The 70,763-nt window shown below is 46.1% G+C and overlaps 3 protein-coding genes across 11 annotated transcripts in view; 1 reads left to right on the top strand and 2 right to left on the bottom strand.

Annotated features, from left to right (window-relative positions):
• The window catches only part of PRXL2A (peroxiredoxin like 2A), a 20,637-nt gene extending 10,035 nt beyond the window's left edge, over positions 1-10,602 (bottom strand). The window contains exons 1-3 of one of the 4 annotated variants that reach the window (XM_043596729.1): positions 10,470-10,602; positions 8,048-8,153; positions 329-508 (exon numbers count right to left, since the gene is read on the bottom strand). In XM_043596729.1, the coding sequence (XP_043452664.1) occupies positions 329-506 (178 nt within the window). In that variant the 5' untranslated portion in view covers positions 507-508; positions 8,048-8,153; positions 10,470-10,602. Of the gene's footprint in view, positions 1-328; positions 509-5,242; positions 5,368-8,047; positions 8,154-10,469 lie in introns of those variants that run through there. The other 3 variants (XM_043596731.1, XM_043596728.1, XM_043596730.1) reach the window with 3 other exon arrangements.
• A 25,573-nt stretch (positions 10,603-36,175) lies between these two features.
• On the bottom strand, positions 36,176-44,578 carry DYDC2 (DPY30 domain containing 2). The gene is given in 5 exon segments (XM_043596727.1): positions 36,176-36,684; positions 40,059-40,181; positions 40,535-40,691; positions 41,398-41,481; positions 43,808-44,578. Coding segments are annotated over 3 exon segments (528 nt in total). The 5' UTR covers positions 40,682-40,691; positions 41,398-41,481; positions 43,808-44,578; the 3' UTR covers positions 36,176-36,426.
• Positions 44,579-44,765: 187 nt separating this feature from the next.
• Positions 44,766-68,070, top strand: DYDC1 (DPY30 domain containing 1). Of its 6 annotated transcripts, none has more exons than XM_043596720.1 (9): positions 44,766-44,896; positions 45,048-45,121; positions 47,154-47,248; positions 47,821-47,983; positions 48,644-48,745; positions 55,197-55,289; positions 57,172-57,228; positions 58,127-58,231; positions 67,172-68,070. In XM_043596720.1, exons 4-9 carry the CDS (start codon positions 47,837-47,839, stop codon positions 67,214-67,216), a joined length of 549 nt encoding a protein of 182 aa, XP_043452655.1. In that variant the 5' UTR covers positions 44,766-44,896; positions 45,048-45,121; positions 47,154-47,248; positions 47,821-47,836; the 3' UTR covers positions 67,217-68,070. The 6 variants fall into 6 exon arrangements, with proteins under 6 accessions (XP_043452655.1, XP_043452661.1, XP_043452657.1 ...); XM_043596726.1 differs by lacking the exon at positions 67,172-68,070 and adding an exon at positions 60,658-60,758; XM_043596722.1 differs by lacking the exon at positions 47,154-47,248.
• Positions 68,071-70,763: the final 2,693 nt, after the last annotated feature.

Genomic DNA, 70,763 nt, shown 5'->3' with positions numbered 1-70,763 from the left:
CAAGAGAAAGCGAAAAACACTCTTGGTAAGAAAAAGCTAAAATGTAAAATATCATGTCCAACAAGATCACAACGGCATACTGTGCACCCAGGGGAAGGGATGTGCAAAAGTAAAAATGATTACTGTGTGAGGGCAATGGGATTATCGGTAAATTTTAACATGCTTTAGAATGCTTTAGATTTTTCCTAATGTTGTTATAGTGCCTTTTCAATTAAAACAAACAAAAAAAAAAGTGAGAGAGAGCAGGGCCCTTTTATGAGAAAAAAATGAGGAAGCCTGCATCCCAGCACCTTGGAAAAGTACTGAGGCCAGTGGGGTCAGGGCTCACCCTTCTCCAGCGTTTTCAGGTCTATGTCCTCCAGATACTCCAGCGTCGCTCTCCGGGACTTGGGCAGAAACACGTCCGTGTTGGCCAGGAACAGTGCCAAGGCAGCCGCCCCCAGGGCCCCGGCGCCAATGGACCACATCCCCATGGTGAAGAAGCTCGGATCCTGGAGGAAAGACATTTCTGGAGATTGAGAGGAAGGAGATGTTACTGCTCTCACGTCGAGAGAGAGCTGGAACCTGCTTTCCGGACAAGCCTCCCTCGGGCAGCCAACCAGGAGGCCTGAAGCAGGGAGAGGGGTGCGGCCGTGTCAGAGTCGGGACCAGACCAGGGCTGCAGGGCACCTGCTGGCGCAAGAGCTTGGGGGATACAAGGGACACACGGAGGTCCCTGCCGCAGGGAGCTGGCTGGTGGGTCAGGCACGAGAACAGAGATAGGACAGCCCTCTAAGATGCCTCTCTGGCTGTTGCTTCTCCCAGGCCCAAGGCTGCAGCCTCCCGACTGTGTAATGTGTCCGTGCTGGGTCCCCTGGCGGCAGCCTCCTTCCTCATTCCCCTCTGTGTCGGTGCCTGCTTTTCCCTCACAGTCTGGGAATCTGGGCTCCTATCTCCCTGGGGAGGGGCAGCCTTCTCTTCCTTGATCAAAGGATACTCAGTACACCAATCACACTGTTCTGTTATCTTATCCTTCTCCCCCCTTTGGTTTGTGACTCCCTCAGAAACAGAGACCATACTATTCCTCCAGCCAGACAGTGCCCAGCAGGGCCTCACTCCTGGTAGGCAGGCGATCTCAGTGCATTTCTCTCAACGGCAAACAGCTTTCTATTTCCTCCATTAAACAGATAAAACAGGCTCATGGTGAAAATAAAACAGAAATCAAAAAAGAATACATAAAACCATAGTCGGCAGCAAAGTAAATATCCCCTGAATATCTACCAGCTATGAAACGGCACAGTTCAACGGAGAGGGCCACTACTGAACACCAGTGTCCAGCCTGACGTTCTCCACCCCGTGAACAGAGCTACACAGATGTCTGCTGAAGGAAGGGGAGTGGACCGAGAGAGCGGGTGTCGTGTAAGAAAGGGCATGGCACCGGGCGTCTGTTTCAGAGGGGCTGCCAAAAGATGTCTGCGTGGGGCACGGGGCTCTGTGACTGACCCGTAGAACCCAGCCTTGTTCCCAGCTCAGTCCCGGGTGCCTCCCTACGGCTTCCTCCGGTTGGGGAGCCCTGTGCTTCTGTGCGGGAGCCCCTGGAAGCAGCCCACCCCTTGGGTAGCAGGTACCCCAGCTGGCCTCCCTTCTCCTGACAACTGCTTAAAACACGTGTTCTCATGGTCCTCCTGCCAACCCAGGGTCTTATACTGGGGCCTTCCTCCTAAAGTGCCCCCATGATGGGTGCCGAGATCACCGGGTACAGACTGGTGGTGTGCGTGCGGCCCACCTAACCAAAGACTTGCGTCTCCCCTACAGTGCTTGGCTGGGGAGGAGATTTCTCCAAAGGACTGAGCGGAGTCCCAGAAATCCACATGCCACCGCCCAGGGGCAGGCTCTGAGGGGTCCACTGCCATGAGGTGGGGTTGGGAGTCATTTGGTGGTGATGACTGGGAAGACAGGGTAGGCCAGGCTTGTGTTAGGCCAATGTGAAAAGTTCAGATTTGAGTTAAAAAACAAAAGGGAACTTCCAGGCAGGGGGTGGGGGTGGAGGGTGGCGAGGAGGAATGACCAAATGAAAACAGCACTTCCGAAAGAGGAATTTGGAAGGGGAAAAAGAAGGGGAGGCTGGTGTGTGTGCTGGGGGAGGGGGGCTGCTGAGGCACCTCTCTCACGAGGGACAGGAGCCCAGAGAGAGGAGTTTCTTCCCGCTTCACCACTCACTGTGGCCCCCTGGCTGGAAGCACTGGCGTCACACTGCAATGCAGACCTCACCCCTTAGTTCAGAACTAAGGAGTCATCAAGCGCATTTTCATCAGACCAGGCAGTGTTCACATGCACACGAAAGTTTGAGGAGCACTGTCTCAGAGCAAAGAATTCATGGTTTTGCACTTGGTTGGCAGGAAGCCATGGAATAAAGAACAGTGACAAGGGCAGGCTGGCTTGGGAGAGCTGCGCCCTCTGGTCTCTCAGCTCACTGTGGGGGACAGAGGGGCTCACCGGTGAGCACAAGTCCATGCCTCTGCCTGGAATGTCCTCCCTCATCTGTTCTGCCCCTCAGGACTTGGCCACCTCCTCAAGAAGGCTTCCTGGATGCTCTGCCTACCCTGGCTGCCACCTGCAAGAGATGCTCCGTCCCCCTCACCTCGCCTCTGTGACACTTCCGATGTGCTCCACCCAAGATATGGACCTATGTACCTTTGACTCTGTCCCTCAGCTTGTGTCTGAAATGCCATGCCCAGCACGGTGCCTGCTTGGTACACAGCGGGCTCTCCATAATTGTGCGCTCAGATGAACTCAATGGAACCGAATGATGACGACAGCGACTTATGGAAAACCCAAGCTCTTGGGCCAAGCAGGAAAGAACCTTCCACAGGCTGGCTTCCAATTCTTTTATGAAGCAAAGTTACACATTACTCGATTATAATTCGCAGAACAATTGGGGGAATTCACGGAACAACCACAGCTCTCGCCTGCCTGCTGTAAACAGGAGACTCCCCGGAGCCTGGAACAATTTCTGCACCTTTACGTGCATCCCAAACATCCCTGGATTTCTGACATATGTGGATGACTCAGGAGCATATGGCATGGTTTCTGATCACAGATCTGATACCAGTTCTGAACAGTTCACAACCACCAGCTTACATCCCCCCTACAAGGGACTCGCTTCAACTCTTGAAACACTTCAGTGCACTGCAGGAAGTCCAGGGATCCTTACATTCAGCTCTACCTCCCCCCAACACACCCCTGCTGCTTAGAGGCCAACGGGCTCCATCTTCCCACCCACAGCCAGTCAGCCTGTTTGCTTGTGACTGCAAGGGAACAGGACTCAATGAGACTCAACATCTATTTCCAAACATTTATTCAGCACCGACCTGTTTGATAAATGGCAATTTGGGAGGACACACAACTAAAAGATACCCAGTCCTCGAGGACACACAGGCCTAGCACGCAGATAACAGAAATTCAAGCGGCAAGGTGAGGCAGCTTGGGCAAGGTGTGAACATGAAGCGATGGGGAATGAAAGCCAGCTCCATCCGATCTGGGAAGCCAGAGAAGCACCCAGAAGGAAGTGGCTTTGGAGCTGGCGTAGGACGGGGGGGGGGGGGGGGGGGGGGGGGGTGCGCACAGGATGGAAGGGCTGGGCCCCGTCTGGGCTGAATAAGCCTGGGAGAGACCAGGCAGGCTAGCGGTGGCTATCAGTGCTCAAGGCACACCAAGAAGGCAAACTTCCATGAACCAAAGGCCCCCCTACCTCCAGTTCAAGAGCTGGAATACAAGATGTGGGATTCAAAACCCCCAGGAGTATGGTTTACCACCCCACCCCCACCTCAGGCCCCCACCCAGGAAGTCTGAGCAGAGAACCGTCCCTTTGAGGAGCATGGACCTCACTCCCAGGCCTTCCAGCACTAAGATGTGAGAGCAGCAGTAACTCTAGAGGGGAGTCGGGCCTCTCCACGAACATCCGCCCCCAGTGGGCCTCTGGCAGCAGGCTCTTCTGCGAGGGGGGGTGGGGGGTAGGGGTGGGGTTGTGCTGGAGGAAGGGGTGAAAACTGGCTCCTGGAAACACCTAGAGAATGTGCAGGCCCAGCCCCTCGGCCAAGCCCCCTGAGCTACAAAGCAATCCCCATCCCGGCACGTCTTGGAGCAGGTAGCACTCCAACTCTCTGCTGAGCGAGACTGACTGGGAATCCTGAACCACAGCGATTCCCACGACAAAAAGAGGGGAGGGGGCAGGGGACCTTACTCTCCAAACAGAACAAAGCATTTTCACATGGGCCTCTAAGGCCAGTGCGAGAGATGGGAAAGCCCGTAAACCAGCCTTTATTTAGTGTCACTTGACACTCATGGCCTAATTCCACTCACTCAACAGTCTTATGATGCAGACATTACCCTGTTTTATGGCTGACAACACTGAATTCAGAGAAGCTCAGGACACTCTGCAGTGTCACAGAGCCGGCAGGCAGCAGTACTGGGACCTGGACCCAGACCGCTGGGTCTCTCGAGCTGCGTACGCTGCCTCCCCACACATTCATTTGTGGGTTTCTGAGGGTCAAGGGGCAGGATCCCCTTTGTCTTAAAGAGCATTAAAAAAGATGGACTTTTTTGTTTCAGTCCTCAAATGCAGCCAAACCATTAAAGGAAATTTACCACATGACAGATGTCCCTTCTCTGTCCTCCCCGTCCTACCCCCATCCATTAAGGGAAAGGTCAGTTTCTCTAAGAGGTAATAGCAAAGTTGTTTACAGAAGCCAGCCCCAACCTGCCCCAGCCCCCACCTGCCCCGGCTTCAGTACTCCTCTCCCACTGCGGGACTTATCTCGTCCAGTCTTCTCCCAAAGAAGAAGGTGAAGAGTGATAAGCCCACAGACAAACAACAGCTGTGGCAGCCCAGAGCAGCAGCTCTGGTGAGGGAAAAGAGCACGGCGGTCAGGGGACAAGACCCAGCTGGGCTCCCGAGGCCAAACTGGGGCGATCCCTCCCTCGGCCCCATTTTCCTTATCCCAAAATGAGGTGGGGGGTGGTTTGCCAAGGTGGGTGCTGAGGCTCCTTATAGCACTCCAGTGCCATCATGTGGGTCTATCAAAAACAGCTCACTTTGGAGTCTGCACATATCTTGGGTCTGTATCAGAACTCTATCCCCTGCTCCCCCATTTCAGCTTCTAGAGTGTTTCTTCCCTGCAGCCCAGGACTCCACAAGCCACTCCCTGCCCATGGCCCCTTCTCCCCAGCCTCCGTAGTGCAAACCTGGGAGCGGGACACTCACCATCTGCAGCTTGCACACTCCAGGCTCCTGCCGACAAAGAGGCTGACCCAGCAGGAGCAGGCGGGAATCAGGCTGCAGGGGAGGGCCGGAGGCGGGGCTCTGGAGTCCCGCCTATGGCCCCAAGCTCGCTCACTCAGCTCACTCACACGACAGGCAGGACCAGGCCACCCAGAAACCCTGGGGCTCCTTCAGCTGTTAAAACTCAATCTCCAGAAAACATCATGGAGAGCTGCCAAGGCCCCCAGCCCTTCAAATAGCTGAACAAACTTTGAGTCACTTGCAGTCATGCAGACCGTAACATTTATCAAGTGCCAGCAGACCCTCCTACTATCCCGTGCAGACTAAAGAGGTGAAGCCCTCAACGCGGCCCATGCCTCACACTAACTGAAATCCAAGGGCGACGTCCCCTTTTCCACTCGCCCCGTTCTTCACCCTACACCCAGGCGGTCAGCCGGCACCACTGAGGCCCCTCACTAGCTATCTGTCCTCTAGGCCTCCTAGACTTCCCTTCTTGTTCCTCTGCGTAGGTGACTCCTCTCACCCCCACCTGTTCCCGGGCGACCTCACCTACTCCCAGCGCTTCACCCCCACCCCTTGGTATTGACTTCCAGGTTCCTATTGCTGTTCCCGACTTAAAGTTTGCACTTGGGGGTTCCATAGGTCATCTCTGTTATACCACATCCAAAACTGACATCCACTACAGTCCATGTTTCTTCTGGAGTTCCCTAGCTCAGTGAATGACAGGCACCCAGCCGACTGCTCAAGCCAGAAGCCGAGAGCCACACTCATTCTCCCTTGTCACCCGCATCTAATCTGGCCTGTGCAACGTGTCTGACACTCATCCTCTCCTCAGCCTTTCTGTGCTCAGGACCCTGTTACCCTGTGCTGGCCTCCCTCAGTAACCACGGCACAGAACAGGCTTGGCTTGAGCTAGGTCCCCTACCGCTTCCTCTCCATGCTGCAACCAGAGTGACTGTAAAACACCTTGACCTGCTCGCATCCCTGCCTTGCTTCTGGGCTCTCACAACTCCTCGGCACAGCTGACGGGACCCTTCACAGCTTAGCTGCGGTCCACCATGCTGACCACTCCCTGTGCAAGAACGATAACATGTCTTGTTAGACCTCCAAACTGTGGCTCGTGTTGTTTCCTTTGCCCAGAATGACCCTCCCCCGCCCCGTGCCAACTATGTAAAGGCCCAGCACAAATAACACTCTGTCCCAAAGCGTCTTCCTGAATGCCCCAACAATCAACTGTTCCCTCACCTCTGACTATATAGCATGCATGCTCGTGGAGACACATACAGACCTTTGCACACTGCACAAGCAAACGGACTTAGTGTATTTTAGCTATTGGCATGTCTGTTTACACAATATGCTGGAGCAATCTGAGGGCAGGGCTGTTGTCTCATTCACTCCCACATCCCCGACATTTAACACAATTCCTGGTTATCAGTAGGTATTCAATGTCTAACGAAATGATCTGAACGCTATTTTTTAAACTCCACGTTGGAACTGATTTGGAGTCCCCCAATTTCAGCTCCGTACCAGAAAGTAATTTTGGACAGGGCTGGCTTGACCTTAAATAAAACACTCAAGCCTGGGGTTTAGGTGATCTTAGGTTGGGTCATAGTTCTGCCGCTCAACGGCAAGGCGATCTGACGTAAGCTATTAAGACTCTGTGTACAGACAGAGGAAGGAACTAGCAAATCTATGAGGTTGCCCCAGTTCGGATGTCCGAAGACGTGAAAGTAACCGCACAGTTGCAACTCCAGAGCTCTGATGTCCAGAAAGCCATGGAGGCACCTGCTGCTACCGCTCTCCTGCTGGGCGTGCACATTCTCACTCTCTGCTTCCCCAGGCCTAATTCCTGCCTGTTCAAGGAGCCGCCTCTGGGCAGGAACTGATAAAGTCTTCATAAAACAAAGTATCAGCATTGGGTGGGATAATTCATGCCTGAAACAAGTAGAGACAACATATTCTATATGGAGAGGGTACACCTGCCCAGCCCAGCCCCACCCAGGGAATCCTTCCTCCCCAGAATGAGCTGGTCTGAGATAGGCCAGAAGGAAGAAAGGGCTGCTGAGGAAGACAAAGGAAACTAAGAGTGCACATTGGGTCTCTTTGCCTCCAGCCCTCAGTGAACGAGGCTGGAAAGGATGCTTCATCTTCCTTCTTTGCTCTCCTGTCCCCTCTCCTTCCCTTAGAGCTCTGGTTCAGCCCCTCCTTCACTGAGCAAATGAGGAAACTAAGGCCCAGAGAAGGGGCTAGCTAGTCTGAGGTCACATGGGGGAGGGCTAGTCAGTGGCTGTGCTGGGTCTGGGTCCCCAATCCATGATTATTTATCCTCCATTGGACACCCCTGCAAAGCTGGAACAGTGGAGTGTGGGGAAGGGGGTCAGGGTTCAGGAAGGCAGGGGAGCGGTAAGGTTCCTGAATCTGCTTGCTGGCCTGAAGAAGGCTGAAAGCAAAATTGCAACTGAACAGGGCCCGGGAAATCTGTGGCTAGAGAGTATACCTATCCTTCCCAGGCCCAGTGCTTTGCAAGCAGCTTATAATCCAAAGCCAAATGTTTCTGTAAGGGTCACACGGCTCATTCTCAGCTGAGTGGCCACTGTGCACCTCTCCTCCCCACAGTAACAAGGTCCTGTCAATTCTGGATGACACAGGCACAGGCTTGAAAATACCAGTTTAGCAGCCTGGTGACATGGGTACCGCAGGGCCCCATGAGCAGTAGGGGATGCGCTCCCACCCACCCCTGTCATCAAGGACCACGGACCTAGCCACCTGCAGTGAGCTCTCACCTACCTGCCTCAGCCTCCAACTTCCCGCTGGGCTCCTTGGGGTGACTGTCTGCCCAGCTGTGGCCCAGGTGTCCTCGCAGGTGCCAGAGTCAGGAAGTTCTGAATAGATGCTGAAAGCAGAAGAAGAGGATAAAATCAGTTACTGGGAAACTTTGAGACAAAGACAAATCCTCTAATCAGTGACTGAAGCTACAGAGGTGCCCCCAAACGTGTGGCCATTCTGCCCCTTGCTTGCCCGGCCTCCTAACTGGGCTCAGGACACCAGCTCTATCAAGTCATATAGGGGTGGCTGGGAGGGCAAGGACAATACCACAAAAGACCCTGGGCTTTTGGACAAAAATCCTGGGTTTTCATTCTTTGAGAGGTCACCTTGTCCCTCAGCATCTCTTTCCTAAAAACAAGGGAACTTTTAAAGAGTTATCAGGAAGAAAACACACACACACACACACATACACACACCCCTACACAATAAAGTACCGCAGAATTTAAGGTATTATCTTTCTCTTCTTTGCAAGGCTCAGATTCACTTGGGTCTGAGGGCAGATCATTTGAAGAACACAAAACACTGAAGGACTTCTCCAGCTGTGCTCCCCCAGCTGTGTCAGTACAGACCTGCCTCCGGGGCAAAGTTCTAGGTCTGGAGGGAAACGTGGTGTGTCTCAGGCCCCTTTGGCCTAACTGCCCACTCTACAGTGCTGTGCCCCTCCTGCAGCCTGTCTGCACTAACAGCACCAGAGAAGGCAAAGGGCACTGTCCATGTGTTACTGTCCTGTGCCAGAGGCCACTGAAATCAGAGATGAGGCTGGGTCCCTCAGCCTCTGGACAGTTATTGCCACACAAGCCTCAGCAGAGCGAGACCTGGAGCGTCTCAGCTCAACATTTCACAATGAGACAAGAACTCAGCTTGCAGTTTCAAGATCCAGAATTCTAGTCCTAACCAAATTTTCTGAGAACCAATTAAGGGACACAAGCTGATAAGACAATCATCAGAAATGTCTTCTGTACCCCTAGGGAACAATGCATAAGATCTCAATGAAAGAGCATACCCTTAAACAGGCAGGGGATATGGGAAGAGCCACACCAAGAGGAACTGAAATCTAAATCAAATTCCTACAGGTTGGAGAACCTGAACAAGGCATTGTTTTTGCAACAATAAAACGGGAATGATTCCCGAATTACCTTCTACAGGGTTGTAAGAATCCAAAGATTAAATGTCCGGATGGCGCTTTGTAAGCTATCTTACAAAGAGTGACGTACATATGATGTGTAACTCTTACTCATTTCTAGATTAGTCAATCATCGCCCCAAAAATGTTGTTTGTACATGAACGAAATGGAGGGCTTCCGATGACTGGGTATGTTCCAAAGAGTCAGGGTTTGCACTCTACATCCCCATTCTCGGGCTCCAGGACTGGGCTGGAGCAGAAGCATGCAAACTAGCATCCAAGCTGGCTCCTGGACAATGCTTTTCAAAATAAATCCTAAGCGATTCTTTTCTTTCTTTTTTTTTTAAAATCATCTGCCAAGCTCAAATGAAAATAGATGAAAATAAACAAAACTGAAGTCTAGGTAAGAGCTGCAGAAACATCATTCATAAGGAAAAAAGGCCCAGAGTCCGCTGGGTCTGAACCCCAATCCAGCTTTTGGACTCCCGGGGGGTGGTCCCTCCCCAGAGTCCTTGTCAGTCTGGACCTTAACCATCTTTTCTCCATCTCCTTCACCTCTCCACCCCTGCAACAATCTCAAGACTGTCAGATCGGTGCCTTGTTGGTCTTTTCATTCCTAGACTTCAGCACAGGGATCTTAAATGTACACTTTGGACTCTTTCCAACTCTGTCAGGAGTGTGTAACCTTTAGGGGAAGGAGAGAGCAGGTGACTCTGAGATTCCGAAGAAAACCGTGGCCCCATAAAACACGCGACCCTATGAAAGCACACACCCTAAGGCAAGGGCAGAGCCAGGGTCGCTCACCTGCACTGTTCCGCCCCCTACCCCCGGACAGCCCCCAGGTCCGCCCCCCGCGGGGCAAGAGCGCCAGGGCAGAGTCCTTTTTTTCAGGTCTCTGTCCCAACAATTCAGGCACGTCTGTGTCATCAACCTTACTCCAAGCCAGGGGCTGGGAAGGGGTGGCGGAGTCTGCCAGTCAGACCAGAGCCAGTCCTGGCCCCGGGTCTTCGGACCTCCAACACGCGGTTTTTTCCGCTGACCGCTGCAAACCGGGCCGGGCGGGAATAGCATCCGTCGCGGGAGCGGGAGGGGGTGGGGGCTGCCTCGGTCCGGCAGGTGCGGCCGCGCTCGGCCGGCTCGGCGGGAGCTTCCCGCGGACTCTGGGGCCGCCCGAGGGGCAGGCCTAATACAGCCGGTGTCTGATCCACCCGCGCGCCGCCGACCGAGCCTCGCTTCCCCGGCCCTGCCTCAGTTTCCTCACCTGAGCCGTGGCGGGGGCTGCCCCTGCGGATGTCACAAGAGCGAGTGCAGCTCGCACTACATTCCCCCGCCCACCTGCTCCCAGGCCCGAAGCCTGGAGGCTGGCGGGCCAAGCCCTCCCCCGCCCAGGCGTCCGAGCGTTGGCCCCCGCGCCTGCGCTCCTCGGCGCCTGCGCCGCCTCCCTCTCCCACGTGACCAGCCCTGCTCCTCTGGGAGGAGCACGGGCTCCGCCTCTCCTACGGAGCCCCGCCCCCTGTGGGCGGAGCCCCGGCAATGCTGTGGTCCCATCTCTTAAGGCTCTGGCTCTGGCGCTGCCCCCCCCCCCCCCCCCCCCCCCGCGCGGAGCTCACCTTTGACCCTGTGCGGCTTTCAGGCCGCTCCTTCTCGGTCCCTTGTTGTCACCGCCCTAGCCTAGTTCAATTCTTGACGCGGTTTTTTCAACCCTTGACGCCCGACTCGTTAGGGGCACTGCCTGGAGCAAAGGGAGGCTCTGGACTGCCTTAGTTGGATCTGAAAGCACCTGCCCTGTAGCCGAGGACCGAGGACACCTTTCAGCTCAGCGAGTTTTTGAGCAGTTTTTTAAATGAACTTTTTGTTTCCCTTTTGGTATAGGGTTGAGCAATCTCTACGATTTACAATGCGTGTCCCTTCACGCTTTAGGACAAATTCAGCACTGCTAGCCTCTGACCCCGCGGGGCACACATTCTCTTTCACCTCACAATCCCAGCCATTGGACAGAGGATAGCGAGGGGTGGAGTGTGGCCAGCGCACTGGCTCCTGGGATGTTGCCCGGCTCCTCACGGAGTCTGAGTCACATGGTCTAGTTGGGCCCACACTTACTCATCCATTCATTCACTCATATATTGTGTCCACGCTGTTTTATAAAAGTGTGCTTGGGAGAACACCTTTTTAGAGACAGGAAGAACTGACTCACAGTACACTTAAAATATCACCGGGACAAAGGGGTAATGGGTCACAGGGCAGTGTGCAATGGAGCCGCAAAGCAGGGCTGCCACGCCCACCTGTCAGAGGTGGCCATCTGCCTGCAGTAACCACCCCAGGTCACCTGGGAACCATCTATCGGGGTACAAAGTCCAAAGGCTTTCCTGATTTACCTCCCTGACCTCCCACTCAGTCTCCAGGTTCTTTGTAAACTTATGGGCCTATAGAGTCTATTCAAGAGGTCTCTCCTTAACCAGACTGTGAGTTCTTTTACTCAACCATGGGACCCAGAGTCTGGCCCAGGGCCGGCACCAAGACATGCCTGGGAAGCATTTTGAAAAAGAGGATGTTTCTAGATTGGGGGTGAGAAGGATCAGTTTGCGTGATCATGCAGGCTTCTTGCAGAAATAGGCAGGTATTTGATCTGATTTGAAGGCCCAGAAATACTTGGTATAATTTGTTACAATATGGGTAGAGTCATAAGAAGGCAGTTTATCCCCCACCCCCACCCCCACCCCCAGAGGAACTTTCTCACTCCTGCCTCATTCCTCCTTACCCTATGGGGAGGGGGGGAGAAGGAGGCTCATTTTCTCCATCCTGAAATTGGATGTTTGATTAACAGGAAGGCTGCAAGAAAGAAGGGCCACTTAAAACAGGAAGCCATTTCCTTTGGGTATGGGTCCCCAGAGACTGGCCAGTAATGACAGAACCATTCAGGGGTCAGGGGTCACAGAATCCTGAGGTGGGAGGCTCCCTGAGGTCTCAGCTGAGATATAGTTACCAAATGCAAAAAACCATGATTGTATTTACACTTCTGTAACATTCCAAAGCTCTGAACTTCAAAAGTCGGGCTAGATCAGATAGCTAATTAACACACTCCTCACACTCCCAATTTGTCCAAGAAAGCACAGGCTGAACTCATTAAAAAGCAGTCATCAGACCAGAAGAATAAGCTATGGGCAAGTAGGCACAGGAAAGAAAAACTTATAAAGCTCAAGGATTAAAAACAAAAACATGGATCTGCCAAGTTTTAAGGAGAAAAGTAACTAGCTTTGTAAAGACCATGAAATAACCTAGATTTTGAATTGAAGGAGGTAGAAATTAAGGTTGACTAGGAGCTTTGTGATAACTTCTGTAACTTATGTATGTTATCCTCTTGACAGGGGCTAGGAAAGTGTTTTCTCCTTCCTGATCTCATAGGCCAGGCCGAAAACATTCTAGCAGGAGGCAGATGTGGATAAAGACTTGGGATTCTTACAGCATCACAACTACCTCTACATTCAGCTAGCTTCATCTGTTCTCTCAGCAGTGATCCATGCTTGCGGTATGACACAATTTTTAAAGTTGATTGGTCCTGCAGCGTGTCTGGGCTCAGCGAGAACAGTTTGCGAAGCAGGTAGCATTAAAGTGAAAATAAAGCAAAAATGGGTGCTTGACTTCATTGACTTTCTCAGGCCTAAATTCCCATTCTGTGAATACGTGAAAGTCTGATCAAGATCTGGAAATGTATGAACCACGTATAAATGTGCACGTATCACCTACAAATATCTTTTTACTTGCCAATATCCCTGAATTCCACTCTTCCTCATTTCGAAAAAGTATCTAAAGATGCCCTACTTCCCCAGTGTGCTGCACAGCAAAGCCTTTAGGATCTTCTACATGAAGTCCTCAAGAGACACAACCAATGGCTTAACAGGTGAATTGGTGACTGACTAGGGGCTGAATGGTGGGATCATTCCATTCCCAGGTTGGGGAAGTAAGACTGCCTCACACATCATCATTCAGTCTATCCTTTGACATTTAATGAGACTTCATTTGGCTAGGCAACTTTAGTTTGCAAGAAACAGAAAACTCAGGGGTGCCTGGGTGGCTCAATCGGTTAAGCATCTGATTTTGGCTCAGGTCATGATCTCACAGTTCATGAGTTCGAGCCCCATGTTGGGCTCTGTGCTGACAGCTTGGAGCCTGGAGTTTGCTTCACGTTCTGTGTCTCCCTCTCTCTCTGCCCCTACCCGGCTCTCTCTCTCTGTCTCCCCTACCTCAAAAGTAAATAAACATTAAAAAAAAAAAAAAAAAGAAAATCCAACTCAAACTGACTTGAGGTGATCTTGGGTTCCATAATGACACCAATGATCCAGGTTCTTTTGCATCTCTGCTTTGTTATCCATGTGTTGGCTTCATGTTAAGGCTGGTTCCTCTTGTGGTCATAGGATGCCCACAAGATCCAGTATGGAGAGAGGGCAGTTAGACCCAGGAGTGAACAAAGCCCAGAGCGTCACTCTGGTTGGCCAATCACTGTGGCCAGGGTACTCCTGCACTCTGATTGGCCTAAGTCTGGGTTAGTTTCTATCTCGTAAATGATTGCGGGCACACTTAACAGGGAAAATAGAAGTGAAATAAAGGTATTAAGGTGTTCCTAAGACAGCATCATATACAAGGTCTTACTCTTCTCTATCATTTTTGGACTCAGAGTCACTGATGTTTGTGTTTGTCCCACAATATTATCATTTGGCTGTTAGGAACACTGGTGATGGGACGTTTCTAAAAGAGTGCTCCACTATTGTCTTCTGCTCAAAGTCGGCAAGAAGTTTTGATTAATAGATGTTTGACATCTTAATGATAGTCTTTCAAAACACATGAATTGATGACACCACCTCTCATTGCTTTGGAATTTATCTATTTCAAAAGATTTGGCAAATTTTCCATTGCATTACAATCCTTTTGCACTTATCTTGGTAGCAAAACATAATAGATTTTTACTTGTGTGTGTGTGTGGGTGGGGGTGGGGACAGCTTTCTTTCTTAGTTTTATAAACCTCTTCATTGTTGCTTTGCAAGAAAATCGGAAATGAAGTCGTTTCTCTGATGACAAATTTCCTTTACTAATATCGAATTTATGTTCTACTGCTGTTCATATGAATTTCTGCATTCACAATAACTTTTGCATTTCAGTGCCAAATCATAATGTAATCTTTTAGAAGATTTTTATACAGTAATTAAATTCAACTCATGGGGCATAAACAATGTGCATTTGTAACTGAATGCAACTTTGCTAATACAGAATTCAAATTTTGTAAGGAAACATAAGTGTCTGAGAGCAGTTATAAAAGATAGAAAGAACAATGAGGCAAAATTTGCCTTACCAAATATCAAATATCAAATATCAAAATATACCATAAAGTCACTGTAATTCAAATTAATATGGTTTTGTCTAAAAACTCTGCTTTATCCATAGTTATAGCCAATTTCTCAATCCTGGTATGAATTTCCTTCTCCCTTTTTTTGCTGGAATTTAAAAATTGGTAGAACCAGATAGTAACAAGGGGATCTAGGGTAGGGAGACTGAGATTTGTCGCATGGGCAGCCAATCAGATTCACATGATTGAGTCCCAACAAAGAGTCTGAACACCAACGCCGGCGGGGAGCTGCTTCCGTTGCCAATACTCTGCGTATATTGTCACCCATCACCCAGTAACACTGTTCATGACTCCACAGTGGGCATCTGGAAGGTCCGAGTCTGATACTTTCTTAAACTCTGCCCTCTGAATCTCTTTCTTAGGCTAATTTTACTGTGTATCCTTTCCCGGTTAAAGACTATAACCATGAACGTAAAAGCTTCCAATGAGTTCTGTGAGTTCCTCTAGTGAATTGCCAAACCCAAGTGTGGTCTCAGGGGCTCTGAACTTGCAGTTGGTGTCAGAAGTCAAGGTCACTTGTGGATTGTGCTCTCTCAAACTCACCGTCCTTGATAGGTTTGGGGGCATCTGGGTTATGCTGGCAGTCAAGAACTTTTCTATTGATTCTGTTTATTAAATTATATTTTTCTGAAACATTGCTCATTTCAACTAAGTGTTTTTTAAGTTTATTTATGTTGAGAGAGAGAGAGAGAGCGAGAAAGAGTGAGAGCAGGAGAGGGGCAGAGAAAGAGGGAGAATCTCAAGCAGTCTCCACCATGTCAGCACAGAGCCCACATGGAACTCGAACTCACAAACCCGTGAGATCATGACCTGAGCCAAAATCAGGAGTCGGACCTTCAACCGACTGAGTCACCCAGGCACCCCATCAACTAAGTTTTTTTTTTTTAATTTTTAAAATGTTTATTCATTTTTGAGAGACAGAGCATGAGGGAAGGGCATGAGAGAGGGAGACACAGGATCTGAAGCAGGCTCCAGGCTCCGAGCTGTCAGCACAGAGCCCGATGCGGGCGGGGCTCAAACCCACAAACCACGAGATCATGACCTGAGTCGAAGTCAGACATTTAACTGACTGAGCCTCCCAGGCGCCCCAACTAAATTTTAAGATATGCTTATTTAAAGTTTTCCCTAATAATTTTCTGAAAACTCTGCCTTGTATAGTTACATCCTGTTTCTCAATCCTGGTATCAGTTTTCTTATCACTTTCTTTTTCTTGAATTCAAAAATTATTTTCAGCTTTAGTAAAATACAAATTTTTATCAAGGTATAGTGGAGGTAAACTGAGTTTTAAGTGTTCAATTTGAAGAGTTGTGACAAACATATACAGTCATGTACCATCAGCAAGCACCTCAGTCATCATAAAGAACATTTCTATCTCCCCCTATAGTTCTCTTATGTCCCTTGGTAGCCAATCCCCTTTCCCAGATCCACTTATCCGCTTTCTACACTTCAGTTTTGCTTTTTGTGGAATCTCGTATAAATGGAATCGGGCAGTATGTAGTATTTTGCATGTGGGTTCTTTCACTTAGAAAAATGTTTCTGAGATTCAGCTATGTTGCAGTGTGCCTCAGTCCGTTGTTCTTTTTTGTCACTAAGAAGTATTCCGTTGCACAGATAGGCCAACATTTATTTACCTCTTCACCAGTTGATGGATGTATTTGGGTTGTTTCAAGGGTTTTTGGCAGTTGTGAATAAAGCTGTTGTGAACATTTGTGTACAACCTTTGCTTGGACGTAGGCTGTCATTTCTCTTAGATTGATATGTAGGAATGGTCAAATGCTAAATGTACGCTCGACTTTATAAGACCCTCTCAAACCGCGTTCCAAAGTGGCTCTACGATTCTCATTCCCGCCAGAAACATGTAAGAGTTCCGTCTGCTTCACACCCTCCCCAATATTTGGTATTGTCAGTTGTCTGTGGTTTCCTCCACTGACAGTACACTTGACTTTAGACTCTTAAAGCCACTGTCAGTGCTTTAGTGCATAGGGTCCAATCTCTATGAAAATCCTGCAGGAATCCAGAGACTGAGAGAACTTAGAGCCTCCATCATGTTGGGTGTCTCTAATCCCATCTGTTCTGTTAGTGTTAGAAATTTCAACATCCCTATGCATCGGGCTTCTCCAGCCTTTCGTACTGGCTTGTATCTTCTTCCCAAGGTGGTGCTCCAGTAGGTGAGTACGGTCCCCTCAGTTGTCTGGAAATGGAAAACTTTTACTCCTCACTCTCTGTTCCCAAGATCCTACGTCCTCAAATTCCCTGTCTAGGGTGAACAGGAAGGAATCACTGACATCAGAGAAGGGTTTCTATCTGTGTCTCTATCCCTGTGAGAAGGATCGTGCAGATAATATTTGAGCTGGGTATTGAAGGCCCAGCCGGGCCTACCTCTCATTTAATTATTAGTTATTATTTTATTTTATTAAAATTTTTTTTTTCTTAACGCTTATTTACTTTTGAGACAGAGAGAGACAAAGCATGAACGGGGGAGGGTCAGAGAGAGAGGGAGACACAGAATCTGAAGCAGGCTCCAGGCTCTGAGCTGTCAGCACAGAGCCCGACGCGGGGCTCGGACTCACGGACCGGACCACGAGATCATGACCTGAGCTGAAGTCAGACGCTCAACCGACTGAGCCACCCAGGCGCCCCTAATTATGAGTTATTATTTTTAAAATCATCTCTATTTTCACTGTGGATGGGGAGGCACTCAGAGATCCCAGGCACAGAGAGACCGACCTGTCTAGGGAGACAGGTGGCTCCATTCATTGGGGGGCTTCCCAAGACAGTCTCGGTTTCATTATAAAAATGTTCAGAGGGACGAGCATCCCAGAGAGAGTCTAAGTTTGCCTAACACAGTCCAGATTTGTGTCTCTTTTCGTAGTGTCCTCTTCAGTATAGTATGTGTCTCAGACAGAAGAACTGTGTTTGGGACGAACAAAAGGCATTGTGTCCCAAACCACAGGTAACCCTCTTTGGACAATAAAATGGCGCCACTAGCCAGTCAGTCCTTCTGAGAGAAAATGAAACTCTCCTCCCTGCCTCCGGTTACCTGGCCGTACGGACTCTTGCTACTCTCTCAAAGTATCAAGAGCATCCTCTCACTGGCACACTGTTAGGACACCCAGGGACCTATTTGGATGCTGTTTCTGCATCCCAGGGATGTTGGTGAGCTTCCAGTCAGTGGCAGGAATGACCATGGCTACTGCCTGAAGGAGCAAGGCAGTGGGCATTCTCCACACTCACCTCAGCCTCGCCCATGGAAACATCAGCTCAAAGCTTTTGCCTCGCACTGGTAATTCAGTGCCTCCTGTCTGCAGATTGTCCGCACTGGTAATTCAGTGCTTCCTGTCTGCACAGTGGTGCCTGGGTCACCCTTGAGGCAATACCTATTCTCTGTCCTTGGCCCTAGGCACTCAGGCCCCCAGCGAAAGCCGTGGCTGTTCTCTGGTCAGACGCTTGGGCACCCGGGTGGCCAGGAACGGGACTGGCTCTGCACAGGGCTCCTGACAGGGGTCCCTGCGGGTACCGTGGCCCTGTTCCGGAGTGCCCACACTTCATTAAGAGGACTTCACGTGTCTTAACCTCACGTGCCGTGTGTTATTCAGCCATACTTCCATTCTTACATGTTTCCAAACGTGAGGAGATCTTTGCACCCATGCTGTTCCCCCAGCCTAGACTGCCCTTCCTCGTGGTTTTCTGCTGCAATACTTCTCTTCATCCTTCAATGCCCTGCTCAAGTATTATCTGCACGATCCTTCTCACAGTCTGCCGGAGTTAGTTCCGCTCTTCTGGGCTCCCATGCTTGGTTCCTTCTTCTGCTAGCACAGTCCCCACCCCCCCCCCCCTTCACCCCCCCCCCCCCCGCACCGACTCTGTCTGCCTTCCCCACTGGACCAGCATACGCTGATTATGGAAATGAACTCCGCAAGGAGAGGTTCAGTGGATCAGCCGAGTTTCATTACAGTTTTCTCTAAAGAGGATTCTGTGATTAGTGATTGAAGTTACTTCTGCACCACTGCCAGCAGGCACACCTTTGCTAAAAAAATTAATCATCTAACAAACACCCACCACCCCACTGAGTCACGGTGCTGGAGGGGCAGCTTCCAATATTTAGGAACATTCCTGCAAGCCTGATCCTTGGCCAGACCTTTCAACCGGGCTGCTCAGGAGAGAGAAGCAAACTTTTCTTTCAAAGGAAAATGTGTGGATTCGAAATGTTTTTCCCTGGGGGGACGATATACATGACTGAATTTGAAGGATGTTTTTTCTGGCATAAAATCTTCCATATTATCCAACAAGCCAATGCATGACTCATCCAACAAGTGATTTATATTAATAGATACCCATGATCTGCTGAAAGGATTTCCTGGATAATGTGACTGAAGTTCATATAATTATGCGACAGAATGCCAGGACTCTCTCTGCAAGGCCCACATTTAGCACTGTTCTCGTTCCTTCCAGTGACCCAGCTTTAGGAATTTGTCGAATGTCAAAATATTAGTTTGGAGTGTCCAAATATCCTAAAATAAACATCGCTCTGCGTATCTGAAGTGTTAATTTCCATTTGTTTACTCTTCAAGAGGCTCCGTGTTTTTTGTTTTTGTTCTTTGGGTTTGTTTTTTTTTTGTTTGTTTGTTTGTTTTGTTTTTTAAATAAAGCAGTCATAAAACACGCAACCAAACTCATTGCGTCTTAAACCTGTGAGTCAAGCAGGGTCTCAGAAAAGATATTTGCACACCCACATTTATAGGAGCATTATTCACAATAGCTTAGAGGAAGGAGCAACCCAAATGTCCACCAAAGAGTGACCGGGTAAACAAAATGTGGTATACATACATACACGGGAATGTTCCTTGGTCTTAAAATGGAAGGGAATCCGGTCACAGGCTACAACATACGGATGAACCTTGGGGACCCTGTGCTAAGTGACATAAGGCAGTCACAGAAAGACAAATATTGTACGATCCCACTTATATGAGGTATGCAAAGCAGTCAAACTCCTAGAAACCAAAAGTAAAATGGTGGTTACCAGTGGGGCAGGGGAGGGGCAGACATGGGGAGTTGTTTAATGGGTATGGAGTTTCGTTTCTGCAAGATGAAAAAGTTCTGGAGATCAGTTGTACAATGGTGTGAGTACACTTGATGTACTGAACTATAAACTTCAAGATGGTTAAGGTGGTAACATGTTTTGCAATTTTTTTTTTTTACCACAATAAAAAATGGAACGACAACAACAACAAATCAATCTCTGAAGGCTCTTCAGGATCACCTGGTCTGTCCTACTGTTTTGCAGATGGCACACACATTTGCCCAAGCTCTTCATCCATTTGTTCAAGGTGACCTGACTCACAGCTGGCTACTTCCCGTGCTCTAGCAGCCTGCTTTTCCAGCAGGTCTGTTGAGTTTCCTTCCTCCTCCATTGGGGAAAGGAGGAACCCAAAGCCCTGGAGTGCTCCCAGGGTAGTGAGGAGAAGGCCTGTGAGGCCCTAAATTCTCATCAGTACCACCCTATCTTTTCTCGTATCATCAGCCTCCAAGTGGCCCATTTTTCTTGGGCCTAAGTATACATAACTATGGAAACCAGTCAAGTGCCCCTTTGGGTCCTGAAGATGACACAGCCCAGAGTGTTGCCAAAGAATGACAGAGGGAGCACACCCAGTACCTGGGAAGCCTTTTCCCGTGCCCTGGATCTGGAGTCACAGGCCCAGCAGTCACCACCCTATCTCAAATCAGAGATTTTCTGGCCTTGCATCCTGGTTGTTCGTTGGCTTGAGTCTGCATGCACCTTCCTACTCAGGCTTAAGGAGACCACCAGAACCTTCCAGACCTCTAAAATGGTCTCACCACAGAGATTTAGCATCAATGAACACCATAGTCTGCTAGGTATTCGAGGCCATCTCTGACCTGACCTTAATGTACTTTTCCAGTCATATCTCACTGAAAGCTAACATTGCATAATGACTTTCGCTAGAAATTGGGGTCAGGGTCGCATTCCAGTTTTAACAGCCTTTCTCTCCGAAACTGTAGTCACTTATCTCCCTGAAACTGTCTTAATGAAGAACGGAGATGATAGTATCTAGTGTGTAAAATTATGACGAGATAAGGCGTTCCAAACCTTCGCCCAGACTCCTGCACAATGTCAGCAGCCCTGGAAGCACTTGGAACTGGAGCCCTTGTCGGTGGCACAGGGTTCCTCTGCTCCGGCAGAATTGGCTCATTTACCAGATCCAGACACGGTCCGTGCATTCCAGCCTCTGCCTCTGTCTTCCTTTGCTCTTCGTTTCTAGAACTTCTTCCCCGGATCCCACCAAGGCCCAGGTCAATGTCACCCTGTTCTTGAATCCTTCCCTGATCTTCCCAGCAGGAAAGTACCTGTACTGGTGGTTGGCTTGTGTCGCTCTGGGCTATAATTAGCCATAAGGAAACTGGGTTGCCCTGTGTTACAGGGTCTTGCTAAATGTGTCCCCAGGGATGGTGGAATGCAGGAGGCTCCAGGACCTGAGATAAGTGCTTCATCTTTCTCTAGGCACTTTGGAAAGTTCTCTGAGCAAACGCCACAGTTCCCCTCTTCCCAGGGAGGTACCTTTGTGACTCAGTTTGTCAGCTACGGCAAGCCTTAGAGAAGAAAGAGCCTTATCCGGGGTATGTTGCATGGACTTTTCTAGCGGGCTGCAGGCAGTGTTCTCATTTATCCAATAAATGGCACCCTGGGTGGTGGGCTTGGCTTCCCTCTGCACCACCTTGGGTACACGGGCCTGACCTCTGCCCCTCCATCCCCTGCCTGTGTTTACATCCAAAAGCCTCGGTTAATTTCCCTTTCCTACCTCCTGGGCAACTTCAACTTCTCTTGCTTTGGATTCTCTCGAGACTTGCGGTTCCTCTCCTGAGACGTGTTTCCAATCAGCTTTGAGTAATTATTATTTGCTGTATGCTTTGCTCCGTGACTGGATTAGAAGTTCCCTGGAGACAAGGATTATGTTGGACCAATTTCTCTATGTGTGCAGAGCCAAGCATGGTACGGACTCGTGCCTGGTATTGGATGGTTTTTTGTTATCTGTTACCACAGTGGCGACAGTAACTACCAATCGCCATACACTCATGACCTGTCTGGCCAGCTGCCGCATTTTACATACACCGTCTCAGGAATCCTCACCTCGGCTCTGTCAAGAAAGCTTTACGGGGGTGCCTGGGGGGCTCAGTCAGTTAAGAGTTCGACTCTTGATTTTTGGCTCAGGTCTTTGTCTCAACGGTTTCCAGATCGGTCCCCTGGTGGGGGCCTTGCGCTGATAGCTCAGAGCCTGTTTGGGATTCTCTCTCCCTCTGTCCTCCCCCCTCCCCTGTTTGCATGCTTACTCTCTCTTTCTCAAAATAAATAAACTTCAGGAAAAACAAAAGAAGGCATTACTATCCTCTTTATTTTAAAAGTTTTTTTTTTACATGTTTATTTATTTTTGAGAGAGAGAGAGAGAGACAGAGCATGAGCGGGGGAGAGGCAAAAAGAGACAGACAGAGAATCTGAAGCAGGCTCCAGGATCTGAGCTGTCAGCACAGAGCCCGGCATGGGGCTTGAACTCATGAACCGTGAGATTGTGACCTGAGCCGAGGTCAGATCTTAACCAACTGAGCCACCCAGGTGCCCCAAGCATTGCTATCATCTTAGAGAGGTTAAGTGATCTGGTTAAGGTCATAGTGCAAGGAAAACATAGAGATAGGGTTATAATTCCTCTGGAATTCATGGATAGGTGCACGGATGGCCAAATTAAACACACTTGCAGACACATCATGGCTTTTGCAAAATTTCCATCTCATGCCTGAAACCAGCCACGCAGCCTGAGGATAACTGGCCTCTGCCAGACAACCTGGCCTAGCATCCTGACGTGGTCTGCCTGTGTGGGGGCTGCCATGGGTCCAGATCCAGGCTGGGGCTGCTAATTTCATAAGCTACTGCCCTGTACAAGACGATCTGCACAGTGGCTTCAGTGCCTTCTCCAGCTTCATCTTCATGGTTGGCCTCAGTTTACTCTGTAAACTCCAGGAGAGCAAGGGCTTTCCCTCCTAGGACAGTGCCTGCACCTGGGAGGTGTTCAATATATAGCCACTCTTATTTACAAGTTGCCCCTTCTATAGTAAGGTCTACTCATAATTTCTTAAAAACATTTTGTTAATGTTTGTTTATTCTTAAGAGAGAGAGAGAGAAAGCGTGAGCAGGGGAGGAGCAGAGAGAGAGAGAGACACAGAACTGAAGCAGACTCCAGGCTCTGAGCTGTCAGCACAGAGCCCAATGCGGGGCTCAAACTCATGAACTGAGAGACCATGACCTGAGCTGAAGTCGGACACTTAACTGACTGAGCCGCCCAGGTGCCCCTCTACTTATAATTTACTTTTTAATTTTTTTTAGCGTTTATTTATTTTTGAGAGAGAGAGAGAGGGCACAAGTGTGGGGGGGGGGGGCGCGCAGAGGAAAAGGGACACACAGAATCCGAAGCAGGTTCCAGGCTCTGAGCTGTCAGCACAGAGCCCCACGTGGGGCTCGAACCCACAAACCGTGAGATCGTGACCTGAGCAGAAGTCGGACACACTTAACCGACTGAGACATCCAGGGGCACCTACTTAATAATTTCTTAATGAGAAATACAGAGGCTAAAGCAGGGACATTTTACACAAAATTAAGTGGTAAAGAAACCTCCATGGAAATAAATACAAAAAGGAAACCGGTCTGCAATCCATCAAAGATCTGTTCATCTAGGCCTGGTTCTTTGTATAAGCAGACACGTGGGCCTGCTTATACAGATCAGAATCCCCGCTGAAAGACCTTTCAGACGAAAGTTTGTGAAGTGCTTCTGACACCAAATGGCTGTGGGAGGAAACACAGGCTGGGGCTTTTGTCAGCACAAAGGGGAGAATGGTGAGGGCGTGGCAGTGACAGTAATATCACAACTATGGGTTTATTCATTTATTATTTATTTATTTATTTATTTATTTATGATTTGTCTCTAGATTTTATTTTTGTAATGTTTATTAATTTTTTAGAGAAAGCTCACATCAGCAGGGGAGGGGCAGAGAGAGAGAGAGAGAGGGAGAGAGAGAGAGAGAGACAGTGCATCTGAAGCGGGCTCTGTGCGGACAGCAGTGAGCCCGAGGGGGAGCTCGAACTCACGGAACCCTGAGATCATGACCTGAGCCAATGTCAGAAGCTCAACCACCCAGGCGCCCCACAACTACAGGTCTAAAATTACCTGAGTTTAGCATAACAACAACAACAGTAAGGGCAACAGCAGCTGATATATTATGCAGGAGTTCTTATGTGCCAGGCACACTACTCTGTGTGCTATATGTGAATTAACTCGTTTCAGTGTCACTGGGGCCAGTGGAAGCCAGAGGTGGATGTTCGCAGGTCGAATAACCAGAGACTGACTTCTTGACAATGAGACCTCTGAAGGGACTATGACTCGTAGGAAAGAGAAGCTTTAGTTAATGGTGGTTACATTAGTGACCATAACGGTAGCCATGGGCAATGGATAATGGCCATTGCAAAGGCCGTTATAATAATTCAAATCTGAAGGGCAGCGTTATGACAAGAGAACAGTTTCAGGGGGTCCTCCCTGTATTTCAGTGGAGTAATGGTTCACTCCTGATTACGTTCAGAGGAATAGGTAACCAGCTAAACTGAAGAATGGGGTAATCTCCGTCCATAGAGACGGACGTTCCCCAAAGTTGCAGGTTGAGAAGCTGAAACAGAGAGGAGGAAGGCCTGCTGAGCCTCTGACACGTATCGACAGGTTCACAAGACCATGGGGGAGGACACCAAACAGTGTGACATTGGACGGATTCAGTCTCCCCAGGAGAGAAATGTGACACCACAACGAGCAGGCACATGAAAACCTCAATAACCAGAGAGGTCAGTTCTCCACCCAGAGAAAGGACTGGTAGAGAAAGTAGCCAGAAAAATTACCGTCCCATTCTGGAGGTTGGTGCAGAAGAATCCTGTGGCAACACAAAGACTGGAGAATGGAGCATCCCATCAAACAGTCACGGAGAAGGCTAAGGTTATAAATGCATGTTTCAAGGATGCCTGGGTGGCTCAGTCAGTTAAGTGTCCGACTTCCGCTTAGGTCATGATCTTGCAGTTTGTGAGTTCAAGCCCCACATCGGGTTCTGTGCTGACAGCTCAGAGCTTGGAGCCTGTTTGGGATTCTCTAAATCTCTGGCCTCCCCCAGCCTCTCCCCTTGCTCTCTCTCTCACTCTCTCTCTGTCTCTGTCTCTCTCTCACACACACTCACTCTTTCTCAAAAATAAAATAAAAACATTAAAAAAAATAATGTATATTTCAGACCTCTAAAAGTAAAGAAATTGAACTGCTTAGATTCATATGGGTAAATTTTACTTTAAAAAAAATAAATTTTATTTTCCCAGTGGAAATATTGCTTTATTTCTTTTTAATTTTACAAAGCATCCATAAATAAGTTTAAGTGATACAGAAAAGTACTCAAAACATAAAAATTCAGCAGCGATCCTATCGCTCAAATGAGCGTCTTTCTATATAGTTCTCCCTGCACAGACACATAAACATATGCCCTGAGATAATACATTTGCTATGTCATGACATATGTTTCTACATGATTGGTTTTAATGGCTGAATTAGAGTCATAGCGGAATGTTTTCGTGATGAATTCGGTAATGCGACTTGTTCTTTCTATCTACCTATTTGAAATACACAAGATATTAAACACCAAATCAAAGCCCTCTTTTTGTGATCCTCTCTTAAAATTGTCAGTCTATGTTTCTATGTCTTCTCTTTTGTTCTGTGAAGTTATTCAGGAAATGTTCCTATCTTTGTTTTACGAAAAAGTTGCATGCTAAGCATAGTGGAACCTGGGACACAATACCGCGTTCTGCCAGTTACCTAAAACAAAACCCTTAGAGGGGAAAGGTGGACAGGAAGGGCTTGGAAAAGTTCCCTAAACCTGGAGCCCCTCCCCTGCACCTCTGTCCCGTCCCCATCCTCTCATACTGCCCCCTGGTGGTGGAGATGGGCAGTCAAACTTGTGCCTGGCAACGTCTAGTCTGTCTTTTCCTCCTTTTTCCCTTCACTTGGGTACTAGAAGGACACTAATGAGACAGGAGCAAGAAATACTAAAAGAGAGAGAAGCTTTATTTGTAGTTATGTAGATTCTGAGCCTTATTTCATGAGTTTGGAATAAGGTAGAAGAACCCGATCCTTTTATAGCATCTTTTCAAACCCCACATCTTTCTCTCCCCCCACTCCAGCTCTGTCTCTCTCACGCTCACACACACACACACACACACACACACCCCATATGAGCATTTAACCATGCTACCTCATTCCCCCTATTGGTGGGCATTCTCATTGCTTTAGGTTTTTCATTATTATAAACACATTTTGCTGTACAACTTTGTACCTACATCTTTACACATCTTGATACATTAACAAGCTCTTTCTCATGCCTCACTTCCTTTGTAGGAGCAGAGGGACTGCCGGAGGCATAAAGTGGCAAGAAGTTCTTTTCTCTACTGCTACCAGAACTCCCCAAAGGCTCAGAGCTCTGCCTTGGGATTCTGGTGAAGTTTCAGCCCTTGGAGGTGGCCGTGGAGGTGGAAGGGAGGAATGGTTGGTGGCAGGTTCCTTCAAACCATTCTTTAGAGAGCAGAGGGAGCAAATTCACTGAGCAGGAGAGATACTACATGGCATCGTACGTGTGCTGACGTGACATATCACTAGGGATGACAAAAATAATCTAGGGAAGGGTCTGAACTGATCAGTGGAATAAGCGAGGCCACTAAAATATGGGTAATCACTTTTAATTAGTAGTTTTTAGAGGCCATATTGAGCTGGAGAAACGTGGCCCATAGGTACTGTTTATTGAGCACTTATGTATGTTGCCTCATGGAAACCCCAAAAGGACTTTACATGGGAAAGCTTACAAGCATCCTAATTCCAGGGGAGTCAGGCATCTGGGGCACAGAGAGATTAAGTAACTTGTTCACGGCCATATAGCTAGTAAATGCATGCCAGGGCTTGGATTTATACCCAAGTCTTGCTGAACCCAAAATTCTGACCCTTGATCATTATGTTATGCTTCTTTCCATTAAAAAAAAAAATTCCTTGAGGAGAAAATCAAGTAGAAATGGACCGATCTCATTATCAATTCTCTATTTGTTGTTGTTGTTGTTTCCAATCTTCATTGAGATAAGGGACTATACGCTGCTCACTTCCTTATTAGGTACCCATATAGTTATTACTTTTTCCTTAAAAAATTTTTTTTTTACCTTTTATTTAATTTTGAGAGACAGAGAGAGAGAGAGATCACGAGCTGGGGAGGGGCAGAGAGAGAGACACACACAGGGAATCTGAAGCAGGCTCCCGTTTCTGAGCTGTCAGCACAGGGCCCGACACGGGGCTCAAACCCACAAACCATGAGATCACAACCTGAGCCAAAGTTGGAAGCTTAACCCACTGAGCTACCCAGGCAGGTGCCCAGTCATTTACTTTTTCTTCTGGAGTTTCTGAAGTATTTGATGCACCTTTAGACTTGATATTTTGTTACATTTTTTGTTGATAATCCAGGGAGAAACAGTTTCTTAGATGATTTCACCATCATTCTTCATGTCTAAGGAGTATCACTTAACCACAGTGGAAAAGTGATGGCTGCCTATAAAATAACCGCTTTTGGGAAGGAATTTGAATCAGAGTGGGGGGGGATATGACGAGCAGTCCAGTTTTCATGAACAGCCTCCAGGGAACGTAGCTCTCGTGATGGAACCTCCTGGTGAAGTGTGGCTGGATTTTTCTATCTCTTCTCGCTGATGTCTGTTACCTCCGACACCCACCTCTCCTGAGAGGCGATTTGGTAACATCCCCTCTCAGCTCCCGACTTGTTTCTGAAGGCAGAAACATTTTGGGAACTTCATCCCTTTTTAGAGGGAAGTCTTTGTGAATCATTCTTTCAGTACTGCGTCCTGATTGACCTTGTTCTTTGACGCTGACTTTCATTTTTGTTGGCTAAGAGGTATCGTCTTGGTTGATCTTAGTCTGGAGTTGTCTCTTGTGAAAACCTTTTTTTAAAAGTTTTTACTTAAATTCCAGTTAGTTAACATATAGTATAATATTCGTTTTGGATGTACAATATAGTGATTCAACATGGCCGTGCAACACCCTGCACTCATCATGACCAGCGCGCTCCTTAATCCCCATCACCTCTTTCACCGCCGCCCCCCCCACCTCTCCTCTGGTAACCATCAGTTTGTTCTCCATAGGTGAGGGTGTTTCTTGGTTTGCCTCTTTTTTCCCTCTTTGCCCATTTGTGTTGTTTCTTAAACTCCACATATGAGTGAAATCATATGGTATTTGTCTTTCTCTGACTGACTTATTTCGCATAGCACTCTACTCCCTAGCTCCATCCATGTCCTAGCAAACAGCAAGATTTCATTCTTTCTTTATGGCTGAGTAATGTTCCACTGTGGGTATACACCACATTTTCTTTATCCATTCACCAGTCGCTGGACCCTTGGACCGTTTCCATAATTTGGCTGTTGTAGATCTTGTGAGAACTTTCAAAAAGACTATTTTTGAAGTACTAAAGGTAAGCGGATTAATCTTGAAGTGGCGAAAGTTCTTCACGCCTTCATGGCTCTCTAGAAAAGGGTCATAGAAAACTGAAGGAAGAGCTCCCTCTACAGCTTTAGCTTGGGTAACACTCTACAGAGTTTGCACTTCAAGATGACATCTGTGGGAATATGTGGTCTGGACTTCCTTTACCTTGGTTACCTGATTTTCCTGAAAAAAGATTAATTGAGATCATGGAACTTTTTTTTTTTGTTTATTTATTTATTTTGAGAGAGACAGGGAGGGGCAGAGAGAGAAAGAAGGAGAGAGAGAGAGAGAGAGAGTATCCCAAGCAGGCTCTGCACTGTTAGCAAAGAGCCTGATGTGGGGCTCAGACTCACAAACCACAAGATCATGAGCTGAGCCAAAATCAAGAGTTGGATGCCGAGCTGACTGAGCCACCAAGCACCCATCATGGAATTTTCGTAGGAGAGGCAATTTGCTGAGCACTTTCTCCTGAAGGGTTGCAGGCAGACAGCATTGTGAGCTCAGTGTCAGCTCGGACTTACTTCAAACTATTCCCTATTCCTAAGACATTTGATCCTGGCTATCTTTCTCTAAAGATTTTTTTCCTTTGGTTAATGTTTTCCAGGGAACTTCGCTGCGTTGGATCCTCTCCATAGATTTTCTGACAGCATATGCTGGGGAGAATTGTCCTGGCTCAAAATATTCATTACTTGTTCCTCTTCTAAAGAATTACTTGAAAGATTTTTATCCTGACTAATCTTATACTTGAAACTTTTAATCTCCAGATGGCATTATTTGACCAGACTTATCTACTAATATTTGTGGTGACACTTGCTGAAGAACTTGTTCTTTATTTAGGATTTTTTATTTAGTAGTTTGACCCATGACGATGATAATTCTTTTGATATTTTGTTCCAAAGGGATATAGAGATGAATAGTAACGTGTCTGAATTCATGTCAGGATATTGTGCTACAGAACCTGTAAACCTGTTACTCCTGAAGAGTAATCCCAAGACACTTTGCCCTTATACATTGGTTTAATTCCTCCTGATGTCCAGATTTGCTTAGTTTTATCATTTCTCAGTGATTCAACAAACCATCTTTCAAGCAAGCCTCTTTTGAGGTTTTGTTCTAAACATCTTGATCGTTGGGTGTTATTTTTCTGTATGAACTTCCTGAATATCTTCTTTTCTGGACAACCCTATGCCATTTTCTCTGTAATTACGTCCTGAATGGGACACTGGGAATGCTTCTTCCAGACCAGAATTTGGGGGAGGGAAGTGGATTTCTTTCTGGATTTCTATTAATCGGATTCAGCTGCTCCTGAATAGACTTGTAAGAGATCATGTCTTTGTCACGGTCTTTTCTACACGGTTGCCTCCCTGAAGAAGCTGCTGGGGGAACTGGGTCTCAATCACATTTGCCCTCTGATGAGATGTCCACTGATGTCACTTGAAGGATGTGCCCCAGTCATCTCTTTTTAAATTTTTTTTTAATTTTTAAAAATGTTTTTATTTATTTTTGAGACAGAGTGCGAGTAGGGGAGGGGAAGAGAGACAGGGGGAGAGAGGACTCAAAGTGGGCTCTGTGCTGACAGCAGCAAGCCCGATGCGGGGCTCGAATCCACGAACCGTGAGATCGTGACTTGAGCTGAAGTCAGACACTCAGCCAACTGAGCCACCCAGGTGCCCTCGATCATCTCTTTTTTGAAAAAATATGGGGCGCCTGGGTGGCGCAGTCGGTTAAGCGTCCGACTTCAGCCAGGTCACGATCTCGCGGTCCGGGAGTTCGAGCCCCGCGTCGGGCTCTGGGCTGATGGCTCAGAGCCTGGAGCCTGTTTCCGATTCTGTGTCTCCCTCTCTCTCTGCCCCTCCCCCGTTCATGCTCTGTCTCTCTCTGTCCCCAAAATAAATAAAAAACGTTGAAAAAAAAATTTAAAAAAAATATGATACTCTCTCTCTCTCTCTCTCTCTCTCTCTCTCTCCTTTTTTATTTTAAGTAGGCTCCACATCCAATATGGGGCTTGAACTCATTACCCGAGATCAAGGGTCACATGCTGTACCCACTGAGTCAGCCAGGTGCCTCCCCCCACCTAAACACTCCTTTTTGAAGAGGCTTGTCTTGAATATCTTTATCCAAGGATCTCAGGCCTCCAAGGGTCCCTCCTGGGCTACTTACTTGGTGGCTAATTTTATTCATGGAATCTCTTTATTCAGCAACTGATTTTTGAAGAGTCTCATAAACACTGATTTTATGCACTGATTGTGACAGTGATGAATATTGAGGAATTTTTCCCTGGCTAACTTTTCTCATAAAGTTGCTTTCTTTTGGTCATTATTCATGAAGGTTTTTTTTCCCTTGGTCAGGCTCATCTGTAGAATTTATCTCCCCTGGTGATAATTCTTGCAAAGTCTCTTCTCAGCTATTTGCATCCATGTAGTTTCAAATGATCTGAAGATATTTTATTCTGGCCCATTATGGTTCTGGAATATGTCCCCAGCGGTGACTTTTTCAGAGAGGCGTGGGCAACGATTGTGGTCTGGCTGAAAATAGCCATGGGTTTTACCATTAGGGGCCATGATTTGTCATCAGTTTCTCCCTTCTTGGCATTATATGTGGATTTTTCTTTTCTGGTGCCTCTTATGGAGCAAATTTTGTGCCAACAACCCTTATCTCTGAACTGTACTCTCTTTGATTGTTCCAATTCACTTTGCCTAAACTTATCCGCAAGTGTGGTATTTCCGGACAATGATATCTTTGGATCCTGTTTTATTCCTGAAAGTTGCCTTTTTGGACAATGGCAACCAAAGAATTGTTTTCTTTTCTAACCATTTCTTTGGAAGGGGGTATCTTTTGACCATGACTCTAGAGAAGACTCAAGAAACCCCATCTGGTGCCAGCATGACTTTTGACCATGGCATCCAAAGGTCTACTTTCTGGGAACACTAACTGAGATTCTCTTCTTTCGGTGACATTCGGACTTGCCTTTTGCTGAAAGGCCTCAGAAGTTTCTTCTTGACAAACAGAACTCAAACATGAAAGCAGAAAGACCTGAAGGACTTTCCCTCTACTCATATGACTCAGCTGTAAGCTATCCCTGAGCAGCTGTTGGCTCAAGTATTAAACTGTCTTCATACAAATCATAAATTTTAATCCTATTATGAAAATCACTCACCAGTGTTTCTTTGTTGACAAGCATCTTCTTCTAGCTACATTGTTAGTTAAAACTTATATTAACTTATATTAATACTTATATTTTCATTTTCATGTTCCAACCATATCTAGTTGTGACATCATAGCTTTTGTGTTTGTTCTCCAAAAGTCATTCTTCTCATTCTCTTTCCAAAGAGAGAAGAGGGGTGTTTATTTCCCCCATAGGATATTATTCCACCTTTTGAAAAATATTTACAATCTATGGAAAAATATGAGAATGATATCACTAAGTACGAGTTACTCAAAAGAATGTTTTCACTGGACGATGTTACTCTATCATTGGGAAAAGCTTTAACTTATGGACCTTATCACTGTCATGGTTATAAGTGGCTTTAAAGGATCTAACCTGGGTTTTTGAGGTATCCTGTTTGGGATTGCAAATGCTTAGAGAGTTGGTTAATTTTGGGTGATAATCAAGACAATAAAATATACATGAGTGAGCTTAAATGCTTCTGGATAACAATGATCATTTGAAAGCTTTTTGAAGGTTTCATTTCATCTACGAGGTAAGAAAAAGACTGTAATTGACTTGGAGCAAAATGTCCACGGACAGGGGATTAAACTTCCTTTATCAGTAGGTGTGAGGCAGCACAGCCTGGCAGTCAAGTGTGTGAGCTCCTGATAGACAGATCCGAATGCCACCTCCTGGCTGTCTGACCTTGAGTCAACCACTAATCTCTGAGCCTTAGTTGTTTCCTCAGCCATAACATGGAGATTATTAAAGTGCCCAACTCGGGGAGGGGGTTGCTGAGAGCGTTGAATGAGATAATGTAATCAAGCCCTGAGCATAGGGCCTGGCACATATTAAATATCCAGCATAAGTCAGATAGTATTCTTGAGAACCAAGGTAATGCTTTTTAAAGTATGTTTCTTTCTTTAAACACAGGTGAAGGAATAAACTTAAGGGGTAAGTGGAAATTCGCATATTCCCTTTAGAAAGTATAGAAAGTCTGAGTGAGATCATATGGCATTTGTCTTTCTCTATTTTTGCTTAACATTTTCTTCTGGCTCCATCCATGTTGCAAGTGGCCAGATCTCATTCTTTTTTTTATAGCTGAATAATATTCCATTGCATATATCTATACCCCATCTTCTTTATCCATTCATCTCCTCATATATGGAATTTAAGAAACAAAACAGATGAGCAAAGGGAAAATATAGGAGAGAGAGAGAGAGAGAGAGAGAGAGGGAGGGAGGGAGAGAGAAACCAAGAAACAGACTCTTAACTATAGAGAACAAACTGATGGTTACCAGAGGGGAGGCGGGCAGAGGTTTGGGTTAAATAGGTGGGGATTAAGGAGGGCACTTGTGATGGTGAGCACAGGGTGATGTATGGAATTGTTGAATCACTATCACACTGTATGTGAGCCACGCTAGAATTAAAATAAAAACTTAAACTTTAAAAAAAAAAAAAAGCAAGTATAGAAAGTCTGACTGAATACGTATCCTTTGGGGGAAGAAGTACTCCATCCTAAACCTTTACTCTTTGAAAATGGTTCTGATTAAAAACATTTTTTTTTCTTTTTTTTTTCTTTTTTTTTTTTAATGTTTTATTTTTATTTTTGAGACAGGGAGAGACAGAGCATGAACCGGGAAGGGTCAGAGAGAGAAGCAGATACAGAATCTGAACCAGGCTCCAGGCTCCGAGCTGTCAGCACAGAGCCCAACGCGGGGCTCGAACTCACGGACCGTGAAGTCATGACCTGAGCCGAAGTCAGACACTTAACCGACTGAGCCACCCAGGCGCCCCTTAAAAAATTTTTTTAATGTTTATTTATTTTTGAAAGAGAGAGGCAGAGTGTGAGTGGGGGAGGAGCAGAGAGAGAGGGACACAGAATCCAAAGCAGGGTCCAGGCACAGAGCCCAACACGGGGCTCAAACCCACAAACCCTAAGATCATGACCTGAGCCAAAGTCGGATGCTTAACCAACTGAGCCACCCAGGCTCCCTGGGAATGGTTCTGATTTCAAAGTCACTTCAAAATCAAACATTACGGGGTGCTTGGGTGGTTTAGTCAGTTAAGCAACTGACTTGGTCTCAGGTCATGATCTCACGGTTCGAGAGTTCGAGCCCCGTGTCAGGCTCGCTGTTGTCAGCACAGAGCCCACTTCGGATCCTCTGTCTCTCTCTCTCTGCCCTTCCCCCACTTGTGTGCCCTCCTCCCCCCCCCCCCCCATATCTCAAAAATAAATAAACATAAAAAAATTTTTTTTTAATCAAGTGTTCTTTTAGAGCAAATTTACTCAGCCCCTTAATTTCTTAATTTCTCCCTAAGCAAATAAAAGCTGGGGTCCACTCTAGACTTCTTCCCACTCACTGTGGATACCTCCTCCCCAGCATCTCTCAAATCCAGCCCTTTTCCTGCACCCTGAGCCCCCTCCGGCAGTTTCTCCACACAAACCCTGCTGACGCTCTAGTGAGTACTCACTCCTGCCCCTGTGCCTTTGCACGTGCACCTCTCCCAATCTCCATGTCTTTCACCTCCTGTCATTTCTGCCACCATCTCTCCGTGCACTGGGCTTACTGTGGTCATTGAACGCCTCCTCTGCCTGAATTACTGCTGCTGCCGGCCATAGCTGCCCTAAGAGGGCGACAGGACAGGTGAAGAGAGGTGCCAACCACAAGAACTAGGAGGCAAGGAAGGCACGGCTGCCTCTCTTCAGGTTAGTCTTCAGTTGCTCCCTAAAAGCAAAGCCAGCTTGGTCAGAGGTGGGATACATAATGTCACCTTAGTGAGAGAGGCGAGAAAGACCATACACCCAGTGAAGGCATGGAGCTTCCTCTAGAGAATGTGTCCATCAGAGAGAGGCAGCACAAGCATTGGCAGTGACCTCCAGGCACTGCCCTGGGGAGAGGGAAGGGACTTGGCCATTTTATTTTGCCACTCAGTCCCTGGGCAAAACAAGCTTTTGGTAAAGCCTGTGAGACTCTGGTCACCCGTCTTGACTTTGTCCTGGGCTGTGGACTAGGGCCACCTCTGTTGGGAGAAGGATAAGTCAGGTTGCAAGCCCGTTCCCTTAACCAGTTGATTTCCAAGGCTGCTTTTTTTTTTTTTAATTTTTTTTTCAACGTTTATTTATTTTTGGGACAGAGAGAGACAGAGCATGAACGGGGGAGGGGCAGAGAGAGAGGGAGACACAGAATCAGAAACAGGCTCCAGGCTCTGAGCCATCAGGCCAGAGCCCGACGCGGGGCTCGAACTCACGGACCGCGAGATCGTGACCTGGCTGAAGTCGGACGCTTAACCGACTGCGCCACCCAGGCGCCCCATCATTGATTTTTTTAGATTAATTTATTTATTTTTGAGAGAGAGAGAGAAAGAGAGAGAGAGCATGCAAGTGGGGGAGGGGCAGAGAGAGAGAGGGAGACAGAATCTGAAGCAGGCTCCAGGCTCTGTCAGCACGAAGCCCGATGAGGGGCTCGAATTCACTAACCGTGAGATCATGACCTGAGCCAAAGTTGGACGCTTAACTGACAGAGCCACCCAGGCGCCCCCAAGTATCTTTCAGTTTAGCAATCTATAAATCTATCAGCAGAGATGTTCTAAGATATGTGTATGGGAAAGTTCATTGTAACAACTTTCTGGTAACAAAATGACAACAACAAAAAAAGCCAAACTTGGAAACAGTGCAAAAAAAGATTAGTAGGGATTGATTACACTTTCATGTGCCAGGAACCTGATCACGTACTGGGGCTAAATAACGGTCAAAGGCAAAAGTATGGAATCCCTTAAAGCAGACAAAAGTTACAACTCACCTCACATGGATTGTGATGTCCAAGGGACAACCACTCCCAGGCAGAGGACTTCACCTTCCCACTGGGGAGCTGCAGATACCATCCCATCCACCGAGGATTCCACTGCGTCCTCTACAAAGCTCTCTGCTTCTGTGTGTGGGTTTTTGGATCCTCTGGCTTTTTCCCAGCTACTCTGGAAAGTGTGGCTGCATGTCTACCCACCAGGTGCAAATTTGAAGTAATGACCTCACCATCTGCTTTACTCAAAGACTGAGTGGGTCAAGGCCACTCCCAAGTTTCCCAGGTCTGCCCTCTGTGATAAAGTCTGACTCCACCTTTTGGCGTCTGCCGACAGCTTTTAGGTTTCAACTCTTCCCCTTCCCCACTGTGCCCCACATCTGGGCAAACTGATAAACTCAGGTGCTCCCAACTTTGGCACAACGGGAGTTTCAAGCCACGCAAGCCTCTCCCCGAGGGCGGAACTCCTACATGGGTCCACCCCTAACTACACTATAAACCCCAAGCCAGTCTCCCCTTGTTGTCTCAAGCCATTTTCAAGCGAGCATGGGAAGCTTGTCCTCTTCTTCCCCAAAAGCCTCATCGTGGAAGTGGGCACACCAAACTCTACTGTCATTGGAGCTGTTTTAAAATACCTGTTGTCAGTGACATGGGTATGCTCTAGGACACGTGTAAACACTCGGGGACCTGACTGCAAAATTCATCTAAAGTCAAGACACGGGGCTCCTGCATGGCGCAGTTGGTTAAGTGTCCAACTTTGGCTCAGGTCATGATCTCACGGCTCGGTTCACGCCCCACATCGGGCTCTGTGCTGACAGCTCAGAGCCTGGAGCCTGCTTTGGATTCTGTGTCTCCCTCTCTCTCTGCCCCTACCCTGCTCATACTCTCTTTCTCTCAAAAATAAAATAAACATTAAAAAAAATTTTAAGTCAAGACACGAACACATGAAATGGATGTTTTTACTGTCTGATCTAAAAAAAAAAAAAAAAAAAGATAAATCAAGAGAAAAAAGTCTTTTGGTTACTTATTTGAAATCCTCATGAGTTTATTTTATCCTATCAGTAGTTGAAATGTTTACATGATTAAGGGGTTTTCATGGCTATCAGAACAGAACTTTGGCTGGAGAGTCCCTGCAGACACCCCCCTCCACAGTCCCTCAAACTTTGGTTTAATTCACATAGTTACCATCTTCAGTCAGAGCCCTAGCTGGCCCCTTTCTGAGCTTGTAGCTTTGAGAGAAGCATCATGAGAATCAGCCACCTTTTGATAACTTAAGGAGATTTGGAGCCAGGATGCATTCTGGGAGCAATTTTATGCCGAAAAGCCTAGGAATTTATTTCTTGTGGAGTTTCAACACTGCAGTCAGCCTGGCCAGATGTCTCTCAAGAAGGAATCTATTGAGGCATTCCGGGAACCATATTGGAAGTGCCTGGCAAAGATTCTTGCCTCAAGCCATCCTTCTCAACGGGTTTTGTGTTCTCTTGTATGAATACAGTCTTCATTGTGGAGTTAGCTACAGATACCAGTGGCTAAACAAAACAAAAAAGGAAAAGAGTTCATTAGCGGAGATTAAAACACACTCAATATGCCAAGAACACAACACTGCCATTTTCACGCCCAAGACTAATAACAAAATTAAACAGATCTGCTCTCACAAAGTGTAAAACAAATCAGATAGGATCGGGATGATTCACCGATAATTTTACTGCCTGCCAGAACAAAACTCAACACCATTTAAAGGAAAACTACATAATCTACGCTCCCTACTAAGTATCATCTACAATGTTCAGCACATAAGTAATAATTACTAGACATACATATCATAATCTAGGGAAAAAGTATGTAATAGAAAGAGACCTTAAAATGACAAAGGGCTTAAAACACTTATCACAAATATTGTCAAGACTGAAAAAATAAATTCAGTCTCAGTGACCTATGACACAGTATCAAACAGTCTGGCATCTATGCGGCTGCAGTCCCATGAGATCGAAAAGACCCTTCCAACTTCAAAGTGCTATGCGTCTACACAGCAAATCTATGTTTTTTTGTTTTTTGTCTTTAAAGACAGAAAACATGGGGTGGGGAGAGGAGCAGAGGGAGAGAGAGAAAAAGAATCTTTTTTTTTTTTTTTATGTTTATTTATTTTGAGAGAGAGAGGGGCACAAGCAGGGGACGGGCAGAGAGAGAGGGAAAAAGGATTCCAAGCAGCGCACAGCCCAACACGGGCTCCATCCCGCAAACCCTGAGATCATGACCTGAGCCGAAATCAAGAATCAGGCTCAACCGACTGAGCCACCCAGGCGCCCTGCAAATCTATGTATTGATTCCATAAAAATGTAATTATAAAACATTTGTATGGCCACATCTTTATATACAAAGGGATTGTTTTCCAACACAGAAACAGAATTATGGTTTACTTATTTAAAACTACCTCAGCTTAATAAAGAGAAATACAAGGGTAACTTTTGCTAGCTTTCCTTTAGGCCTGACTCAAATACTACCTTCTCTTGCCACCTCTTCTTGATGGCTATAATTGGCTATGATCTCTACCACACGCAGTGCTGTCTGTACTCCTCTTTTTGACGCATCGACTGGACCGGGAATATTCAATCTGGGGCACTCAGAGGCTTTCTAAGGTATATGCAAGCGATCATGGTTTTAAGATAGTAAGGTAAGTTTAGCAAAGCTTTGAGTACGTGCACAAAAGCCCATCGGCAGGCCTGCTGAAATCTTATTTATTCCACTCCTCCTGGGCCTATTTGAGACCAGATTTCAGAGTACTAGTGACTCAAAATCTGAAAATGACCAGTACCCAGGAATAGTCTGCCATTTGCCTTCAGCCGGTGAGAAACAAGAACTTAGAATTTCATCCTATTTGAGGTATCTTCACTTCTTTGCCCTCTCTACCCAGCTCCTTCAATTCATACTCTGAGAGCAACTTGCTTGTGGATGATGTGGCTCTTCAAGGGAAGCGTTGTTTCCCGATCATCGTTGGGTCTCTCTACTTCCTTCTAACAAAGGGCATCACTTTCCATGATCACGATTTGCACACGCATTCTTCCTTGAAACTGAAATCTTGGCACTTAGTCCTGGTATCATGCTGGCTCCCCCGCCCATCTTCCCTCACAATCGCCTTTGTCTCACACTTGGCAAAAGAACAGCACACCTTTTACTCATCTAAATCTTGCAAAGGAATATTGCTACAGGGTGTCATAGCTCCTGCACGCAACGCAATGGGATGATTCAAAATATTCATGTGAGCAAAGTTTTCTTTAATAAAGGCATCCTAAAACCAGGGTGGAGTTTTGGAAGTCTTTCCCTGCCTTATATATTCATATTTCTTTTTTTTTTTTTTAATTTTTTTTTTCAACGTTTATTTATTTTTGGGACAGAGAGAGACAGAGCATGAACGGGGGAGGGGCAGAGAGAGAGGGAGACACAGAATCGGAAACAGGCTCCAGGCTCTGAGCCATCAGCCCAGAGCCCGACGCGGGGCTCGAACTCACGGACCGCGAGATCGTGACCTGGCTGAAGTCGGACGCTTAACCGACTGCGCCACCCAGGCGCCCCTATATATTCATATTTCTATTAACAGGGAAGCGTGATGTTAGAAAAGGATGAGGGGGTGAGGGGGGTGGTAAGGGGATGACAGCTTCGGCTTCACAACCTCCCCACTACCATCTCCCAGCAACTGCTCAAAGAATGAAATGTTCCCCGGGGCATCTGGGTGGCTCAGTCAGTCAAGTGTCGGCTCTTGACTTGGGCTCAGATCATGATCTCGCAGTTTGTGAGTTCGAGCCCCATATCGGGCTCTGTGCTGACTGCACGCAAAGCCTGCTTGGGGATTCTCTCTCTCTGTCTTTCTCTGTTCATACCCCACTCGTGTGCTCTGTTTTCTGTCAAAATAAATAAATAAGCTTTAAAAAGTTAAAAAAAAAAAAAAAGAAAAAGAAAAAGAATGAAATGTTCCTGAGTGAGAGTTCCTTTGGACTATTGACAAACAGGAGTATGAACCTACCTTTCTTTTGACTTGATTTACCTTTAAAACATCCAGACTTAAAAAAATAAACCTATTAATGATGAGGAGAGCTGAGCATATTAGCCTAAGTGTATGTAAGGTAAACAGTCTCATGTCTCTTCATCAAAGGTGGCTTTGGAAACCAGCAAAAGCTAGTGGATTGTGCAAAACTGCACTAAAGATCTTAACACACAGGATACGGTGAGAGGTGGAAAGACGTCAGATATCAAGCCCAGTAAGTCAATTTCCTATCCAGCTATCACGCACTTTGAAGAAAGCGCAAAATAGGCACAAGATGTTTTTCAGAAGATTATGGCAAAAATCTCGGGAGATAAAAGACAAGCTTGGTAGACTAATGAACATACAGCTGTTTCCAGCTACAAGAAGGTAACGATTTATGACCAGTATTAAAGCATCACAGAGAAGGCATCTGTGGTTTGATACATAAGTAAGTAGTTCAGAGCAAATAAAACACTTAAGTAAACAGTATATAATGAATACAATAATGTACTTGAAGTATATACTAATAACCATATTTGGTTTCTGGAATGCTGAATAATACTTGAAAAGGGTTCAAAGGATCTTGTAAGGAAACATATTTGTTCTAAGTGAGAGCAGATTTGTTTTTAAATCTGATTTTTTAAAACCAGTAACATCTAAGGTATTTCCTGAAATCCAAAATGGAATTGCCTTTAAACATTTTCTTTTTTCGTTGACAAGGATTGCCAATAAGACGGGTTCATACATAAACATATGAACAAGGAGGGAAAGGTAGGCTTACAGGAGCCATGATGCACTTTGCACTGGGGCCTAGAGGACTTACAGATTTCCAGATATCCATCACTGGGATGCATACACCCCCACTGCTGAGCTCCTTCTCCCTACCTGGTGACACTTATCATACTTCTGTTGAATCTGACACTCTTCTTGCTTCAGCATTTCTGTCATTTCGGTTTCTTTGAGGCTATTATCGTATTTTTCCTTCAGCCGGATCTTCTCTCGGCTATCCTGGGGTGATACGAGAGCTGAATCAGGTCAGTCCCTGGGAAGCCTGTACGAATAGGTCTGCCCTCGCTGGGATAGACCACAGACTCGGGTCCTGTAGGCCTCTGAAACTTGCTCCTGTAATGAGCTTTTGCCTGCTGGTACCTCCAAATCTACCAATTCCACAACTCCTCTGAGTTGGATTCCTTCTTCAGCCCCCAGAGCCCCAGACTTCAAGAATATCTGGGCCCAAGCGATCTCCCAGGTTGAATAAACCAAGAAACCTTTTGGGCTAGCTCTGGAATCCTGCTTTGGATTTCAAATTTCCGTGAGGAAGCTGAGAGCTGTCCCCAAGACGACTCAGTGCACACACACACCTCTTCTTTTGCTCTAGAGGTATTCCTGTAATGATAAAGCCAGTGAGCCAGGTACTCTATGGGGTCACTGGGCCGAACCTTTGCCACCTCTGCCAGTGCCTGGCCCAGGCAGGTTCCAAAGCACCTCTTCAGGTAGTCCGTTTCCATCCTTGTAGGCCTGGGAAACATCAAAGCAGAGTCACGCTACTTTGTGAATTTGATCTGATTTTAAAGATAGACACGTTCTCATCAATTCGGATTCATTTCGGGATAACTCTGAGATTCTTTGGGACGCCACCCCTCCCAAAAGAGCCAATAAATACATATTTGCCTATTGTTCTTATATTCAAATGGACTTTAAAAGCTCTCCAGCTGTCTTAAGTCAGATAATAATAGATCCTGGGGGTCATCAGGCCCGAGAGGAGCTAGCTTTATTGGTGATTAGGGGAGGCTAAGGTCTCCATTTACCCCCACATCTCTACCCTTGAGTAGGGAGGAAATAACTGAGCAGGAAGGAGGTCCCAAGAGCGGCTCTAAGGACCCAGAAAGCTGTGCTATTGTGAGCTTGGAAGCTACAGTCATCTGTGACATAAATAAGACAGACTTATTTATTTCATAAGGGACCACTGAAAAGCCCTGGGGAGGAGAGGAAGGGAAAATGGCAGGTGCCATAGCTACCCATAGTCAGGGCCCTGCCAGCACTTAATACAATATTCTGCTGTCTAGTGCTCAAGCAAGAAACTGCATGAGCTTGAGTTAATGCCCCGGTATTTGCTATTAGTCAGATTTCAAGAGCTGGGGGCCGTGTAGTCTGAGTCAGATCATAAGTTAGGGATGGCAGTGTAGTGTAGCAGTCTGAACACAGGCTTCGGGAACAGACAGACCAAGTTCCGGTCCTGGTGCCGCTATTTATTAGCTGTGTGATCTTCAACAATTCACCCGGTCTCTCTGAGCCTCAATTTTCTCATCTGTAGAACAGGATAATAAACGTATGTGCCTCATAATTGTGGGGATTAAAAGAGATAATAAATACATGTAAAGCACTTAGCTTGGCACATAGGAAGTGTTTAATAAATAGTAGCTATTACAGTGGAAGACTATAACATAAAAGTAGATAGACTGACACCTGGCCTATTTCGGACCAACTCTGTATTTCTGAAGTTTACATATCTTATGTCCCAAAGAGCAAATAATAAAGTGAATAATATTTTTATCTTATTTTTTTAATGTTTTATTTATTTTTGAGAGAGAGAGAGACAGAGTACGAGTAGGGGAGGGGCAGAGAGAGGGAGACACAGAATCCGAAGCAGGCTCCAGGCTCTGAGCTGGCAGCACAGAGCCCAATATAGGGCTTGAACTCGTGAACCACGAGACATGACCTGAGCCAAAGTTGGATGCTTAACCAACTGAGCCACCCAGGTGCCCTGAGATAGGACAAGTTCTAAAAGTAGAATGTCAACTAATAAACATAGAAGGAATAATGGAGTATTTAAAAAATCAACATTTTGGGGGCACCTGGGTGACTCGGTCGGTTAAGCGTCCGACTTCGCCTCAGGTCATGATCTCATGGTTTGTGGGGTCGAACCCTGAGTCGGGTTCTGTGTTGACAGCTCAGAGCCTGGAGCCTGCTTCGGATTCTGTGTCTCCCTCTCTCTCTGCCCCTCCTCCACTTGCATTCTGTCTCTCAAAAATGAATAAACGTTAAAAAAAATCAACATTTTGTACCCATCACAGTATAACTTCATCAAGCCGAAACATCAGTGAGTGCTAAAACTCAGTGAATATTTGATAAACAGAATATTCATATAGTCTCAAAGTTTCTCCTCACAATATGTATTCCAAAAGGAAATACAAGAACTTTACAGTGACGGGACCTGCCCAATACAACTTTAATCAAGCGATCTAAGTAAACATCACTAGTAAAGGGATAAAGTGACATCATGTGTCTCCTGATGTGATGCACTTCTTAGTGGGATAAAATACATTTCTGTGGATCCTGCCCAAAATGCAAACCTCAAATCTAATTGAGGAAATAGCAAACAAAGCCAAGTTGAGAGTCTTGCAACTGGCCTTTACTCTTATAAATGTCAAGATCTTGAAAGACAAAGAAAAGAGGAGGAACCATTCCAGAGCAAAGAGGCCTACACAGACCTAACAACTGCACCGAACACAGGATTCTGGATTGAATCTGAACCAAAAAAAAAAAAAAAAAGAATTTCATAATTCTTTTGAATTATGTTGTTGGGGAAACTAGATAGGAATTGGTCGTTGCATAATAGAAGTGTATCAAGGTTAAATTTCCCGGTTTTGGCCATTGAGATATGAGTAAGAAAATGCGCTTTTTCTTAGGAACTACACAGTGTAGTAGGTCTGAATAATGGCTCCCCAAAGTGTCTAAGTCCTAATACCAGAACCTATGGAAGAGGTTACCTTCTGTGGCAAAAGGGGCTTTGCGGGTGTGATGAAGTTAAAGATTTTGATTTGGGAAGACGATACTGGATTATCCAGATAGGCACACTGTAATCCCAAGGGTCTTTATAACAGGCACACACTAAGGTCAGACAGGGAACAAGGTGTGATGGCAGAAGTTGAGGGCAAAAATGTGACGTCATTCAGGAGCCAAGGAGTGTGGGTAGCCTGTGAAGCTGGGAAAGGCAAGGAAACGGATTCTCCCCTGGGGCTGCAGAAGGAGCCAGCCCTGCGGACGGGTCGGGTTTAGCCCTCTTAAGACTCATGTTGGATTCTGGCTTCAAAAACTCTAAGAGAATAAATGTGTGTTTAAAGCTACTAGGTTTGGGATAAGAGTGTAAGGTGGGGGTGGGGGTACGAGGTGTTCTACTTCTGTTAATGTGCGGCCCACCTGAACCAATGCACCTGGATAAGCTGTCTTCCACACCCCTTTTACTCAAAGTTCGGTCCGTGATCTGCAGGACTGCGTCACCTGGAGGCTTGTCGAAACGCAGATTCTCAGGTCCCACCCCCTACCTCCATATTCAGAGTCTGCATTTTAACAAAATCCCCACCACTGGAGAGCTACCAGAATCACCAACTCTGCATTCCGGGACCAGTCTCTCCGCAGGAAAGGAGTGGCAAACCCTTTCTGGAGTGAGCATCTGCTGGACACTGCACCTTTTCAACAACGGTCTCAATGAAACAGGAGACCTGACAGTTACAAGGCCTTGCTGCAAAGGCAGTAGAGCCAGAAAAACAGAACCGCCGTGTGAGGCCTCGGGAGGGAGAGGCCAAAGGGACGCCTTTCGCAGGCCTCTGTCCACAAACTCAGGGCACACTTACCAAGGGGGAGGGGGCTCTTTTCCCCAGAGCTCCTCTGACGGTCTGCTTACACTGCTCCTCCTTGCTCACGGCCTTGCAACTCAGTCGGCATAGAGATGGTCTTTGTTGACACTCTTCCCAGTGCTAAGCACACAGTGGGTGCTCAGGAAATATTTCTTGACTTAATCAGTGAGGGCCCTGGCACGTGCTAGCTTAGGCAAGAGCCCAAGCTCCTGTCCATCTGTCAGTGCCCAGTCTGGTACTTACTGCCTCAACCAACGTTTGGTGAGGCTTCCCCTGCCCAGCACTGCCCAACATAAATTAAAACAGAACCTGGGAGACGCTAGCAGAGCGCTGTGCCCAAACCACTAGGTCTGGGAAGACTGCAATGGCTCCGCAATGGCGTAGGTCGGAAGGCTTCCCGGAGGTGGGAGCGCCTGAGCTGGTTCTGATAGGAACCAAGCAGAGGTCACCGGCACTCGCAAAGGTGCGAAGCTGTGAAAACATCGGGGCCGTCGAACTACCGCGATTGTCTCCTCTGGCTGGGGGCTGTAGGGGTTTCCCGCCCTTGGGGGACAGGTCTCTCCCAGGGAGCGCGGGCCTGTCCGCCGCTCCACTCCTCCTTTCGGCCTCCCGCTCCTCCCAGCCTCCAGGTTGCAAAGTCTCGGCTCACCTACGGCGGCGCTCCCCCATCTGCATGGCGCCTCCGCCACACCCCGCGCGCGCCTTCTGCGCCCCAGTCTCGCGCACGCTCCTCTCCGCCGCGAGCTCGCTCCCCCGCCCACCAGCCCGCTGGCGCCCGGACTCACCCAACCTGGGAGCCCCCGCTCACTGCCGCGCGCGCCCCGCGCCCCGCGCCCCGCGCCCCGCGCCCCGCGCCCCGCGCCCCGCGCCGGGGTCCCTTACCCGCCGCAGCGCGCCTTCTCGCGTCCCGAGGCGCGCGCTCGTTGCCTAGCGACGGGAGATGCCTAGCGACTTTGAGCGCGCGGGCGCCGCCCAGACCTGTTGCTGGCGCTTGGCTGGGGTCCCGCGCGCGCGGTGGTTCGGGCCGTTGGACCTTGTGAGCGGTGGGGGGCTCAGGCGACGCCTGGGCTCCCCCAGCAGAGCGAGGTTAGTGCAGCGCCTGGGGGCGGCCGCCGTTGCTACCGCCTCCTCCTCCGCCTCTTACTTTCCCTCCCCTCCCCCTCAACCCCGCTGGCGGCACTGCGCCGCCGGGTGGAGAGGACTGGAAACTCTACCCGGGCCCGTCCTTTCTCACTAGGCCGGCCGGCTTTCTCCTAAGCATGGGCAAAAGGACTTCTTTGTACTTCTTGTGACGACTTCTACGGGCTTGAGGTAGCTGTTTCTGTGGGAAAGAGCTTTCTTCTATTGCGCCGATGCGTCCGTTGGTGTTTATGATAAGTAACATTCCTTGCAAGAACCTGTGTATGGGTATTGTCATTTCGTGGACAGGAAACATGCCAAGCGAGGTAGCAGATGTTACCTGGGTTCTGCTAAGCCATGCCCATAGATCCGAGACTGACCCTCCATTGGGAGCCGCTCTTAGGCCAGAGGTTTCTTCCTTGGGGACATGGTCCCTTTCCCATGTATTTTCAGGAATCTGTTGCCTGTTTTGTGTTACTCCACTTCAGATGATATTGACCTGTCAATGTAGTTATTTTTGTCCTTAGAGTATATCCCACGGAAGAAGCACAGTGAAGATACCGTGTCTCAAACTATCTGTAATACTGTCATTCTCTCTGTATGGTTAAGACACCCATGCCAGCTCGATAGGGAATTAGGCTCATTTGTGCCAGTTTTTAGAGTTTAAGTTTTTATGGCTGCACTTATGTACGCATATACACATTCCTTTCTCCACTGCTGTTGTTAATGCAAAACATACTATATACAGTTTTTGCACCTTGCTTTTTTTTTTCTCCCAGTGTCCTGGAGGTCACTCCCTATTTTAGAGACCTTCCTCGTGTCTTTTATATGCACAGTAATTCATTGTGTTGCTGTATTTCGTCAGTCCCTTAATGAAGAAGTTTTGGATACAGTTGCAGTTTGACTATTCTAAATAACGGTGCAAAATAACTATGTGTATGTATCATCACTCCATATTTTTGCAAGATAGGATCCCCAGAAGTGAGACTGATAGTTCAAAGGGTAAATATCTGTTTAATTCTCTAGATATTGCTAAATTCCTCTCCATGGGGACTATACCATTTTGTACGCTCACCACCATCAAATGAGAGAGAAGAGGTGGGGCTTATGGATGAACCTCAGGAGGTTGTTGTTTCTGAAATTTTAGGCGGAATGTTAGGTGCATCTGTCCAGGGACAGGACCAGACATGCTGGCATTCTCTGCTCTATAATTGCTCATGTCTGACATATAGGCACACAGTATATATTTGTTGAACAACGATTATATCTCATTAGATTCTCAGAAGAGACTGGACGCCGTGAGGGTAATTTGAGGGTGATTAGTTTTTTCAAAGCACCTGAGATGCAGTTGTTGCTACATTTCTTTCCTTCCCTTGTTCCTTCCTTCTTTCTTTCCTTCCTTCCTTCCTTCCTTCCTTCCTTCCTTCCTTCCTTCTTCCTTCATTCCTTCTCTCTCTTTCTCTCTCTCTTCTCTCTTTTAAATCTGGTCTAAGATTGGGGCACCTGGGTGGCTCAGTCGGTTATGCATCTGACTTCGGCTCAGGTCATGATCTCACGGTTCGTGGGTTCTGTATGCATCGGGCTCTGTACTTATAGCTCAGAGCCTGGAGCCTGCTTCCAATTCGGTATCTCCCTCTCTCCCTCCCCTGCTCATGCTCTGTCTCTCTCTCAAAAAAAATTAAATCTGGTCTAAGATTATTCCTGTCCATCTTCATAACTGAATAGACTGGGACATTATTGGGAGAATGGAGAAACTCGTTCACTTGCCTCCATGGGAAACCAGCGTGTCTGCCCTGTGATTAAAACACACTCCTTGAGGAGCTGGAGGAGTTTGTCTTCTAGAGGGAGGATGGCCATGCGCGTACACAGATGATTCTCAGGTTGTATGACAGGTGCTGTGTGAGTTGCTTGGAGAAGGAAGAATTTCTTTACGGTGCTTGGGAAGGCTCAGGGAATGATAGATGACCTACATCATGCGGGTGAGGAGAGACATTTCCCAGGCTGGGAGATGGTGAGGAATCATTATGCACAACAGCCCTGGAGACTGAAGTGTGCAAGGTGTGACTGGCAGCATGGCAGAATGTTCAGTATAGTCAGATCCCAGGATGTGCTGGTGGCAGAGGAGATGTCTGGAGGTGAGCGGGCAAAGAAATTGGGGCCAAAGCATTAGGAGCCTCTTATGCTATCTTTTGAAGGTTGAATTCTTTTTATTCTTTGTCCTTAGAGATTCATGGACTTCTGTGGTCTCTTGAGGTGGAGTATTGTGATGTTTTCTAAAACGGACCCCCATGGCTTGGGAGGAGCATCTTAGTCATGAAGGTAATGGCTCTGGAATGAAGATTTGGGTATGAATCCCATCTCCACCATATGGACTTACGCTCCTTGTGTCTGGGCTTCCTCATCCACACAGTGGGGATAAATAATACCGATTTTTTACCCATGTTGTGAGGATTAAGTGACACATGCATTGCTTGGCGTATAGTCAGCTCCCAACGACAGTAACCCTTTTTCTTTTTTTGTCGTTGTTTTGTTGTTGTTTAGTTTCTGTATCATTTATTTCTGCTTTAATCTTTATTATTTCCTTCCTTTTGCTGGTTGGGGGTTTTGTTTGTTGCTCTTCTCTGACTCCTGGACTCGAAAGCCCTTCAGGATTTTGAAAGCGCGTCTTAGTGTTAGTCGTAGTGACATCTGTGGAGCCTTTTTTGGAAACTGTGAGAAGTTTCCCCGGAGCCAGCTTTTTTGTGTCATCCCTGACGGGGGGGGGGGGGGGGGTGCGCCCACGACTGGTGACAGGATGTAATGCTTTGTTGGCCTCGCCAGACTCTACTTTCTACTTTCATTGTGCCTTACTGAACATTTCCTGCATTAATGCAAAAACATTTACCTTTCAGAGGTTAGGGGTGAGAAATGGAGTCGACATATCTTCAAAAGTGCCTTGGGACGTGTCTAACTCAAGGTCTTGCAGAAGTGGCGAGAATTCGCCCAGTGGATCCAATAGAATATTTAGCATTGTGGATTTACAAATACAAGGAAAATGTGACCATGGAGCAGCTGGTAAGTGGGGACCTTCTTGTAGAAAATTAGAAGAGTGAGGGATGCCCCAGTTGGTTGAGCGTCCAACTAGGTCACGATCTCATGATTCCTGAGATCTAGCCCTGCGTCTGGTGGGCTCTGAGCTGACAGCGTGGAGCCTGCTTGGGATTCTCTCTCTTCCTCTCTCTCTCTGCCCCTCTCCTGCTCCTGCTCACATGCACACTTGCATGTGCTGTGTCTCAAAATAAATAAATAAGCATTAAAAAACAGTAGAAGAGTCAAATAATTGGTCTGATTTGCTTTTTTAAAAAGTTCAAGTGTTCTTTCTTTCTGTTTATAAAAATAGCATGTTTATTATAGAAAAACTTGGACAATATCAAAAACATTAAAAAATACCCAGAGAAGACCTCTTTCTTCTAGTCTTTTTTCTATACATTTTCTATACATTTGTAGTTTTTCTTTTTACATAATCGTGAACATACCCACTGTATAATTTTAATTTTATGCTCTTTGTTCAAGTAAAACACACATTTCCCCAAAATGTTACACATTTTCCACACGGGTGAAGTAAAATTTCCTTACCCTTTCCCCATTGTTGGTGATTAACATGCTTTCAAGATTGTTTTCACAAATTGTTTTATCTCCACTTAGTCACTTGATATTATTTTTGAACACTGCTAGAGACAGAAGGAAATGGCCAGCCTGGAGCGTGAGAGAGAACTGGCTTTGATAGAGCAGGAAATGATGGAGAGGCTCAAAGCAGAGGAGCTCCTGATTCAGCAGGTGAGACAAGCGTGGGGGTTCAGGGGTGACTGGAATTAGTGGGGCCAGCCTCAGTGCGGTGCGACCCAAATGGCGAAAAACTCCCCATCGCTAGTCAGTTAGGAATGGCTTTCTTCTATCTTCATGTTTCTGTGTTTCTGTATCTACGCCTTCTTTACTAGAGAAGCAGCAGCAGCTGGGGTAGGAGGAAACCCAGGGAGTGTGTTCTCATGGAAGCCAAGGGGAGAGAGCGTCTCAGTGAGACCCGAGGAGTCAGTTGCTGGTTGAGCGAGAGCAAGACTGTGAAGTGCTCATTCAAGGCCACTGGTGACCTTGATAGGAGGAGTGTGTTGGGGAGGGGGGAGGATAACGGGGGAGACGGTGAGTGAAGGTAATGCTTTCACGGAGATTTTCAAGGAGGGAGGCTGGGTTTTTTTTAGGAGCAGAGGGGAAGGGAGTGGTTGATGTTAAGAAATGGGGAGAGGATAGTCTGGGTACACGTGGGTGTATAGGTTTTGTGGCACAAAGTCGAAAGCAGTTTCTGAATGACTCTTTCTTCTTTATGAAGTAGAGACCATGATCATCTTCCAAGAATGGGGCGATGAAGTGGGAGGTGTGGGAAGAGCGGTGAGGGTTTGAAATGGTGGCTTTGGAGGATGTTAGAGTTGACCAGGAAACTTAGCATTGCTTGGTGGCATGGAGTACCCTGTTAGAGTTAGAGACCAGGCGTTTATAATGTTGCCAGTTGGTTTGGTTTTATGATTATGGGTTTTCTCCACTTAGGCCAGATATTTGAGTGAAGATGTGGAAGGGGCAGACCCCTTGACTGAAGTAGGTTTGGGGTAACGGGTTTAGGGAGCTGAAGATGTTGGTAAGAGAACGGTTTAAGGGATGAGTCCTGGAGTGTAAACAAGATAGGGAAAGTTCCAGGGTGGCTTCTGGACCGATTTAATTTATGAAGAGCCTCTGAACTAAATTTAGGTCATCCCTACCATTCTACCACGTGGTACTTAACTCTAGAGTCTCGAGTCACAGCTACACATTTGCGAAAGGGAAAGAGGCCCGTGATTTGGGTGTGTGGATAAGAAGGAGAGTATAGACATGGCAAACAGTTTCTCTGCCTAAACTCTCATGCCTGATACTTGGGGAGAACATTCTAGGCACCTTAGACAGATATGGCTATTGAAAACTTTACTGCTTCCCAATCTCCTTTTTATCTAGTCATTTGGCTAATTCCTATCAGGAGGTGGCAAAGCATTGAGTTGGATGTCAAACGATCATCCAAATGGGTGAGTGTCTGCTGTAGTTGCCCCAACTTTCGAGAAGCTGCCCTTGTTCTTCAGCTCCACAGCCAGTGTCTGCCCCCTTCTATCAGAATAAGGAGAACCTCTCAGCAGTTCTCCTCCCCCAAGGCAGCTACGTCACAAATGTAGCGGCACTTAACGTTCGTTGACTCATCCACTTTGTCTTACTTAGATCCAAGTTGGCAATACTAGAAATCAAGCACTCCTCTCGCGGTATCCTGTTGACCAGCGTGAAGTGATCCACTGTGCATTGAACCCTGAGCATTGTATGGGGAATGGAAGATAACAGTAATAGTCTCCAGAAGATTTTATGACCAGTTAAAGAAATAGCTTGGTGGGCAGAAATAGATGAGACGAGGAAAAGGGGCACGTGGGTCGGGAGGAGGGAGCACCAGAGAAGAGCTTGGGAGAGAGTGAGACCGAGATGCAAAGACACATAGAGGCGCTCGGAGTCCATTGGATCCAGTGAGCTTGGGCTTCGGGACTCTGGTCACTTCCCTGCTCTCACAGTTAGTGCTACTGATTTTTAAGCACTCTCCAGTAAACCCTGGGCCCTTGTGAACTGGGAAGTATTTTTACTGCCATTTTCTACTTAAGAGCTTACTGAGGAGGTATAAAAGCCGGTCTGTCTGTTTGTTTGTTTTGTTTTTTGAATACCTTTTCTAATGGTTTTACTCATGTGTGAAGAAGAGAATTAGGTTTTGAAATTTTCCCGAAAATGTTACACTGGTTCTGATGACCAATGTGGTTGGTATTTGCCAAGTACATTTTGCATTGTTGTTGAGAGATTAGTTATCTCACTTCCTCTGCGAATGTCTGCAAGTGGATTGAGTGATGTGTTCTTGCACTTTGGCTACCTACCCCATCACTTTTATCCTAGTGTGCATGATACAAAATTACCAAGAAATTCCCTTCAACGACGTTTTGTAAATAAATATTAACTCCTGTTTATTATCTCTTTATTTGTCAAAATGTATTATTTTTAAAAGATGTGTTTTATTTTATTTATTTATTTATTTTTTTAATTTTTTTTTTCAACGTTTATTTATTTTTGGGACAGAGAGAGACAGAGCATGAACGGGGGAGGGGCAGAGAGAGAGGGAGACACAGAATCGGAAACAGGCTCCAGGCTCTGAGCCATCAGCCCAGAGCCTGACGCGGGGCTCGAACTCACGGGCCGCGAGATCGTGACCTGGCTGAAGTCGGACGCCTAACCGACTGCGCCACCCAGGCGCCCCTAAAAGATGTGTTTTAAAAGCATAACTTTAAAGTGCTCTTGGGGCGCTGGGTGGCTCAGTTGGTTAGGCGTCCGACTTTGGCTCAAGTCATGATCTCGCAGTCCGTGAGTTCGAGCCCCGCGTCGGGCTCTGTGCTGACAGCTCAGGGCCTGGAGCCTGTTTCAGATTCTGTGTCTCTCTCTCTCTCTCTCTGACCCTCTCCCGTTCATGCTCTGTTTCTGTCTCAAAAATAAATAAATGTTAAAAAAATTTTTAAAGTGCTCTTAATGGGATATGTATGTATTATGGAGTATTATGTAGACATAGCAAGAGAGAACGAATTTCCACAAATGTTGTGTCAATGAAATAAAAAAAATAAATAAATAAAATTGACTGCAAAATAGAACTTTCTTTTTGGAATCCGGCTTACTACTTGGAAGACTTAAATTATTTTTTAAAGATAATATTTCACTTAGTTGGAGTTCAGAGTTAATGTTCCTTATCATCAAAATTGATTGAAAATATTTATCTGTGAATGCTGATCTGTAATGAGATTTTAGTATTCCATCTTTGAAAATAGCTTAGAGATGCTTCCTGCCAAATACTGATTATCAGTCCATGTGCATATAATTTTGACCATATTTATCTCCTAAAATGCATTTGTAGAATTCTGTTAGATTTTTATCTTGTTTTGCCTTTTGGCATGTCATTACCTTGTAGATTAATCACTTCCAATTGAAGGTTGGTAAAAGCTTCTCAATCACACAGTTAAATGGATTTGGGGATATGGAAATTTAATTTGCACTTAAATCAAGGCCAAAAAAAAAAAAAAACCCAACAAAACTCTGGATCTATAGTTTGAGATTGGGAAATATACCTGCTGCAGATTTGTGTGGGGATGGGGGTCTAGTTTCTTGTTTTAGATTTTGCCTGCATGGGAAGTGAATGAGGCAGCTTGACATGGTGATTCAAACATTAGGTGTTGTTGAAATGTCTGTCCGGCAGGGCTAAATTTTTACATATTAGTGCTGTTTCACCTTGTATGTTTAGTTTGAATCGATTTAAAAACATTATTAGGTCTGTAGCAAAAGCTTATTTCCAAAGCCATTTACGGTTTGATAATAGTGACTGAACATGATTCTTCTCATTCAGAAAAATTTCAATCTTGGTCCTGAGCCCCAAAATTCACACTAAACTGTTACCATGTTTTCATTTCATGATACATGGCCAGTATAGAAAATTCAAATTTCGGCTTCACGGTGAAGCCGTGGAACTGCTGTGTGTAGGGCAAGCCTAGATTTATTCGGTTTCCGTTCCTGACACAAATTCACAGAACTGATGATGGGCACGCTCGTAAGGGTGAAGGAAAGGTGTTGCTGGTCCCGCTGGCTCAAGAGCACGTGACGCTTCCTGCAGAGCACCTGCTGGTGGGCAATACGGCCACGACTCATAGGCTCTCCACGCTGTGTTTTCACAAGCTTGGTAAACGTGTCCAACTAAGCCTCTTTCCGTTCACCATTGGTTGTAACACATCTTAGCAGGTTTCGCTGCTGGTTTGACTGAATTAATGTTTCTCGACTTCTTCGAAAATATTCTTGCCTGTAGTTGTCCCATGAAGACTGTTCATAGAGGCTGATCTTTCAGTCACTTTAGACTCAGCCCTGGGGCCCCTGGGTGGCTCAGTCGGTTGAGCGTCTTACTCTTCGTTCCAGCTTGGGTCGTGATCCCAGGGTCGTGGGATCAAGCCCGAGTCAGGCTCTGCGCTGAGCATGGAGCCTGCTGAAGATTCTCTCTCTCTCCCTCTCCCCTGTCTCTCTCTGCAAAAAACAAAACAAAACAAAACAAAACAAAAACCCTCAGCCTTGATTCCAGTAAACAGTAACCCCTGAGCAGTGTTGGGAACATTAGTCTACCCATCAGGAGCCAAGGAAAATCGCTCAAAATAACTCGCCTTGTTTTTAATTGCCTGTTGATGTTGCTCCCAAAGCCATCAACTCTTTGAGCAACTGTTTCACCAAAATCTTAATGTAAGTCCACCCCCCCCCTGCCCCCAGGACACTGAAATCAAAACACGTCATTAAATCATCATTGGTAAGTGAGCGTCTTTGCTTCGCTAACAAAGGAACCACTTGGGAACTTGCTTCCATTGCAGTCTCATTTCTATTTTTAATTTTTGTGAAGAAATCTTGTGATGAAGTAATTCTGCTTAAATTTTCTAATACTTCTGACCTTTGTTTTCATGTGGGCTGAGAATATTGTGATGACATGTGCTTAGTCTGGTAGTATTGCATTCTTTTTTTTTTTTTTTTTTTTTTTTTTTTTTACAAAATGTGCCCTTTTATTTTACTTTTTAAAATTTACATCCAAATTAGTTAGCATACAGTGCAACAATGACTTCAGGAGTAGATTCCTTAGTGCCCCTTACCCATTTAGCCCATCCCCCCTCCCACACACCTTCCAGTAACCCTCTGTTTATTCTCCATATTTATGAGTCTCTTATGCTTTGTCCCCTCCCTGCTTTTATATTATTTTTGCTTCCCTTCCCTTATGTTCATCTGTTCTGTCTCTTAAAGTCCTCATGTGAGTGAAGTCATATGATTTTTGTCTTTCTCTGACTGACTAATTTCACTTAGCATGATACCCTCCAGTTCCATCCACATAGTCTCAGATGGCAAGATTTCATTCTTTTTGATTGCCTAGTAGTACTCCATTCTATAGATATACCACATCTTCTTTATCCATTCATTCATTGATGGACATTTGGGCTCCTTCCGTACTTTGGCTATTGTTGATAGTGCTGCTATAAACATGGGGGTGCACATGTCCCTTCGAAACAGCACACCTGTATCCCTTGGATAAATGCCTAGTAGTGCAATTGCTGGGTCGTAGGGTAGTTCTACTTTTAGTTTTTTGAGGAACCTCCATACTGTTTTCCAGAGTGGCTGCACCAGCTTGCATTCCGAGTATTGCGTTCTTTTAATAAAGTATCATTGCTTCGTAAACACCATACTTTGCCATTTAATTTGATAATAAAATAATCCACTCTCCACTGTATCTTCAGAGAGCAACATTCCAAATCCACATCTTTTCTTGTTTTGACATGATGGGTGTGCACTGTTTTAAAAAATGTCATGGTGTGGTGATACCATGCCACCCCAAGAACTGTTGAGATAAAATGGCATGACTGTGATTTGTAGTGTGCTGAGCAGAGCAGAAAATGATGAGAGTACCACCTATGGTCCCTGTTGCAACTACCCAACCGCCGTTCTGCAAAACCAGTCACAGACAATAAGTAAGCAAATGAACCTGGCAGTGTTTCAACAAAACTTTTGTTTATAGGCACCGAAACTTGAATTTTCTGTAATTTCCATGTGTTGCGAAATATTATTCTTTCAGTATTTTTCAGCCATTTAAAACTGTAAAACCTTTCTTAGCTCATGGACTGTACAATACAGGACTGGGTTCAGATGTGGCCCACAGAATTTAGTTTGCTGACCCCTATTCTAGTGTGGCATGTCTGTTGAGTTGGAACCAAATATGCTGTTGATTATCTGTGGTTTCAGATAACATACTTAAGGTTTTCTCATCCACTCTTCTGTAACCAAGGTTTGGCTATTTGAAGACCTATCTATGGATGAAGAGATTTTATCTGAAAAAAAAGTACGACAATCTCATTTGTTGCTCTAAGAAGAACAGAGAAAATAACATGATTTTGTGCAGATTGTTCTTTTCTGCAAATTAGCAATTAAGGAAGCTTCCTTTTTTATGTTAGACTTCAGGAAATATTTGTAAAAGCTAAAGTATTAGGCGGCTGTGATCATTTATTCTCGTAAGCGTCTGAAATTTACGTAGGTATGAACTTAATTATCCTGGGACATTTCAGAGTGATTAGAGTTAATTCCTGGCAATTGATCTGACTTTAACATGACTTATTTATTTCTGAATATTCAGCAACAGCTGGCACTCCAGCTGGAGTTGGAAATGCAAGAAAAAGAGAGACAAAGAGTAGAAGAACTACACAGAGCTCAAGAACAATTAGAGAAGGTAATTTGAAGTTTTATACCTGCCCGCTTTATTTAAAACCTCTTAGAACCCTCAAACTGTTTCTTCCAGCTGTTATAACGTGGGATTCATAGACGTGCTACACATTAGCTGTGTGACTGACACAAGTCTTATAACCTTGTTAGTCTCCTTTTGCCTTTTTGAAAAATAAGAATAACAAGATATCACTAGCACTATCTTACTGGTTTGTCGCGAGGATCAGCCAAGACTGTATATGTGAAACTGCTTTGTGAGCAGTAGAGTTCTCTCTTGGGGATGTTAGCAACATTTTAGTCAAGGCACAGTGGTCCTTGACTATGGTAGCTGATGTTGAAGGTTAAGTTCTTTGTAACGTTGAGGGCGTTCTGATCTCTGAGACAGTCGCATATTTCTTCCTCGTGTTAGATGTGCTATCAACAATATTTTTACGTTTCAAAATATTTTTATATGGCTGTTTCATGTCTTTCATTCAATTACGCAGGGACTTATGCTAAAAAATCTGTTTCGGGGCGTCTGGGTGGCTCATTTGGTTGGGCGTCTGACTTCAGCTCAAGTCATGATCTCACAGTTCGTGAGTTCCAGCCCCATGTCGGGCTCGGAGCCTGGAGCCTGCTTGGGATTCTGTGTCTCCCTCTCTCTCTGCCCCTCCCCTGCTCACGCTCTGTCTCTGTCTCAAAAACAAATAAAAACATTAAAAAAATAATTTAAAAAAAAAGTCTGTTTCCATTGACTGTCTGTATAATGTCAGACCTCTAGTTTGGCCAATGTTCCCTGGGATCCAAAATGTGTGTGTCACATAGACCAAACTTCTGAAAGACTGAGTTATACCTTTCAACTGGATATTTTATATTCTATGTTTATAACCAGCCTCGATTTATTCCACAATTAAAATGAAAAATAGAAGTAGGTTTCATTGAATATGTCTATTCATGGCTTAGATGAGAGCATCATTATTTAGAGCACTTTTTTGAAAGGTGGAAGAATGGATTGAAATCAAAAATGAGATTCTTAAAAAGATGAATTAAGGGGCACCTGGTGGCTTAGTCAGTTAAGTGTCAGGCACTTGATCTCAGCTCTCAGGGCTGTGAGTTCAAGCTCCTCATTGGGCTATGTGTTGGGCATGGAGCCTACTTAAAAAAATAAAATACTAAGATAAAACACAAACAAAAAAGATAAATTCAAAACCCTATACATAGTCTAAAAACACACGTAGTTAACAAAAACACAGATGCTGATGTTATCTCAGTCTGAATGTTGGAGGGCACGTGGATATACATGCATGTGCACACACACACACACATAAATACATGGGGACGTTGGGGCGCCTGGGTGGCTCAGTCGGTTGAGCGGCAGACTTCAGCTCAGGTCATGATCTCGCGGTCCGTGAGTTCAAGCCCCGCATCGGGCTCTGTGCTGACAGCTCAGAGCCCTGGAGCCTGTTTCCCCTCCCCCGTTCATGCTCTGTCTCTCTCTGTCTCAAAAATAAATAAACGTTAAAAAAAAATTTTTAAATACATGGGGACGTATATCCCCTTTCTCTCTGGTGAGGATTCAGTGATGTCAAATGGAAGGAAAGTTTTTGTTTTGTCACTTGTCACCCTGACATAATTTGGCTTTCGGTTTGATGTCTCAGATCATTTCATTTTTTAAAGAGTCGTGTTCAATTATAAATAAAACATGGTTTTCTATTAGTGTCAAGTGTTAAATGAGACTGTGAGCTGCAGTTTTGTACTAAATGTATTCAGGTCACCCTTTTAAAAGTGATGACATGTTTGCTGTTAAACTGATCATAGCACTATGTAAAAATAAACCTTCTTGAACATTAAACATGGAATCAAAATGGAAAGTATATTCAAATATTTTTCTTCATTTTTATATATTGTAGGAGATGAGAATGAATATAGAAAACATACCTACGAGTGAAGATAGTTCACATTCAGAGGTGAGAAGGAAACATTATTCTGTGTCACGTGAAATGAATGAGTGTCCTGGGGGGCAAAGCTTAACTTTGATGCATTAGGAGCTAAACTTTTTATTTAAAAAAAAAAAAATTTTTTTTTCAACGTTTATTTATTTTTGGGACAGAGAGAGACAGAGCATGAATGGGGGAGGGGCAGAGAGAGAGGGAGACACAGAATCGGAAACAGGCTCCAGGCTCCGAGCCATCAGCCCAGAGCCTGACGCGGGGCTCGAACTCACAGACCGCGAGATCGTGACCTGGCTGAAGTCGGACGCTTAACCGACTGCGCCACCCAGGCGCCCCGGAGCTAAACTTTTTAATAAGGAAATTATCAAACTTGATAGTCCAAGTATGTGTTCTAGTAACAACAGTTCACAAGTACAGTGTTCTTTAGAGCAAAATCTCAAAATGGATAAAAATTGGACTTTTGGTTTGCGTTTGTATTTTTTATTTTTTTTAAATCTAATTTATTGTCAAATTGGCTAACATACAGTGTGTGCAGTGTGCTCTTGGTTTTGGGGGTAGATTCCCATGATTTATGTCTTACATACAACACCCAGTGCTCATCCCAACAAGTGCCCTCCTCAACGCCCATCACCCATTTTTGAAAACCAGAATGTCGTGAGATATTTATTGGCCATATGTTTACTTCCAATGATACATGTTAATTTTCTGTATTAAATTAAATTTCTTAAATTTAAGTAAGTTTTAGCATTTATCTCTAGAATTCTCTCTCCATTAACAGGTGTTGGTTCATTCCATTAATTAATGACACTGAATTTGGATGTTGTAATTCAGAAATCTCCTACCAAAATCAAAGAAAATTAACGTATTTGTTTTGAACACATCTAATATTAGAAATGAATTTTAATGATTGTAGGATATAACCCCAGACTCAGGCAAAACGCTAGCTGAAATTAGCGATCGATATGGGGCACCTAACCTGAGCAGAGTGGAAGAACTTGATGAGCCAATGCTATCTGATGTAAGTATCCTTAAGAAAGTGTTTTGTGAAAAACAGATTTGTTTGTTTGCTTTGTTTTACTCTGGGAAAGCCTAGTGCCTGTGAGGCCTGGGTTGGATGGCAAATGGGCCCTTACTGTCATAGAAAGAAACCAGTTCCCCGAGTGCTGACCATATTCCCAATCGGCCTTCTGCCCTTTTGTGGACCTGTGCTCCTGGCCACCAGGGGCAGGCTGGGCTCAGGTCTGGCTCCTTGCAAATGTGTCAGCACTGATGGGAAAGTAGCTGGAAGCTGGAGCTGAGGTCATGGTGTGCCATATGCAGAGGGTGATGTATATATATTTTGGAGTTAGGTTTTGAAAATCTCAAAATCTCTTCAAGATATATATTTAAAATCATCTGGTGAAATACATAATCTTTAAGTTAAATGTTGGGGGCCAGCTTATTGTTTCTCAGGAACAAACACTAGAATGAAATAAATATCCTAATGAAAGTGCATGCTTTTACAGTATATAAGTACATATGCTTGTTTAATAAACACATGGTGTTTTCTAGGTACCAGGCATTGTGCCTGATGTTGTGAATAAAACAGTTTTTTTTTTTCTTTTTTTTTTACCTTGTCTAGGGGGGAAATAGGCGATTGGATAAGCAATTGATAGTCATTGTTAGAGGGAACAAGTGGTTTATTGCCCAGAGCAATAGGCTTTGACAATGAACAAGGGAGCTATTAATCTGAGCCAGTCCTGCGGGTATAGACCAGGACTGTCCTGGCAGAGGATGTATTTAGTGACCTAACCATGCGCACTGACAAAATGGGACAGCCAGCCCAGCGGAGGAGCCCTATCAGGGAAGGCTTCCTGAAGGAAGTTGGTGACTGATTGCTGGGGGTGCGAGGGGGAGGATGCGAGAGTACAAGACAGCTAGAGACCTGACAGGGGAGAGTTGGGGGTGTGAGGCAGGGAGGAGGAGAGACCACGCAGGGGAGGGAACAGGAACCAGGCTGTGAAAGGCCTGGTAATTTGTGCCCAGATGCCGTAGATTTTATCCTAAAGGCAATGGAGGCTGATGCTATCAGCACTGCATTTTAGAAAAGCTCTCTGGCAGCAGCATGGAGGGGAGGATGGAGAGAGAGAGAGGTGAGGACACCCATTAGGAGGCTAATGCAGTAATGGAGAGAGAGATGGCATCGGTGGCCTATTCACAAGGGGGAACTAGAAGGGCTTGGTGCTAATCAGTTAGTAGAGATGTTCCATTAAATGTCTGCTGTGTTTTGGGACCACGCAGGGAGGTAGCGAAGACAAATGCACAGAACAGATGGGGCTCCTGCCCTCGGGGCAGGGGTGGGGGGTGCGGCGTGGGCCAAGGGCACCTAAGAGGACAGACCTAGCCTGGATGAGTCTTCCTGAGGAGATGAAACTTAAGGGGTTAGTCTGAGCTCAGCCCAGCAGACAGGGAGAGCAAGACATTCCCACAGAACGGAATGGCCCAGCTCAGACGCTGGCTGGGTTGTGCGGAGCTTGGAGATGGTGCAACTCCAAGCTGGAGAAGTGGCTAATGGCCACATCACACTGTGCTCTGTATGGCAAGTGCAGTGGGATTCACTGAAAGGGTTTATGTGAGGACTGGAGCTGTGGCTTTAGAGGGGAGAGAGAGGATTTGAGTGGGCACGCGTGGAAAAGAGAGACCACTTAGGAGGTTTTATAATTATCCAGATGCAAGATGACCAGGGCTAGGATCAGGGTGTAGACAGCAGAGATGGGGAGAACCCAGTGGATTTGATATTGGCTGGGAGGATAAGGGACAGAAGAAAGTCGAGGTGATGCCCAGGTTTCTGCCATGGGCAACCAACCGGACTCAGAGCTTAGCCATTTGTTGAGGTGAGGAACGTAAGAAGAGGAAGTAGGTTTTGTGAAAATGATGGCTTCCGTTGTGGACATGTTGAGTCTCAGGTGACCCTGAGATACGCAGATGTAAGTGGCCAAAGACCAGTTGACGTGCAGTACAGGTTCAGAGGACAAGAGAGATGTCCAGGCAGGAGATAGGGACATAGCAGCCATTGGCATACGAGCTAGGTGAAGCTAGGAGAGGGAGTCGGGTACCTAGGAGAACGTGCAGAATGTGCAGGACGAGGCTCAGGCACATCCATTACACATTCCATCATTTAAGGGGTGGACACAGGAGGAGGACCCCTACAAGAATGGTAGGGATAACAGTAAGAAAGGGGGGAGGGGAGCAAGAGAAGGAGAAGAAAGGATGGGTTGATAAACACTGTGCTTGAGAACACCATTGTTATCATGCTGAGTTTGGATCTTACTTGAACTAGTTCGAAAACGAAAAGCTTCATTTACATAGTCACATAGAATTGACCCCAACTCTGATTTCTTTGGCTTGTACCTTTCCACAATTCTGACTGTATTAAAGTATATTTACTTTTTATTCTGCTTTTAGGTTGCATTAAACATTGATCAAGATTTGTAAGATCAACCAACCCAAGAGCAATGCATTTTTCTGCTTGTTTCAAGTTTCAAAACATGAGGTTCCCAACTGTATTTTTTTCCTCCAAACCTGAACTCTGCTTTTTTTTCTTTTTTCTCTAAAGACAGCTTTATAAATGGGCTTTCAAGGGTAGCCTTAACAGGTTGTTTTGGATTCTCCGATGCAACTGGTTGTTTGTAGGATTCCTCAGAGAGCAAGAGAGAGAGTTTGCCCAAGCAACCGGAAGGCGCAAATGGGAGATGAGCCGAAAAGACTGTGTGTGTGTGTGTGTGTGTGTGTGTGCGCGTGCGCACGCGCGCCTGAGAACAAGATTGCCCGAGGTGAAGGCTACGGTCTGTGAAGAGTGAAAGGGGCTGCCACTGTGCAGGACTTGGGAGTGTTCGACATGCCTTAGATCTGAGCTCCCCCTGGAAGTGGACTGTGAGGATTTCTCCAGTTTGCTCGGCAGTGATACTTTGTAGGACCATTAATCCATGCTTACTGATAAGGCTGGATGGGGAAGGATGCCAAGTTCTGGGGTACCAAGACCCAACATTTCTTTGGATCAACCAGTGTGGGCAGATATCCTGGTGATACTGTTGGAGAGACGCTCTCGCTGGACACAGGCCATGCAGGGGGCTTCCTTGGATGGGCGCTGGGTGGTCCATGGGCCCTGACTGCTCTCCTGGCCCCTTGGAAGTTTCACACCCAACCTTGAACTTTAGGGAGAACTTTGCTTCTTTTTTAAAATTCTTCCAAATCTAAGTCTTTATTATGAATCCTTTCTGTTATTTAAGGAAGGGTATAGGCATGGAAACATAAATGCCAGGAAGAGGATTCTTAAATAAGATTTTAGGGGCTCCCTGGTGGCTCAGTAAGTTAAGCATCCGACTTCGGCTCAGGTCATGATCTCATGGTTTGTGAGTTCAAGCCCCAGTGTCGGACTCTGTGCAGACAGCTCAGAGCCTGGAGCCTGCTTCAGCCTCTCTCTGCCGGCCCCCCCTTGCACTCTGTCTCTCTCTCTCAAATATAAATAAACATTAAAACAATTATATAAAAAATAAATTAATTAAAAATTTAAAAGATCTGCTTTTGGTCCTCATATATCTTTCCTGAGGCAATGAGAACAGAACAGCCTAGTTGCTTAAATGGGAAGAGAGAAAGGGGGGAAAATAATGGGGAAAGCCCTGGTTTCATTAAAAAGAAATGCTAGGGGCGCCTGGGTGGCGCAGTCGGTTAAGGGTCCGACTTCAGCCAGGTCACGATCTCGCGGTCCGTGAGTTCGAGCCCCGCGTCAGGCTCAGGGCTGATGGCTCAGAGCCTGGAGCCTCTTTCTGATTCTGTGTCTCCCTCTCCCTCTGCCCTCCCCCGTTCATGCTCTGTCTCTCTCTGTCCCAAAAAAAAAAAAAAAAAAAAAAAGTTGAAAAAAAAGAGAAATGCTATCTTGTATCAGTTCTGTATATTCTTTAGAAAGAAGTCCCAGGTACCCTGGAGAGATGGTTTCTGGGTCAGTTGGGCCACCAGGCACTGTGTCCCCAGCATGGATGACCTGTCTCAGTCTGCCAGGCAGGTGTCTAAGGCAGCAAGAGAGCACGTGTCCCCCTGCCCCCCAGCCTGGGCCTGTGAGGGCACCCTCGTGGAGGGCTGGGGGTGGAAGGGCGGGCTCAGGGGGCCCTTGGGCTCAGAGCAGCCCAGGCAGTCTGGTGCTGGGGCTTGACAGCAAGAGTCTGTGAGTGCCCGCTAGTCGCGGGGTGAATCACTGTGGCTCTGGGACACAGGGTAGCCCTCTTGGAAGCATCCCCAGCCAGATCTGGGCATAAGAGGGAGGAGGTAGAACGGGGTGAAAAAGGAGATGACGCTTTTTCTCTCAACCGTCTTCTACGCCGAGTAATTTTGGATGAGATGTGAATTCATCCAAATATTTGTGAGCTTTGTTTCTGGATGCCGTTAAGGTACTCAGGAATAATTTGATCCTTTCTGGTCTTGCTTTCAAGAAGCTTTGTTAGGTGGGACCAGAGAAGAATTGAGTCTAGGGCAAGTTTTGTCCCACCATTAAGGCCACACACTCTAGGGACACTGCCCCATGTTGCGTGAATTATGAGAACTGTCACTTTGGCTGTGGAAAGAGACACTATCTTCATTGTATTTTTAGACCACTTTACTGAGGTGTGGTTGACAGAAAGGTAACTTATTCCCAGCTCTCTTTGAGAGAGCTCGTGTGCCCTCCAGTCATCTGAGAGTTTCTTTCCTTGGCTTCTTATCACTTCTTCCTCCCCATGCATTTATTACTCAGCTGAAGACTCAGGGGGACCCTCTGGAGGTACCCCTGGACTCCGGGCTCTGAGACCACTGGGCTTCACCCACAAGGCGGAGCGCTGATGCGGTTGCAGGGAACACTGTTCCCCGTTCCTCAGAGGTCTTTGTCCTCTGTTGCCTCAGGTTTACTGTCCCAACAGCTGTTGTTTCGCACCAAACGGTGCTGGTTTTTCGTCGTTTCACAGGTGAGGGCAAGGCCTGTCTCTGTCGGTCCACCTTCGCCTGAAACCAGAGTTCAGATGCCACAGACTTTTTCTCATGAAAATCCCTGTTCCTTTGCTTCTTCAACTTGCCTAATTTGGCGAAATTTAATGTGGTTACTTTCTGAGAAGAATTTAGGGGGTTTGGGAAGTATCGAATGACTTGTGTCTCTTAACCTGCTTGGAACCAGGCCGAAAGGGCCAAGCGGGAATCAAAGAATCAACTTTACAGATGCTAAAAGGCCACCAGAGAGTGCAGGACACCAGGCCAAAGCTGAGTATCCTGTTCCTCCTGGCTAGTTTGAAGAGAAGCCGCTGGAGAATGATAGTTCTCTCTGTGTCAGCTGAAGAGCCCGCCTGATCTGCTTCTCACGTGGAGGACCGAAGCACGGTGGGGCTGTGGCCGGTCCTGATCCCCGAGACCTTCAGGAGCGAGAGCTCGAGAGGCCAGGTTGAGCGTGGGGCCTTTACCCAGACCCATTCACCCATCTCCTGAAAGAAGGAAGAGAAGAGGGTGCAGAAATTGCCTGGCTCCCTGTTCTGCCACACGCTTCTGTCCTGGGAAATGACACTTCTCAGTATTATTTTGCTTGACCTAAGTGACCAAAAACCCTGACTTGGAAACAGGCTGACACCCTTGATGCAAGTGGCTTAATGGATCAAATGATCTCTTGTCTCCCACGAGAAGTCCAGAGAATGGGCAGGCCGCAGACGCGATGGGTCAGGGCTCCGGCACCCTCTCTCTTGGCTCTGCCTTTCTGGCCTCCACCGGTCTCATCCTTGGGCTCTTCCCAGTATGGCTGCCGTCAATAATTCCAGGTGCTATATTCAGCCATGACAGCACCTCATGGAAGAAGAGGGGAGAGTCCGCCTGGTGTTTTTATTTATATTCCTAGAAACTCCCCGGCAGACTTGCCTTTCTGTCTCACTGATTATGATTGCATTCTACATTTATTCTCTCCAATTTCATTCACAAAGAAGATAAGGAATCATTACACTGTCGTCTTACTGATTCATTGGTTTATAGATTCATTTATTTTCAATCTATGTCAAAGGGTCATAAGTAGTCACCAGGGTGGCATAAGTGTGGCCCCTAGAGAACCAAATCTAAGTGCCATCTCTGCAGTTAACATGAACCTGAGAATGAGTGCCTCTAAAATTTTGCTGTGGGGAACTCTGATTGCCTTGCCCTCCTCCTGGCCCTGCCATTTACTATGGGGAATAAGAATAGGGCATGACCTTTGCCCTACAGCACTTTTGGGTCAAGTACAGCTTGTGTGCACATATAATAGGAACTAAGTACCTGGTGCAAATAGAAGCTAAGCATTTAGGGGAATGAGATTGGAGCAAGCTTCATGAAAGCAAGAACATTCCCAAAGGAACCTTAAAGGAGAGGTAAGTTTTCAGTGGGTGAAATTCATGGCAATGTGAAGGAAACTGGGCCAAAGACAGATGGGCAGGAACCTGACCGGGGAGGGTCTGAACACCAGCCTCCAAAGTCTGCACTGGATGTTATATGTAAGTGATGAATCACTACATTGTATTCCTGAAATCATTATAACCCTATATGTTAACTAACTTGGATTTCAATTTAAGTAAAAAGGAAGAAAGAGAAATGAATAAACAGCATGAAGTGAGGAAGTGGGTACAGATTTATGAAAAAGATTCTCTAATGTGCATTAAAATCATTTGGATGGAGTGGTGAAGCTATTAAAATATAAACATTTCTGGGTCTCAGTCTTAGAAGTTCTAACTTAGTTTTAGCAAAAACCAGAAATGTGCATTTTAAAGAGCATCCCAGTTTTAATAAAGGCTGGACTATATATATACATTTTTAAAATTTTTTTTTCAACGTTTATTTATTTTTGGGACAGAGAGAGACAGAGCATGAGCAGGGGAGGGGCAGAGAGAGAGGGAGACACAGAATCAGAAACAGGCTCCAGGCTCTGAGCCATCAGCCCAGAGCCTGACACGGGGCTCGAACTCACGTGACCTGGCTGAAGTCAGACGCTTAACCGACTGCGCCACCCAGGTGCCCCAAGGCTGGACTATATTAAAAAAATTGACAATGAAAAAGAGGAAAGGTAATGGAGGAGAAGCCTTTCGGCTGGGGGGTGGGGGTCAAACACCTTGTAATTTTAAACTTGCTTCCCCTAAAAAGCTTCTTCCCTGTGGCAATAACGTGTCACCCAGCCAATACAAAGACCAGCCTACTTAATAGTTGTGCTTTTCATTGTAAATTGTATAATTGCCTTTTGGTATCATTGCCTTTTGGGCATCTTGACCTAATATATCCTAGGGCCTGATGACCCTTGGATAAACTGAACGTTGATATTTTAGCCTTTAATGAGTATCTATTGTTTAATGCTTAAAAAAAATTAATTAAAAAAAAAAAAAACATCTGCCAGGGGAATGGACCACAGAATTAATGTTGGACAACTCTTTGCGCCCAATGGAAGTTCATTCAGTCAAAAAACACTTGATAGGGGCGCCTGGGTGGCTCAGTCAGCTAAGCGTCTGTCTTTGGCTCAACTCATGATCTCGCGGTCCGTGTGTTCGAGCCCTGTGTTGGCCTCTGTGCCGAGAGCTCAGAGCCTGGAGCCTGCTTTGGATTCTGTGTCTCCCAATCTCTCTCTGCCCCTCCGCCCCTCTCAAAAATAAGTAAACATTAAAAAAATAAATAAAAAAGCACTTAATAGATGCTTACTCTCTGCCTCAGTTTCCGCATCTGGGTAATAAGTAATAGTGCCTGCCTCTTAGTATTGCTCCGAAGATGAAGTGACTCAATTCATGTGAAGTTTTCATAGGGGTGCCTAGCCCTTAGTAAGCACTCAACAGGTAGTGAAGTTGTTGCTGCTGCTGTCTTACCTGCCAGGTACTGTGCTAGGTAAGTGGAGTCTGCATTAGAGCTCTTCAGTCCTATTCCCCAGTGCCCCATAACAAACTCAACAGTAGAACAGCATCCATGGGTAATGGAGGCACACTAGAATTGGGGATTGGCAGACTGTCACAAGACCGGCGGGATCTGAAGTCAAGTGCGAGCAGCAGTGGAGTGTGTGGCTACCATGTTCACCATTAGCTGGGTGTCAGCACTTGGCTCTAGGCAAGGAGGTAAGAGGCATTGTTCAAAGCAGATTCCCAGCCAGGGAAAGGTGGTGATGGGGGGCGGCGGTGCTCAAGGTAGGTGAGGAGACAAGAAGGGGCATAACTCATGGGAGGCGTCTGCAAGAGTTCAGTGTTTAGGAAGGCTGTGGCCCTTACAAAGAACTTGACCATAAATTAGGAACAGGGTCAATGCCCATTGTCCAGCTTTGATCCCAACTGGAAGGACTGGGGCAAGACAGAAGGGGGCTTGTGACTGGGTGGGAAGGCTTGAAATTGGTGGAGAGGGGAGAGGACTAACAGGGAGCACTTCTTAATGCCGGAGGCTCTATCAGGAGTTCGTGGGACTATGAGTATGAGCTTGTGTTTGAATGTGTGGAGGAATGAAGTTTCAGAAAGTAACTACGCAGAGTTGTTCACTAATGAGCCTTGGAGCTGGCCTTGCTGCCCCATGCGGTTTGACAGAACTACTGAATGTGTGTGGGATACTAAGAGCGTTAGAAAATAGCCTTGTCTAAAATAGAGTTGACTCTAGTTTCTTAGTAGCTTTTTCCCTTCCTCATTTCTTCAGCACGATAGGTAGCTTTGTTACTAACCAAGTGCCCAATCTAGAAGGTGGGAGTCATCCTTGACCCTCCGTGCTTCTTATATTTCGAGCCCAATACAGGGAGCCTGATACCGACTCCTTTTTCTCTCATGTTCCACAGCCACAGGTGATCGGTTTCTTAGCCAAAATATAAGAGATCAGCTTGTATAACACATTGTTCAGAGTCCTGTGCCAGCTACCTCCAGATTAAAGATTGTAAGGGCTTATCCCAATTGCAACCAATGGCCATTCACCCTTTATCTAATTCTTCTCATTTCCACAGATCCCTCTGAGCTGGCTTCCCTCTGAGGACTGTGCTAGTTTCTGAGAACACAAACCAGTGTGAGAGGCGGTCAGTACCATTGAAATGCACTCTTCCAGATGGCGGGCAAAGGCACAAGCAAGCAGATAAATCAGGACACAAGCTCCAAAGGGCCAGTTTGGTAGGTAGTGCCATTAACTTTTTACATGGAGAGACGCTACCTAGAACTGCATGGAAGTGAAAGACTCAGAGCAAACGACACCCACACAAGAACAAAGGTGCAGAATTGATGGTGGGTGGGCAGGAGGAACATGTGAGCAGAGCAGTGAAGATGGGAATACCCTCAGGAAGCTTGAAGAATAGTAGGTCTGGGCAGGGGTCTGGGGGAGGGAGGTTGAGCAACGTCAGGTCTGGACCAGGTTGTGAAGCACATTACATCCCAAGCTAAGAAGTTTAAACCGTGTCTGCTGACAACGGGAGTGGAAATGAGATCTGCACATGGACAAACTTCACTGGGAATGAGGGATGAGGATGTGGCCCTCTGTCACAGGGAGAAGTTTTAAGAGGTTTTAAAAGATGGTATTTAGGCTGCTGTTGTCCTAGTCTAGGCCTGAGGTAATGAGGGTCTGAGCCTGGGTCATGGCAGTGGAAATCTACTCCATGAACATTTGTCTTGGGTTGACCACGCACGCACCAAGAACTGAACTAGTTTCTTATGGGGAACATGAATGTGAGCGATTGATGGTCCCGCCTCCCGTCCCTCACAGGGAGAAAGTGAGTGATGGGTCTGACACATTCCAGAGGTGGACTTGGAAGCTGATTGAATGGACGTGGAGGGCATAGGAAAAACCTGGATCTGGAACCTTGACAGGGCCATTGAGGGCTCGGGGAGATGAGGCGGGGGCACTGGTGTGAGGTGGGGATGGACACCTGGCCAGCTGGGTGTGTAGCTCGGAGCTCCTCTCTGCTGCTCTCACTGACCCAGGGAGTGGGGTGGCAGGGCGGGGTGGGGAGACACCGGAAGTGACATAATTGATGTTTTTTTAGGAGACCAGAGTCTGAGCCCCATGACTAATGTATACAAGACAACACCATATTCCAAAGTGTCATTAAAGATACTCAGGGGCACCTGGATGGCTCAGTCGGTTAAGCGTCCGACTTTGGCTCAGGTCGTGATCTCGTGGTTGGTGAGTTTGAGCCCCGTGTTGGGCTCTGTGCTGACAGCTCAAGAGTCTGGAGCCTGCTTCGGATTCTGTGTCTCCCTTTCTCTCTGTTGCTCGCTCTCTCTCTCTCTCTCTCTCAAAAATAAAGATTAAAAAAAATTTTTTTTAATATTCAAATGTGGTCCACTAAGAACACAAATCAAAACAAACAGCACAAGCTTTAAAAATTTTGTGAAAGGTTAATTAAACCAAGAATTCAGGTATCTGTGGTATGTTGAATCCAGTTTGTTTCTAAACGTGTATTAGATTGTAACCTTCTGCTGCCACTAGGTGTCACAAAGATTCAGTTTTTAAAAGCTCTACCTCTTGAGGCTGAGCTTTACAAGATTTCTTTTTGTACAGAGATAAGGTTTTCTAGTATTCACAAATATAATGAACTTCAAATCTTAAAATCAGTATGATGAAATACTTTGAATACGCACAAGAGCACACACATTAATATAAGCCATATGTTTTACCCCAACTCAGGTTTAACAAATATTAACCCTCTACCCTATTTGACAGCTTAAAAAAAAAATCTTACAGTTGATGTTCTGTTTGTACTCCTGTATCCCATCCCTCTCGTATCTTACCCACAGATAACCACTATCATAATAAGATCAGCAGGCGTACTTTCCAGACATACATCCCTGATGTCTTCATACGAGGGTTTGTGTATTTCTCAAAAGACAATGTAGATTTTTGGGTGAGATTTTAACTTAGTGTTATGTGGTGTCCTGCTGTAGGTGCCATTCTGCCACTTGTTTTTTCTCGTTCAGCATTATATTTTCAAGATTTATCCCTGCTGATTCATGTAGATCTCATTAATTTTAACTGCTCTATAATGTCCCATAGTACCTACTCTTCTATTGGCCACTGTTTACACTGTTTTAAATGCTTCATTTTTTATACGTTCATCCTTGTACACATCTCTTTGTGCAAATGTGTACATTTGAGGAAACCTGGATTGCCTTCACAGTGTCCCTTAACTTTCAATGACACTCTGTCCCAGTAAAGCCAAGATCTGTCAGACCACCTTTGTAGACAATGTATCCAGAACCATGACCCCAGTATTCTAGCAATGTCCTGTTGAAACATGAGGGAGCTGAGGTGTGAGTTTCTCTGGGGCAGCGGTTCTGAACTTGGGCATGGGCCGCAATGTGCTGGAGGGCTTGCTTCTTAAAATGCACCCCCAGGAAGGAAGGCAGTCTTGGGCTGGGACTAGAGAATTCCATTTCTTTCTTTCTTTTCTTTCTTTCTTTCTTTCTTTCTTTCTTTCTTTCTTTCTTTCTGTTTTGTTTTTTATTATTTTATTATTTTATTTTTTTAATTTTAATTTTATTTTTTAAGTTTACATCCAAATTAGTTAGCATATAATGCAACACTGATTTCAGGAGTAGATTCCTTAGTGCCCCTTACCCATTTAGCCTATCCCTCCTCCCACAACCCCTCCAGTAACCCTCAGTTTGTTCTCCATATTTATGCGTCTCTTCTGTTTTGTCCCCCTGCCTGTTTTTATATTATTTTTTTCCGTTCCCTTATGTTCATCTGTTTTTCTCTCTTAAAGTCCTCATATGAGCAAAGTCATATGATTTTTGTCTTTCTCTGACTAATTTCACTTAGCATAATACCCTCCAGTTCCATCCAGGTAGTTGTAAATGGCAAGATTTCATTCTTTTTGACTGCCGAGTAATACTCCATTGTAGATATATGCCACATCTTCTTTATCCATTCATCCATTGGTGGACATTTGGGCTCTTTCCATACTTCGGCTATTGTGGATAATGCTGCTGCTAAACACGGTGCATGTGTCCCTTCGAAACAGCACACCTGTATCCCTTGGATAAATGCTTAGTAGTGCAATTGCTGGGTCGTGGGGTAGTTCTATTTTTAGTTTTTTGAGGAACCTCCATACTGTTGTCCAGAGTGGCTGCACCAGCTTGCGTTCCCATAGAGAATTCCATTTCTAACCAGCTCCCCAGCAGTGCTGCTGCCAGCAATCATACATTCGAAAACACGTGCTGACGTAGCCATGGCCAGCCTGTGCTCTGCCCGGCGCCCACTTTCCAGCCACTAGACAAAGCTAGATTGCTTTCCAAAGGGGTCACGTGGGTTTCCTAGGTCCTCCTATTGGCAGGGCACGGGCGTTCCTAGTGTGCCATTTCCTTTCCAGTAGTGGGTAATGTCGCACTGGATATTTTTGCCCATCACAGATGTCTAATGCGGTGGCTTCTTGGAGGGTTAATTTGCATTTCCCCTGATTAGTAGCGAAGTTACAAATCTTTTTGTGTGCCTTGGACAATGGGTTTGCTCTTCTGGGAATTGTGTGTTTGTGTTATTTGCTTACATTTGCTATCGATTTGCTTGCCTCCTTTCTTATTGACTTTCTTTGTCCATTATATGTGTTGGGA

Source organism: Prionailurus bengalensis, chromosome D2 (genome assembly GCF_016509475.1).
Source record: "Prionailurus bengalensis isolate Pbe53 chromosome D2, Fcat_Pben_1.1_paternal_pri, whole genome shotgun sequence".
NCBI classification, from domain to species: domain Eukaryota; kingdom Metazoa; phylum Chordata; class Mammalia; order Carnivora; family Felidae; genus Prionailurus; species Prionailurus bengalensis.
This window is presented reverse-complemented; position numbering and strand designations above follow the sequence as displayed.

What these genes read in the sequence shown, in the direction of transcription:
- DYDC1 (XM_043596722.1), top strand. Translation starts at nt 47,837, where the DNA reads ATGGAGTCGACATATCTTCAAAAGTGCCTTGGGACGTGTCTAACTCAA. An exon ending in ATGTGACCATGGAGCAGCTG is followed by an intron (nt 47,984 to 48,643) that starts GTAAGTGGGGAC and finishes GAACACTGCTAG; the next exon opens with AGACAGAAGGAAATGGCCAG. An exon ending in CTCAAGAACAATTAGAGAAG is followed by an intron (nt 55,290 to 57,171) that starts GTAATTTGAAGT and finishes TATATATTGTAG; the next exon opens with GAGATGAGAATGAATATAGA.